Below are 72089 nucleotides of genomic sequence, written 5' to 3'. Positions count from 1 at the left end.
ACCCTCCTCTACACCCCTTTGTCACCCATGGAAACCCCTCTGTCACCCATGTACACCCTCCTATGCCCCCTGTCACCCATGTACACTCTTCTACACTCCTGTCACCCATGTACACCCCTCTGTCTCCCATGTACACCCCCCTATGCCCCCTGTCACCCATGTACACTCTTCTACACCTCTCTGTCACTCATGTACACTCCTCTACACCCCTCTGCCACCCATGTACACTCCTCTACACCCCTTTGTCACCCATGGAAACCCCTCTGTCACCCATGTACACTCCTCTATACCCCTCTGCCACCCATGTACACTCCTCTACATCCCTCTGCCACCCATATAAACTCCTACACACCTGTCACCCATGTACACTCCTCCACACACCTGTCATCCATGTACACTCCTCTACACCCCTCCGTTACCCCTTTACACTTATACGCCCCTGTATTCATCTCCACTTGTAAAAGGGGAATCTGGAGGCTGATGCTGGTAAAGTGTGGAGCCTAATAGGTTTGTTTTGCAGGTTTAACGGTGAAGAATTGTGGCTGCAAACCGTCATGATGGCCAGGATCAGATGGAGAATAGAAGGGAACGACGCTGATTTTAGAAGACGTCATTTGTGAGTTGCTGTATAAAACAGCATTGTAAATTACTTCTATTTAAAACTCTTAATACTTTCAGTACTTAATAGCAGCTGTATGCTACAGAGGAAAATATTTTATTTTTGAATTTCTTTCTTGTCCTCAGTGTTCTCTACTGACACCTCTGTCCGTGTCAGGAACTGTCCAGAGCAGCATAGGTTTGCTATGGGGAATTTCTCCTCCTCTGGACATAGCAACCAATCAGATTGCCTCTTTCATTTTTAACAAGGCCTCTGAAAAATGAAAGAAGCAATCTGATTGGTTGCTGTGGGCAAGATTTTCAGATTTTAATAAATCTCCCCCCATTGTGCATTGCATAATAATTTTTTTATTTTTTTTTGCTCGTCAACTTCGGTAGGGGTGCCCGGCGAAAGTTTTTTTTCCGCGTTGTGCCTCAAACTGAAAGTACAGTATCGGCACCTCTTTTGGGCCACTTAAAGCTCTGCTTGGAGGGATCTATCCAATGTGGGTTAGTGTCAGACCAATAGCGGTTGTTTACACATAAAAGTTTGCCTCATCACTGAACAAAATCTTCTGCGTAAACTGAGGGTCCTGTTCCAATTTTTGTTTTGCCCATTCTGCAAATTCAGTGTACCGATCTGGGTCATCCTCGTTGAGATGCTACAGTAGCTGGAGTTTGTAAGGGTGCCATTTGTGAGTAGCTAATATCCGCCGAAGGGATGTTCGACTAATGCCCCTCTCCAGTGACATGCGGCGAGTGCTACGCTGTGGGCTCTTGCTGAATGAAGCTAGGACAGCCACTGATGTTTCTTCATTAGTGACAGATTTCATGTGTCCACATTTTGGCAAATCCAAAACTGAACGAGTTTCACGAAACTTAGCAAGCAGTTTGCTAACTGTAGCATGGGAGATGGGTGGTCTCGTAGAGTGTCTTGCATTGAAATCTGCTGCAATGACCCGGTTACTGTGTTCACCAGATATCAACACAATTTCTATCCGCTCCTCACGTGTTAACCTCGACGACATGTCAATGGCTGTTAACAAAGAGAAACTTGTAAATAACCCATGAAAGAATAAAGTTACGTTAAAACCAAGCACACCGGTGTTTTCTTGTGAAATTCCCAATATTTTTGATGTGTCACATGACCCTCTTCCTATTGAAAAAACAAAAGTTGGATTCAAAATGGCCGCCATGGTCACCACCCATCTTGAAAAGTTTCCCCCCTCACATATACTAATGTGCCACAAACAGGAAGTTAATATCACCAACCATTCCCATTTTATTAAGGTGTATCCATATAAATGGCCCACCCTGTATACTTAAGATGATTGTAAAGCATTTTTGCCTTTGTAACTATGCATCCAATCGATGATGTCTGTGATTACTTTATTACACAATCAATGGGTTGGTCTATGTACACAAGATTGTAAAACTCATTGTTTACTTGGAAAAGATTCCATTGTGGGATTTAAAGTTTGCATCTTCTTCACCTGATGGGTGAAAAAAAGAGAGTGTCAAATACACTGGGTTTGGAGTTTAGTTTACTACTATGTTTATGCCAGTTCAGAGACTGTTTTCTTCCCAGTTGAGAGACTATTTGCTACTTAAAGGGGTACTCTGGTGGAATATATATATATATATATATATATATATATCCAAAGTAGTAATCCGCAGCACTCCAGGAGTAGGTGCAAAAAAAAGAAAGTGCTTTATTCCATACTAATACAGAGCAACGTTTCAGCTGCCATGCAGCCTTTCTCAAGCTTGAGAAAGGCTGCATGGCAGCTGAAACGTTGCTCTGTATTAGTATGGAATAAAGCACTTTATTTTTTTGCACCTACTCCTGGAGTGCTGCGGATTACTACCTTGGATGCGTGACTGCCCTGACCGGGCTATATCGCCGCTGGCACCGCTTTCATTTATATACTTTTTTGGATTTGCTGCTCTGTTGGTATTTTGGGTATATATATATATATATATATATATATATATATATATATATATATCCACAAAAATAGTGCAGCACTCCTAAAAATCCAAGGTGCAAAAAGGTTTAGTTCACTTCACATCAGTAGCAACGTTTCAGATCACACAGGATCCTTTTTCAAGATTTTTCATACAGTCATGGCCGTAAATGTTGGCACCCCTGACATTTTTGTAGAAAATTAGGTATTTCTCACAGAAAAGGATTGCAGTAACACGTTTTTCTCTACATATGTTTATTCCCTTTGTGTTTATTGGAACAAATCAAAAAAAGGGAGGGAAAAAAGCAAATTGCACATAATGTCACACCAAACTCCAAAAATGGGCTGGACAAAATTAGCACTCTTAAAGGGGTACTCCGCCCCTAGACATCTTATCCCCTATCCAAAGGATAGGGGATAAGATGTCAGATCACCGCGGTCCCTCTGCTGGGGTCCCCCGAGATTGCCGCTGCGGCACCCCGCCATCATTACTGCACAGAGCGAGCTCGCTCTGTGCGTAATGACGGGCGATACAGGGGACGGAGCAGTGTGACATCATGGCTCCGCCCCTCTTGACACCATGGCCCGCCCCCTTAATACAAGTCTATGGCACGCCCCCTCCGATAGACTCGTATTGAGGGGGGCGGGCCGTGACGTCATGAGGGGCGGAGCCGTGACGAAACGATGCTCCGGCCCCTGTATTGCCCGTCATTACATGCAGAGCGAACTCGCTCTGTGTAGTAATGACAGCGGGGTGCCGCAGCAGCAATCCCGGCGATCTGACATCTTATCCCCTATCCTTTGAATAGGGGATAAGATGTCTAGGAGCGGAGTACCCCTTTAACTTAATATTTGGTTGCTCACCCTTTGGAAAAAATAAATGAAATCAGTCGCTTCCTAAAACAATCAATAAGCTTCTTACACATCTCAGCTGGAATGTTGAACCACTCTTGCTTTGCAAACTGCTCCAGGTCTCTTATTGGAAGGCGCCTTTTCCCAACAGAAATTTTAAGATTTTAAGATCTCCACAGGTGTCCAATGGGATTTAGATCTGGACTCATTGCTGGCCACTTCAGAACTCTCCAACGCTTTGTTTCTATCCATTTCTGGATGCTTTTTGACGTATGTTTGGGGTCATTGTCCTGCTGGAAGGCCCAAGATCTCGGACACAAACCCAGCTTTCTGACACTGGGCTGTACAGTGCCACCCAAAATCCATTAGTAATACTCTAATTTTCATTACATTTTCTTGCTTTGCACACATTCAAGGCAGCCAGTGCCAGAGGCTGCAAAACAACCCCAAAACATCATTGACCCTCCACCATATTTCACTGTAGGTACTGTGTTCTTTTCTTTGTAGGCCTCATTCTTTTTTCGGTAAACAGTAGAATGATGTGCTTTACCAAAAAGCTCTTTGTCTCATCTTGGTCTCATCTGTCCACAAGACGTTTTCCCATAAGGATTTTGGCTTACTCAAGTACATTTTGGCAAAATGTAGTCTTGCTTTTTTATGTCTCTGTGTCAGCAGTGGGGTGTTCCTGGGTCTCCTGCCATAGCATTTCGTTTCATTTAAATGTCGACGGATAGTTCGCGCTTACACTGATGCTCCCTGAGCCTGCAGGACAGCTTGAATATCTTTGGAACTTGTTTGGGGCTGCTTATCCACCATCCGGACTATCCTGCATTGACACCTTTCATCAATTTTTCTCTTCCGTCCACACCCAGGGAGATTAGCTACAGTGCCATGGGTTGCAAACTTCTTGATAATGTTGCGCACTGTGGACAAAGGCAAATCTAGATCTCTGGAGATGGACTTGTAACCTTGAGATTGTTGATATTTTTCCACAATTTTGGTTGTCAAGTCAGTTCTCGTCTCCTCTTTCTGTTGTTTATGCTTAGTGTGGCACACAGGCAAACAATGCAAAGACTAAGTGAACTTCTCTCCTTTTTATCTGCTTTCAGGTGTGATTTTGATATCACGCACCTGTTACTTGCCCCAGGTGAATTTAAAGGACCATCACATGCTTGACAAAATCTTATCTTTCCACAATTTTGAAAGGGTGCCAATAATTTTGTCCAGCCCATTTTTGGAGTTTGGTGTGACATTATGTCCAATTAGCTTTTTTTCCCTCCCTTTTTTTGGTTTAGTTCCAATACACACAAAGGGAATAAACGTGTGTATAGTAAAACATGTGTTACTGCAATCCTTTTCTGTGAGAAAAACTCTCTCAATTTCAAGGGTGCCAACATTTACGGCCATGACTGTATATATATATATATATATATATATATATATATATATATAATTTTTTTTTTATATATATTATTTATTTTTATTTTTTTAAATCAACCTGTGCCAGAAACTTAAACAGATTTGTAAATTACTTCTATTAAAAAATCTTTACCCTTCCAGTACTTTTTAGTAGCTGTATGCTACAGTGGAAATTCTTTTATTTTTGAATTTATTTTTTTGTTGTCCACAGTGCTCTCTGCTGACACCTCTGTCCGTGTCAGGAACAGCCAAGAGCAGCATAGGTTTGCAACGGGGATTTTTTCCTGCTCTGGACAGTTCCTGATATGGGCATCAGGTGTCAGCAGAGAGCGCCAAGGACAAGACAAAAAAGAAATTCAATAATAAAAGAATTTCCACTGTAGCATACAGCTACTAAAAAGTACTGGAAGGGTAAATATTTTTTAATTGAAGTTGTTTACAAATCTGTTTAACTTTCTGGCCCCAGTTTATTTAATAAAAAATTTTTTCGACTGGAGTACCCCTTTAATTCAAGAGATACACAGTTGCTTATAGGGTCATACAGGTTACTGCCTTAGTTGTCTTCATGCCTTATATTCAGTAAAGAGTGAACACAAAATGACTTCTGGCCTTTGTCGTCCAACGCTCCTATATTCCCTACAGATACACTGGACATATATACATACGGTGTGAATATCAAAAACCTAAATGTATAGTCTGAACATGCACCTGCCACCTGCATGGTAAAGTCCAATTTTAGCTCAACTCATATTCCAGAGAATGTCATAATGTGATGTAACCCTTGCATTACCAATCCCAACAACCTCACGAATACAAATTTCAGTGCTGTAACCGCTCCCAGTGTGGACGGTAGGGTTGCCACCTTTCTTGCTCGAAAATACCGGCCATGCAAATTTGCATAATGAATTATATATGCGTGACATCACAAGATACACACAGGCGGGGGGGGGGGGGTATTTTGTCCTATTCTGACCCCTGTAAATGTTTTATTTCTCCTTATACGGGCCTGTATGAGAGCTCATTTTTTGCGCCCCGATCTGTAGTTTTTTTTTTAACAGTACCATTTTTGTTTTAACGTGACTTTTTGATCACTTTTTTTTTTATTATTAAAGGGTACTCCGGTGGAAAACTTTTTTTTATTTTAAATCAACTGGTGCCAGAAAGTTAAACAGATTTGTAAATTACTTCTATTAAAAAAATCTTAATCCTTCCAGTACTTATTAGCTGCTGAATACTACATAAGAAATAATTTTCTTTTTTTGGAACACAGAGCTCTCTGCTGACATCACGAGCACAGTGCTCTCTGCTGACATCTCTGTCCATTTTAGGAACTGTCCAGAGCAGCATATGTTTGCTATGGGGATTTTATCCTACTCTGGACAGTTCTTAAAATGGACAGAGATGTCAGCAGAGAGCACTGTGCTCGTGATGTCAGCAGAGAGCTCTGCGTTCCAAAAAGAAAAGAATTTCCTATGTAGTATTCAGCAGGTAATAAGTACTGGAAGGATTAAGATTTTTAATAGAAGTAATTTACAAATCTGATTCAATCAAAAAAGCGCACCCGACACTGCCCGGCTCAAGCACCTATGCTCTTCAGACGCTCACCTTATAGCAGATCTTAATAAAGTTTCGCTGGTTGTGCTCACTGCAATATAGTCACCGGCATATATACCACTTCATCCACAACTAGAAAAGAAGTGCAGGGCACTCACCATTTGATGCTTTAGTGTTCTTTATTCGGTAGATCTTGTTACATCAGTGCGGTCAGACAAATCTGTTGATTAAAAAAAAAAAAAAAAAAAAGTTTTCCACCGGAGTACCCCTTTAAATTCGGGAGTTGCAGTTAACTACAACTCCCAGCATGCCCTGATACAACCTGTTGCTCAGCAGCTGCCCCAAATGAAAACTACAACTCCCAGCATGTTAGACTATATAGTAGTATATAGTATAGGTCAGTGTTTCTTAACCAGGTGTGCCTCCAGCTGTTGCAAAACTACAACTCCCAGCATGCCCGGACAGCCGTTGGCTTTCCGGGCATGCTGGGAGTTGTAGTTTTGTAACAGCTGGAGGTGCTCTGGTTGGAAAACACTGGTATAGTATATGGTGCAACATTGCAGGAGTTGGAGGATTGGTTGGAAAAATACCGGTCATCGCATGGCCGGTATTTTTAATCTAAAAATACTGGCAGGGTGGCCAAAATACCGGCCAGGTGGGTACCCTAATGGACGGATGCCTCCAGTGTGTGTAGGTGATAGGTCTATTGTCATACAACAGAAACAAGCTGGAGCATTACATGACATCGCTTCCAATTTAATTTACTTTGAATATATTTCTTCTACTTCATGCATAAGAAATAGAGCCGGAATGATTTCCCGTCCCTCTACAAATAGTGCGGAGGATGGTGTTATGTAACCTCCGTTCTGTCAGTATGAATCTGTGCGATTCTCTCTTTGCTTTGTGATGTGGCGCTGGACACAAACAAACAACAGATTCCACCTCAAAGGCTTTCGTTCATTTTCTTGGCCCTTAGGATAGACCTGGATTTACCAAACATGAAGCCCAAGCCCTCCCCCCCATCAGCTGCTGTATTGTTGCTCCTGCTGTGCTCCAGCACTGGTGGTGTTAAGTTTCTGATTCCCAGTGACGGGTACCCTGCCCGGCCATCTCACTGACAAGTATCATTATCACCTCATTCCTCTGACAGGCTTCTGTCAAACAAATCTTTTGTTAACTTGCCTGGATCTGTCGGTAAATCGCAGAACCTTCTTTTTCTATCTTACATCCCACTGTTCCACCATCCATCACATTTTAATTTGCAAATTAGACCCTATTGTGCAGTAAAACAATAGCAGAGATGAAGAACTGAAATGCCCTTTAAAGGCTCAAAAGAGAACTGTACTGTAAATAAGCTACAGAGTTAGATGATTTTAGGCTCCGTATTTCCGCTATCAGCGCATTGTTTGGCTCTCTTCATCCGCTATGACTCCGCTGTCTTGAAATTGCGTTGTTTGTTATGTTCAATTGTGAGACTCTTTATATTCTCAATAAATTAGAATGAGACAAACAGCAGAGAAGCCGACAGATAAAAATACATGGCTTCATTGTGAAAACAGACTGCGAGAAAATAAACCTCTTAGGGTCTATTCACACGTACAGTGGGGGAGATTTATCAAACTGTGTGAGAGAAAAAAGTGGAGGGATTTTCTCACAACAACCAATCACAGCTCAGCTAACAGGCTGAGGTAAAGTGAAAGCTGAGCTGTGATTGGTTGCTGTGGGAAATTCACTCCACTTTTTTTCTCACACAGTTTGATAAATCTGGGCCAGTATTCTGCGCAGATTTGATGCGCAGGATTTCAAGTCATTCAGTTTACATTGAAATCTGCAGCAGAAAATCCTGCAAATCAAATCTCTGCATCAAATCTGCGCAGAATACTGTACGTGGGAATAGACCCTAAGGGTACGTTAACACGTGTGGATTTTTTAGCGGGTTTTCAGCTGCGTATTTGAAAGTGCCGGTAAGTAGACAGCTCTCACCTCCCACTGGACACAGGTGTGTACGGACTGGCGGAAGCGCAACCGCCCAATACAGCAAACAAAGGAAAACGTCCAGCACTCGATGTCCGTTGCAATAGTGTTATTGGCATAAAAGCAGATACATGAACAGGACAGAGCGTAAGCCTACGCGTTTCAGGTAACAAGACCCTTAGTCATGGCATAAAACAAACCCAAAGGTAAAACTATTTATAGTATAACAATTGGTCATGTGACTGCCTCCGCAGATAGAAGTAAAACATGGAACTGGATTACAAATATTCTTATAAAATTTACATATATAAAGGCAAAGAAGTAGACATGGTAGTATGCATATATAGTATCTTTTCCAAACTGGTTACAACATAAATGGATAGATAATCTGGTATTGAGAGTGACTTATGTGATGTTATCTCCATATACCATGGTTCACATCGTGCATCCAGGGTATAGAACTCCAAATTACTAAACCCAATGCAACACATATAATGACTATGCTAAACAATGCTGCAATTGGTATCGGAGTCCCATGTCATGGACGCACGGCGCAAAGAAAGAAAGGGCATATCAATACGTAAGGATAAGATCATGTCTTAAATTAAGTCCAGCTGGTTGCCGGGTGCCCAGTAAGAAAATCCAATAGGACTCCCGGTTCAGGAGAGATCTCCTCAAATCACCACCCCGTGACATCCTCTTAACACGTTCTATTCCTACCACTCTAAAGGACTCTGTATTGCCCTGGTGTATATCCCTGAAATGTTTAGATAGTGCTGAGATATTAAATTGTAGATTTGAACAGTCAGACAAATGTCGTCTAATCCTCACTTTCAATGGTGTCGACGTACAACCTACGTATTGACACATGCATGTCTCGCAGGAGGCCAAATATACCACATATTTCGAATTACAATTAATGTATTCTTTAATACTATATTGTTGGTTATTGCTGTATGACCTGAAATCCCTCGATACATGCATGTGTCAGCAGGTGACACACGTGTTGTGGCCGCATTTCCAGTTGCCTGGACTATGGAGCCAGGTTGGATTGCTAGGAGTGACACTAGTACCGAACATACTAGGTGACAATCTGTTACCCAGAGAGGGGCCTCGTTTTGAGACCATTTTAAACCCTGAAGACGTAATTTTTCCTAGGATCGGATCCTGATACAAAATAGGAAGATATTTCCTCATAATCCGTCCTATCTGATTGTACTGTCTACTGTACTGGGTGATGAAAAATGGAACAGATTCCCCACTTTTTTGTGTCTCCTTGCGTTTATCTGTGTGTATAATAAGTGACTCTCTACTTAGTCTGTCTGCCCTATCCTTGGCTAGCTTAAGTGATTTTTCGTCGTAGCCCCTGTCTCTCAGTCTGTTATGTAGTTGTTCAGACTCCACCTCGTATGTATCATTCCTAGTGCAGTTCCGCCGCAACCTACACCACTCCCCATAAGGTATATTAGCCGTAACATGATGGGGATGGCAAGATGTTGCCTGCAGAATAGTGTTCCCTGCAATATCTTTACGAAATGGAGAGGAAACAACATGCTGTCCTTCTGTGGAAAATCTGACATCTAGAAATGGAATGTTTAGTCGTGAGAAAGATGCAGTAAATTTGAGATTCAATTGGTTCTCATTTATGTAACTCACAAATTCCCAAAATCTTAACTCAGTATCCCTCCATATCACGATGAGATCCTCAATATACCTTCCTATCCATTTTATGGAGTTGTTGAAGGGGTTAGATGTAGAAAAAATGTGTGTTTCTTCCCACTGGGACATATAAATATTCGCAAAGGAAGGCGAGTATTTAGCGCCCATAGATGCTCCACTGATCTGAAGAAAAAAGCAACCATTGAACATGAAAAAATTATTCTTTAACAGAAATTTGGTGGCTTCCAAAATAAAAAGCTTCAGATCAGGGGAGTATCTACTGTACAAATCCATGTGCCTGGACAGAGCCCGTAAGCCCTCACCCCACGGGATAGATGGGTAGAGTGCAGTGACATCGCACGTTGCCCAGGAGAAATTCTCCTGCCACTGCACTCCATCCATAATATGTAAGATATGCTTGGTATCCCGTATATACGTCGGAGTGATAGAAACAAGAGGCTGCAAGAAACTGTCTACCCACTCTCCCAGTCTCTCTCCCAAGGATCCAATGCCAGCCACTATGGGGCGTAGGGGAGGAGGAAAAACCCCTTTATGGACCTTGGGGAGAGAGTGGAAGACTGGGGTGACAGGATGCTGAACAAAGAGATAATCTCTCATTTTGGTACTGATGACACCCCGTTGTACTCCATCATCCAGTAATTACTGGATGATGGAGTACAACGGGGTGTCATCAGTACCAAAATGAGAGATTATCTCTTTGTTCAGCATCCTGTCACCCCAGTCTTCCACTCTCTCCCCAAGGTCCATAAAGGGGTTTTTCCTCCTCCCCTACGCCCCATAGTGGCTGGCATTGGATCCTTGGGAGAGAGACTGGGAGAGTGGGTAGACAGTTTCTTGCAGCCTCTTGTTTCCATCACTCCGACGTATATACGGGATACCAAGCATATCTTACATATTATGGATGGAGTGCAGTGGCAGGAGAATTTCTCCTGGGCAACGTGCGATGTCACTGCACTCTACCCATCTATCCCGTGGGGTGAGGGCTTACGGGCTCTGTCCAGGCACATGGATTTGTACAGTAGATACTCCCCTGATCTGAAGCTTTTTATTTTGGAAGCCACCAAATTTCTGTTAAAGAATAATTTTTTCATGTTCAATGGTTGCTTTTTTCTTCAGATCAGTGGAGCATCTATGGGCGCTAAATACTCGCCTTCCTTTGCGAATATTTATATGTCCCAGTGGGAAGAAACACACATTTTTTCTACATCTAACCCCTTCAACAACTCCATAAAATGGATAGGAAGGTATATTGAGGATCTCATCGTGATATGGAGGGATACTGAGTTAAGATTTTGGGAATTTGTGAGTTACATAAATGAGAACCAATTGAATCTCAAATTTACTGCATCTTTCTCACGACTAAACATTCCATTTCTAGATGTCAGATTTTCCACAGAAGGACAGCATGTTGTTTCCTCTCCATTTCGTAAAGATATTGCAGGGAACACTATTCTGCAGGCAACATCTTGCCATCCCCATCATGTTACGGCTAATATACCTTATGGGGAGTGGTGTAGGTTGCGGCGGAACTGCACTAGGAATGATACATACGAGGTGGAGTCTGAACAACTACATAACAGACAGAGACAGGGGCTACGACGAAAAATCCCTTAAGCTAGCCAAGGATAGGGCAGACAGACTAAGTAGAGAGTCACTTATTATACACACAGATAAACGCAAGGAGACACAAAAAAGTGGGGAATCTGTTCCATTTTTCATCACCCAGTACAGTAGACAGTACAATCAGATAGGACGGATTATGAGGAAATATCTTCCTATTTTGTATCAGGATCCGATCCTAGGAAAAATTACGTCTTCAGGGTTTAAAATGGTCTCAAAACGAGGCCCCTCTCTGGGTAACAGATTGTCACCTAGTATGTTCGGTACTAGTGTCACTCCTAGCAATCCAACCTGGCTCCATAGTCCAGGCAACTGGAAATGCGGCCACAACACGTGTGTCACCTGCTGACACATGCATGTATCGAGGGATTTCAGGTCATACAGCAATAACCAACAATATAGTATTAAAGAATAAATTAATTGTAATTCGAAATATGTGGTATATTTGGCCTCCTGCGAGACATGCATGTGTCAATACGTAGGTTGTACGTCGACACCATTGAAAGTGAGGATTAGACGACATTTGTCTGACTGTTCAAATCTACAATTTAATATCTCAGCACTATCTAAACATTTCAGGGATATACACCAGGGCAATACAGAGTCCTTTAGAGTGGTAGGAATAGAACGTGTTAAGAGGATGTCACGGGGTGGTGATTTGAGGAGATCTCTCCTGAACCGGGAGTCCTATTGGATTTTCTTACTGGGCACCCGGCAACCAGCTGGACTTAATTTAAGACATGATCTTATCCTTACGTATTGATATGCCCTTTCTTTCTTTGCGCCGTGCGTCCATGACATGGGACTCCGATACCAATTGCAGCATTGTTTAGCATAGTCATTATATGTGTTGCATTGGGTTTAGTAATTTGGAGTTCTATACCCTGGATGCACGATGTGAACCATGGTATATGGAGATAACATCACATAAGTCACTCTCAATACCAGATTATCTATCCATTTATGTTGTAACCAGTTTGGAAAAGATACTATATATGCATACTACCATGTCTACTTCTTTGCCTTTATATATGTAAATTTTATACGAATATTTGTAATCCAGTTCCATGTTTTACTTCTATCTGCGGAGGCAGTCACATGACCAATTGTTATACTATAAATAGTTTTACCTTTGGGTTTGTTTTATGCCATGACTAAGGGTCTTGTTACCTGAAACGCGTAGGCTTACGCTCTGTCCTGTTCATTTATCTGCTTTTATGCCAATAACACTATTGCAACGGACATCGAGTGCTGGACGTTCTCCTTTGTTTGCCGTATTTGAAAGTGGGCGGGCTCTTCTCGGCTGTCCGCAGCAGATTTTCCGCGGCGGAATGTACACTGCGGAAAATCCACCGCAAGCCCCATTGAAGTCAGTAGGGACTGTGGTGGATTTTCCGCAGCGAAAAATCTGCTGCGGACAGCCGAGAAGAGCCGGCCCACTTTCAAATACGCAGCTGAAAACCTGCTAAAAAATCCGCACGTGTGAACGTACCCTTAGGGTCTATTCCCACGTACAGTATTCTGCGCAGATTTGATGCACAGATTTGATGTGCAGGATTTTTCTGCTGCAGATTTCAATGTAAACTGAATGACTTGAAATCCTGCGCATCAAATCTGCGCAGAATACTGTACGTGTGAATAGACCCTAAGAGGTTTATATTCTCGCAGTCTGTTTTCACAATGAAGCCATGTATTTTTATCTGTCGGCTTCTCTGCTGTTTGTCTCATTCTAATTTATTGAGAATATAAAGAGTCTCACAATTGAACATAACAAACAACGCAATTTTAAGACAGTGGAAAGGGTACCTAAGCGTACCCTCACACATACGCAGATTTAATGCGCAGGATTTTCTGCTGCAGATTTCAATGTAAACTAAATGACTGAGCACAGCTTCTAAGCGGCAGTTACAAATCCTGTGCATCAAATCTGCGCAAGATCCTGTATGTGTGAACATACCCTAACCCCTTAAGGACCAAGGACGTACAGGTACGTCCTTGGTCCTGCTCCGGTGATATAACGCGGGGTTACACGGTAACCCCGCATCATATCACGGCGGGCCCGGCGTCATAGTGAAGCTCAGTGGGCTGTTCGGGATAGCCGCAGCGAAATCGCGGCATCCCGAACAGCTTACAGGACAGCAGGAGGGCCCCTACCAGCCTCCTCGCTGTCTGATCGCCGAATGACTGCTCAGTGCCTGAGATCCAGGCATGAGCAGTCATGGGGCAGAATCATCGATCACTGGTTTCCTATGAGAAACCAGTGATCAATGTAAAAGATCAGTGTGTGCAGTGTTATAGGTCCCTATGGGAGCTATAACACTGCAAAAAAAAAGTGAATAAAGATCATTTAACTCCTCCCCTATTAAAAGTTTGAATCACCCCCCTTTTCCCATAAAAAAAAAACACAGTGTAAATAAAAATAAACATATATGGTATCACCGCGTGCGGAAATGTCCGAATTATAAAAATATATCGTTAATTAAACCGCTCGGTCAATCGTGTGTGCAAAAAAATTCCAAAGTCCAAAATAGTGCATTTTTGGTCACTTTTTATATCATTTAAAAATAAATAAAAAGCGATCAATAAGTCCTATCAATGCAAATATGGTACCGTTAAATACTTCAGATCACGGCGCAAAAAATTAGCCCTCATACCGCCCCATACACGGAAAAATAAAAAAGTTATAGCGGTCAGAAGATTAAACATATTAATTTTCCTGCATGTAGTTATGATTTTTTCCAGAAGTACGACAAAATCAAACCTATATAAGTAGGGTATAATTTAAATCGTATGGACCTACAGAATAAAGATAAGGTGTCATTTTTACCGAAAAATGTATTACGTAGAAATGTAAGCCCCCAAAATTTACAAAACAGCGGTTTTTTTTTTTCAATTTTGTCGCACAATTATTTTTTTTCCATTTCACCGTAGATTTTTGGCCAAAATGACTGATGTCATTACAAAGTAGAATTGGTGGCGCAAAAAATAAGCAATCAGATGGATTTTTAGGTGCAAAATTGAAAGAGTTATGATTTTTTAAAGGCAAGGAGCAAAAAACGAAAATGCAAAAACGGAAAAACCCCCGGTCCTTAAGGGGTTAAAGGAATATATCAGAATATTAACAAATCAGGCTGTAAAAAAAAGCTAAATATTTTGTTTTAAAGGAAACCTGTCTCTTCTTTTTTACCTGTGCAGGAACAATTTGAAGAGGTACTCCGGTGAAAATTTTTAGTTTTTTTTAAATCAAAAGGTGACAGAAAGTTAAACAGATTAGTAAATTACTTCTATTTGTAATCCTTCCAGTAATTATTAGCTGCGGTATGCTCCACAGAAACTTCTTTTCTTTTTGAATTTATTTCCTGTCTGACCACAGTGCTCTCTGCTGACACCTCTGTCCATGTCAGGAACTGTCCAGAGCAGGATAGTTTTGCTATGGGGATTTTCTCCTGCTCTGGACAGTTCCTGACATGGACAGAGGTGTCAGCATCATTATCATGAAATAGCCTAGGGTACTTTAGGAGAAAAAACACTAGCATGTTGTTTACATTTGTATTGAAAGTCTTGTCAATGTCATTGCTCAGTACAGTTGGGGCTTTGGCATCTAAATATATACAGGCCAAACATATCCCAAAAGGACATTTTATTAGCATATGAAAGTCCATGAGCCCGTCATCACAGACATTGGGAGACTTTCCCACCATACATCTCAATCATGCACTGTCAAAGTGGTCTGAATTGAGTCTAATAGGGGGAAGGTTAACTATCTCTAAATAGTCTAAAACTGAACACACTATCTCCCCTCCCCCTACTTTCTTCTACTGAAGTCTTTGTTGATTTTTTGTTCTGAAGATTTTTTTTTATTATTCTTTTTTGGATTTTTTTTTCTGAAATTTTATATTCAGAATAATTATAAAACAATTAATCATACACAAAAATATTGCATTCTTTCCCTTTACCCCTCCCCAAACCCACCCATCCATTAGGTAGGAAACAAATTAATAATACCACATACTTCCTAAAAAGATTTTAACTCCATATTTCCCAATCTCTATCCACTTTTTTCAAGGCTTTCCTCCCTTTCTACCAAAGTAACTTATACCGTATTTTTCGCCCTATAGGACGCACCGGCGTATAAGACGCACCCAATTTATAGGTGCAAAATCTAAAAAAATTTAGATTTTGAACCCGATAGTGGTCTTCAACCTGCGGACCTCCAGATGTTGCAAAACTACAACTCCCAGCATGCCCGGACAGCCGTTGGCTGTCTGGGCATGCCGGGAGTTGTAGTTTTGCAACATCTGGAGGTCCGCAGATTGAAGACCACTGCATAGGAGGTAATACTCACGTTTCCCTGCCGCTCCGGACCCGTCACCGCTGCCCTGGATGTCGCTCCAACGCTGTTGCCGTGTCCCCGTCGCTCCGAAACCTCTCTGCTGCCGGCCGGGTATCCTCGCTCTCCGTCGCCGCCATCACGTCGTTATGCACGCCGATGCACGTACGCAACGACGTGATGACGAGGAAGGAGAGCGCCGGCCATACAGGGGATCCCTGAACGGAGAAGACACCGAGGAGGCAGGTAAGTTCCCTCCGGGTGTCCTGTAAGCACTAACCCGGCTATTCAGTCGGGCTGTTCGGGACCGCCGCGGTGAAATCGCGGCGGTCCCGAACAGCCCGATTGAAGAGTCGGGTTTGTGTCACTTTCCCTTCAGATGCGGCGGTCAGCTTTGAACGCTGCGTCTGAAGGGTTAATACAGGGCATCACCACGATCGGTGATGTCCTGTATTAGCCGCAGGTCCCGGCCGTTGATGGCCACAGGGACCGCCGCGATAGGGGTGTATTCGCCGTATAAGACGCACCGACTTTTCCCCCCCAGAAAAAGTGCATCTTATACGGCAAAAAATACGGTAATTTTTATCTTTGTCTGCCAACTCTGCCACACTTTGACCTATGATTCTTTCTAAACCCAACACCTTTAGTATGATGTCCCTTTTCTCACAAACTACAATCCCAATTCCTAAAATCAACACTTTTCCGGAGTGAGGGGGGGGGGGGGGTAATTCCAAGTTCCCTATCCATTTTATCAAAGACCTTAGTCCAAAATAGTTTTTCTTCTTCGCCCAAAACCTATGCATTATCTCCACTTCTCCCTCAGAACATCTTGGACACTTAGGCTAGGTTCATACTTCCGAAATCACCTCATCCTCCCCTATAGTAGCCTTAAATGGGTATGCCACTGGGCAGCGTTCGGAACATTTAGTTTGAAATGCTGTGCGCGCTGCGGGGGTGGGCCATGCCCCCTCGTGGCGTCACGCCATGCCCCCTCAATGCAAGTCTATGGGTGAGGGCGTGGCAGCCCCCATGCCCCCTTCGATAGACTTTCATTGAGGGGGCATGGCGTGACATGTCAAGTGGGCATGGTCGACCCCCGCAGCGAGCACACAGAGTTTCGAACTAAATGTCCTGAAAGCTAGCCAGTGGAGTACCCCTAGCCAGTGCCTGTCCCTTTGTGTCTTAGGCTGGGTTCACACCACGTTTTGTTAAATACGGCTCCCGTATACAGTTGGGAAGAGGGGGCGGGGCTTAATTGTGGCGCCCGCACTCAGCCGTATTGGGGAACCGTATTTAATGTATGTCTATGAGCCGACCGGAGTGAACCGCAGCCTCCGGTCGGCTTCGTTTTCGGCCATATGCGGTTTCCCGACCGCACCGTTTTTGCCTGCGGTCGAGAAACCGCATACGGGTGGGTTGGGGGGGGGGTGGAGTATGCAGGTTCTGATAGATAGGTAGGGGCCCCCAGTGGATAGACAGGTCCCCCCCCCCCAGTAGAAAGTTGCTCCCATTCCACAGTAGGTAGGTTTGCTCCCAGATGGGACAGCCTGCAGTAGCTAGTTTTACCCAAAAGGTAGGCGGGTTCCCCAGTACATGTTAACAGATGACTCTATAGTATGGAAGTAAGGATTATTTTTGTCTCAGTATATGCTTTATGCTGGTATTGCCCAACCAGGGTGCCTCCAGCTGTAGCAAAACTAAAACTCCCAGCATGCTCGGGCAGCTGGTCGAGGTTGAGAAAGCTGCTCAATGCACACAGCTATGTTAGTCTCCATATTGTGCCCCCAGTCTTTATGTACATCTTGAAGAATGAGAACATTATAGACTAGGAGATCAATGGACATTTAAAATAACATTGATTTTTCAGTAACCATTTTTCTGGCATTTCTTTATTGTACAATGATTTATTTCATATACAACTCAATGTATATTGATCCTATATGTGTACAGGAATAATATATTTCTATTTCAATGTGTTTCTTCACTGAAATATTAGAGTGGCCTGATATATACTTTACCCTGATATATTGTCATAATTATTGATTGTATTGTTAACCCTTTCAAATACATTTCTGATTAATATATTTATAACAAGATGTAAGTTTGCAGCTTTAGAATGATCACTTCTTAACAATAGTCAAAATATAATCACTTATCAAAATACAATCACTTATCAAAATATAATCACTTATCAAAATATAATCACTTATCAAAATATAATCACTTATCAAAATACAATCACTTATCAAAATACAATCACTTTTTTATGAGCATACGATGCCTTAGGTTGGCAGGCTACTTTAATAAATATGCAATGTACTACAAGCATAATAAACAGGTTCATGTCACAACATTGGGATAATACAACATTATTATGCAAGGATAATGCATACAATGATATCAAAACACAATGGGTTAATATATGCAGTGTCTACAGTAAATACAAGGAAGGATAGTGCACAAACTGTTATGGAAAAGATATAATAAACAGCTTTAGAGCACAAGAAAAATACACACAGTAATGTCACAGCATCGGGATAATAAATAGAACATCACAATGCTCACAATTAGAATTGGGCAAATTTGAAAAAAATTTGATTCAGCCGATTCACCAAATTTTCCCCAAAAATGTGGTTCAATTTGAATAAATTCACGGTGAATCGCTATTAAAAATGGCTATTTCCCGGCTACAGAGAGCCTCAATAGGGGTGTAGAACACTTTGCCTTGCCATAACACGGATAGGAAGTGTGCTGGGGTAGTGAAACGATACATCCTTTAACATACGATGGTAATTCGTTCCAAATGAACCATCGATACTTGAATCCATCGTATGTTGAGGGATCCGTGCAATAATAATATAGAAAGTTATATTCACGTGCCCCTGCTGCTCTGGACCGTCACCGCTACCCTGGATTGTCGCTCTCCATCGGCTTCATCACATCACTGTGCACGCCGCTCCTATTGGATGACGGGACGGCGTGCGCGGTGACGTGATGACGACGAAGGAGAGCGACGGCCATGGAGCATGAAGAGCACGGTCCAGAACGTCGGAGACAGGTGAGTGACACTCTCTGAAGCACAAGGAGCACATTAAACGGCTATCCTGCAGCAGCTGAAGCAGTCTGCGCTGCTGGATAGTCGTTTATACGATGGTCCAGACATACAAAAGCATCTTATGTTGATGCTGCCTTCAACATGTGATGGCCTCTGGGAGGCCATCATATCTTGAAATGATTGTATGTCAGGACCATCGTAGGTCGGGGATCACTGTACTGTTATTCAGTATAACATGCAGATTACAGACGTCGCTATTAGAATCACTGCTGCAGAGCGGCACAATGACAGAGTCTGGATGTGGCAGCAGGGTAGGGAGACCATATGGCGTCACAATGGTTGCTTGCAGTCTTTGAATGAGGAGTGCTTCCTGTGATGATCTCAATTGGCAGACTATGACACGACTTCTGAACTCTCCCTGCCTGCCTGCAGTGATGCGGGCTTGAGGTCAATGGATTTCCCCTGTGCTGATCTGTATTGTCAGTAACGCTGATTAGTGACCACACAGTATCTGCTTTCTCTCTAGCCAGAACGAATGCGGGCTGGAGGTGAATGGATTCGCCGTTCTAAAGATCTGTATTGTCAGTAACGGTGATTAGTGCTCACACACAGTCTCTGCTCTCTCAGCAAAATGGGAAATGCCCATCTTCGGCAATGACTGCCGAATATATAGGGCTGTGGCATCACAGGGCTGGCTGCTGATAGGCTGCATGCCACCATGTGATTCAGGGTGATCCCGCCTACCCACCTTCCCAGACTTCCTTGCCCTATGTCCTCACACGTGTAGCTGCCATTTTAGCCCCCCTGCCTGCACAAAATGTAGTGAATGAAGCAATTCGTTACCACAAAGCGCGAGGAAATTCGGATTCGTTCAGAATAAAATTTTTCATGAAATTCAGAAAAAATTTGACTTTGTCAGCTTCGATTCGCCCATCTCTACTCACAATGCTCTCAGGGATAGCACATCACAAGTGTTAATAAATAGAGCATGAAAATACAGGGATATGTGGGTTTATTTCTCAGGTGTGTATATTAGCCTTGTCTTATTATCCTGTTATTATATCTATTCTGTGACATCATTGTGTGCGCTATCCCTGTATTTTGATGCTTTATTTATTAACACTTGTGAGGTGCTATCCCTGTGAGCATTCTCATGTTCTGTTTTTGACCCAGTGTTGTGACATCACTGTGTGTATTTTACTTGTGCTCTAAAGCTGTTTATGATATATTTTCATAACACTTTGCGCATTATCCTTGTATTTTCTCTAGATCAGTGTTTCCCAACCAGTGTGCCTCCAGCTGTTGCAAAACTACAACTCCCAGCATGCCCGGACAGCCTTTGGCTGTCCGGGTATGCTGGGAGTTGTAGTTTTGCAACAGCTGGAGGCACACTGGTTGGGAAACAACGCTCTAGATACTACGATCATTTTGATCACTTGTTGAACGAGAAGGCATATCAAGAAACTGTAAAAAGATGTGTGATGAGGATAGGCTTTTGCTATATAATCTGGTATATAGCTTCAGATTTAATCTGGTTTATAAGCAATGCCAGAGGTGGCAGCTGCTCAACTATTCTGTCTATTTTAGGTATAGTTTCCACACAGGTTTTTTTCTGGTGTTTTTTGTTTTGTTTTGTTTTTTAACTGCCACTGCAGTTTTTGAGCCAGAGTCAGAAGTGGATCCAGCTGAAAGGAGAAGTATAACACCGGGTTCACACTTGAGAAGCTCCGAACAGAAAACTTCCTAGCCTTAAAGGGGTACTCTACTGGAATTATTTTTTTTTTTAAATCAACTGGTGACAGAAAGTTAAACAGATTTGTAAATAACTTCTATTTAAAAATCTTAATCCTTCCAGTACTTATCAGCTGCTGTATGCTCCACAGGAACTTCTTTTCTTTTAGAATTTCCTTTCTGTTTGACCACAGTGCTCTCTGCTGACACCTCTGTCCATTTTAGGAACTGTCCAGAGCAGGAGCAAATCCCCATAGCAAACCTCTCCTGCTATGGACAGTTCCTGACATGGACAGAGGTGTCAGCAGAGAGCACTGTGGTCAGACAGAAACAAAATTCAAAAAGAAAAGAACTACCTCTGTAGTATACAGCAGCTGATAAGTACTGGAAGGATTTAGATATTTTGTAATAGAAGTAATTTACAAATCTGTTTAACTTTCTGGCACCAGTTGATTAAAAAAAATGTTTTCCAGGGGAGTAATCCTTTAAAGCACAATTTGCCAAGCTGGGCATGCATATTATTAGGGTGGTTGTGGTAATAAATGCTATTGTCTAGTGTGTATAGCAGCTTTAGATCCCTCCAGTTCTAGGGTTAGTATCCTTTTTAAACCCATTATTTCGATCTGTAGCTATAATTTATGATAGAACTATTACAGTCACTAGTGTGGGAAGATCAATGAGTCTGGATTACTAATGTGAGAGATAGAGGACATTCAGTACATGACTTCTCCCCATTGGGCGTCCTGTAATGTTTAACTATTTAACAGTTGTGAGGACCTTTGAGGGTTTTCTGATGCTTGAACGGCTGCTGGGTTTCTGTTTGACAATCTGTGGCCTCTCATTTCAGCAGATATGATAGATGACTTAGTAGTAATGCTCCACTGAGTCTGTGTCCTTCATCTCAGTGTTAACCTTGTGACATCAATGTCTTCTCCAAACACCTTGAGAGCTCTGAAACCAAGATCCCCAAACAAACATGAGTGAGCGAGAAACCTATTAACTGAATGGTATCAATGATTATTGGGGACTGGCCACACTCTTCACACTTTGCAGTATTGTGGGAGTTTTAGTTTTTTTTGTTTTTTTCTATAACCCAAATTTTTTTTGGTGTTTTTGGTCAGTAAAACTGCTGTTTTACATCTCAGAAAAAACTGTCAAATAAGTGGCTGTATTTTTCCTATTTGATTTTACTGGATTTAATGGAAAAAACAATGTTTGTTATAACACATATTATTTTTTTGAGGGCTGTAATTGTTAAAGTGCCTCTGTCATAAAAACATTTTTTTTGGGGGGTTAGTCTCAGGTCTCCCTTACTGATCATTAGAACAAGTGAGGAGAAGCATGCTCCTAAGTGTTTTACTCTTTGGCTCCCAGTAATCTCCATCCATCCAAATCTGGTTTCACTATACTGGCTCCATAGACCTTATCGGGGGCAGGAATTAAAGGGGTTATAGAAAAACAGCTAATTTCTTTCGAAAACCACTCTCTGTCTGTGAATAGAACCAAGTTGTAAAACCACACACAACCTATGGGGACAGACATGAAGCTGTTTTTGAAAGAATTTAGCTTTGTTTTTCTATTCCTGGATAACATTAAGGCCGAAATTAAGGTCTATATTTACAGTTGGTGTAAAAGCCTGTGTCCTGCTGGCATGGGCCATGCGGGAATTTATCATTCCATGTGCGGGGCACACAGAGTGATAAATGCCTATGTGCTCTATACAGCCATGCAAAGCGACGGGACTAAAGACAGGAGTGCTCTGAGCAGGCCAGGCAGGGTAGAGTATAAACTGATGCATAGTGCACTGCTGTATAATGTGCAGGAGTGGGACCTCGATCATTATTCTGATGGGAGTTAAATAGCCATGCTATGCATTGCTACTTAACTCTTTGGGGACACTATTCAGAGATATCCATACATTGCTGAATAGCATCCCCCAATGCTGGACCTTGCACCAACCCAGCACTAAAGGGGTTTACAAGCAGTCCTGTGCATTGCTAGTTAACCTCTTCTGTCCTATACAGTATACAGCATCCCTCCTTAACTCTTTACTGGCTGGGTAGGAGGTATACAACATAGACCTCCTGCTTAGTCAAGCTGTACCTACGACTTTACAGCCGTGGGAACAGCTAGTACATAGCGGCACTCCCGTCAGTAAAGTAATGGATGTACAGTATACAGTGGTGCACTCTGCACTGCTGTATACTGTTAGGCCAGCAGAGGTAAGTAGTGATGCATAGCATCATTAGTTACCTCCAGTACATGTGCCTGGCACAAAGCACCCGGCACACAGTCAGTGTTTGCTGGCCCAGCCTATTCTGAAAACCCTGCTGCACAAATCACACAAAGGTTATACGTACCAAAACACACGTTGTGACGCTATCCCGGCACCTGCCACACAATATATGCACTTGCTTTTTGGGTCCGTATGATGTTTTTTTTAACTGTATTTTGCACTTATGACTTCTGGCTCTTTAATATTTATATTTTTCACTTGCTCTTGGGCACTTTATGCATGCGGCTATTTACTGAGTGTCGTTTGTGTTGCCATTTAACATTCTTATGTACATGGAAGTGGAGTGATGGAACTTTCTTAGTACAATCTGTCTACATTGGTTATATCTTTGATTACTGTTCCATTCTGTGTGGATAATGGGGATATCACCTTTTGATGTCTCTATTCTTCCTTTTTTTTTTTTTTTTTTTTTTGTACATGCAATAATTTAATTTTGTTTCAATAAAAATTTACTATGTTACATATTAAAGTTCTAAGTGACTCCTTTTGGAATTTTTTTCTTTTTTGTGGTTTCTGTATTATCTGTGCCTACTTCTCACATAATGGTTCACATTGGGAGGTGGGCTTTAATCTGGATATACAAATAAAAATGGCCTATGTGGATGAATACTAAGAGGCACTTGGAGTAAACTGAAAATAATTGCACCAACATTATGCAACTTTTTACATTTTATGCCACTCTCTTCGAGTGGGTGAGGCTTGTGGCAATGGGGTTTCTTGAAATGGGGCATCATAATGGCCCAACTGTGCCCCCATTCACTGATAGAGAAGCACCTGGTGGTTACAGTGGGTCACAACATCTCTAAGACAGCAGGTCTTGTGTGGTGTTTCCCATATATATTTATCAGAACCTCCCAGAAGTGGTCCAAGGAAGGACAACTGCTGAACAGGGTACAGGGTCATGGGTGTCCAAGGCTCACTGATACATGTGGAAAGTGAAAGCTATCTTGTTTGATCCCACAAAATACTTAATGGAGCCCAAAGAACAAAATTATACAAAAAAAAAAAAAAAAATGTCAGAACACAGAGTGCATTACAGTCTGCCCCACTGTGCCTGCAATGGGCTTGGGAGCATTAGAGCAATGGGAAAAGGTTGCCTGGTCTGATGAATTATGTTTCTATTTTTTATTGTCACGTGTCTGTTCCTGTATGTCACTTACTTGGGGACAGAATGGCACCAGAAAGAACTTTGGAAAGAAGACAGGCCAGTGGAGGCAGTGTGATCCTTTAGTCAAGACGCTGTTGGGAAACCTTGGGTCCTGGTATTTATGTGGATGTTATTCTGACATATATCACATTCTAAAACATTCTTAACATTGTTGCAGACCAGCTCACCCAAAATGCTTCTTCGCATCATGGACAATGTCAGGAAGAACTCTAGAAATTCGCAACAAACAGATACAGTGATGATGCTTGTGTCCTTTTGTGACAGCCACAGGGAGTTAGACAGATTAAGGTAAGTGTCTCGGGGTGGTTAGAGGCATCACTTCTTGACGCCAGGGCAACGATAACCTACATGGTCCGGGAATACGACAGCTTCTCCTGGGCCAGGCGTAGTATAATAGATACACGGATGCAGGGTTACAGATAACTGATTCTTTACTTTGCTAAAGGTAGCAGATCTCAAAAAATCAGTCTCTTCTGCAAAGGAATGGGCAGAGTGTAACCCGGGGAGCCAGTAACCTTTCTGGGAGTTGTAGTTGCTGTTGAATGCCGCTTTAAGATTAGTTGCAGCACACAATCACTTGAAAGACATAACTTGATTGACTGAAGTAGAGATTTTCACAATTCACCTGAACGCCAGGATCTTTTCCTGAGATTTGGTGTGGCTGTGGAATTTTGTAAACTTCTCCTCCCAACGCTACTCCTCAGCTTTCTAGCTGGAACACACTCTCCTTCTCCTTACTGCAGCTCACACTGATCTCTGACTAGACACTGAACTGCACTAAACTGTACTCTCTCTCCAACTGAACTCTCCATCCCCCTACACTACATGAGGGCTAGGTTTGGGGGAGTCAGGGTCACCTGGCCACTCTGCCACAATCCCTTAAAGGTATAGAGCATTAATTAAAACATAACATGACACAACACTATTTTACATTATTACAGCTTAGACAATGGAGCAGTGGGCCCTACATATAGAAAGCAGGGATGTCCGAGGCAATTTTTAGCCCACAGGACAGCCTTTGGTGCTGGGACACCATACTTTATTTTATAAACCATAAACAGTAAGGTACAACAAGTCACGTGTTTCAGGAGTCAACCCCCCTATTCATACCTATTCAGACCAAGTACGTACCATCACGATTCCACAGGATTCCCTATGGCAGTGGCATGGTGGCAGGATAGTGTCTTTACACACATTTAAAATTATCCCAGGTGTTAATGTGGGGTTCTAGATAAAAGAAGATGCTGCCGCGGAACACCAGCAAGAAAATGTATATATTTTTTTGTTTGTGTTCAGTGTGGAGTTAAAATGGTACAATGAACACAAGGGAATAAATAATAGATTTTTCACAGACTCTTCTGGCAGGCTGCAGTTCATTCACCGTTTTGTATGGGCCTGTGGAATAATATACTGCATTGCTAATAGGTACAGACCTGTTTACATAGAATAGTGTTTTAACAGCTGGGAGGGATTTTATTCCAGCTCTGCCAGGAGTGTCAATGGAACCTAGTGAATGCTCTCATAGGCACCAGGCAGAACCACTGCTACAAGTAACATTTACATATCCAAAAAACTATGAAAACAATAAACAGTAAAAGAATTTGGTTGGATTTACACTGGATATTATTTTTACAGTCGAAGCAAAATGAACAAACAATACAAATAATTGTTCTGTGTAAATGGTGCTAAGGTGAGCATGAACCCCCATGCCTGGCTTTGGTGGAAGCCTTTGATCACCTGTATAGGTTTAACCCTCTACCTTCCCGATGTTTACCTATGAATAACATACTTAAATAAACAGAAAAAACTGTCTTTTATGACACTCGGAGAAACTTCACAAGAAGCGATTTATCATTATGTAAACATGAAGTTCCAGCCATGGGGTAAGTCAGCATAGACGCTGGAAATCCATTGTGTTTTCTCCGGCTTATGCTTCTATAAACTTCCCTCCACAAAACAATTCAAACAACTCCAACTCATGTATTTGTCCACTCAATGCCTTTGATTCAAGACCAAAGCGTACATTGAGTCGGTGTGACCTTAAATTAACTCCTCTGGAAACCTGTGACATCCTCATTTAGAAGTCACCTCCTTCCCCATTGTCTTTAAGAAGCAGAAGAAGAGAGGTGTTATCTGCAAACACAATATGGAAAACCAGCAGAGAGGCAGGATGCCACCTGTGATCCTAAATGAAGACGCACTGCTAACAATCTACTGGACAAAGCTCCTGTACATGATGGGGGCCACACTCCGCCAGGCCTGCTATCATTGTCTGTCCCATTATGTAGTGTGAATCACAGTGCTAGCAGTTGGTGTTTTTCTATGCAGATTCTGCAGCTTGGAGTACACAGTCACTGCCTCTGTCTGCCTTTAATTCCATGATTAGCGGTTTACTCAGACATTGGCTGTGCCGCGTTCTGGAAGTGCTGGCACCATCCGCAGAGATGAAGGAACGCACAGTGTTCTGGGTTTAATTAATACATTTGTTGCCTCATTCTGAAGCTGTTCTTTGTAGCTGATGTCTGCAGGTTCATTGCCTGGAGCAAAACTACACCCCCAGGTTATGACTATACATGAAAGATTCATAGTTATTAACATGCAGCCCTGCAAATACCGACCAACAGGACCCCATAATCCCTGTTTCTATAAGAAATCAGGAATTTTAAAAAGTATTATATTTCCCTGAAGAATAAAAATAATAATAATTAAAAAAAAAAAAATGCAGTAAATACAAGTCTTTGATGTATGATTTTGCGAAAAATTCTTTTCAGCTGTTTTCGGGGACAGCTGGTTGACAACCAAGGGGGCCATATTACAGCTCTCCGGTGAGCTTAGACACAGCTTTTCTGTTCTGATGCATATTGCAGAGTCACAGCTAGGCTTTACTTTACCTGAGGCAAAGATTCAGCTCGCTGCACTAGCCTTCTATCTAAATACCCTGGTTTTACTTGTTTGGCACTTTCTTTGGCACTCCTGCTGCCAGAATGATAGGTCTGCCTAGATATACAGGAAGAAAACTCCCACTAATTGTAGTTGCATTAGGAGGGTCCAGTAACACTACATTTGGTCATTATTATGGTCACTTTCTGAAGAAACTGTTAGGCTATGTTCACACTGAGAAATCTCCGGGCAGAATTTCTGCCGGAGATTGAGCCGGCGGCGCTAGGACCACGTGGACTACATTGCCGTCCCCATAGATGGCAATGCATTTCTGAGCAGATCTCCCAAAAGATCCACCCAGAAATGCATTGCAGTCTATGGGGCAGCAATGCAGTCTGCTCAGTCCTAGCGCCGCCGGCTCGATCTCTGGCAGAAATTCTGCCCAGAAATTCTGCAGTGTGAACCCAGCCTTAGGGTCTATTCACAAAGCAGAATTCCACTTGCAGAATTCCACCTCAAACTAAAGCCTATATACTTCAACGAGATTCTGAAAGAAAAAGCGGGGGCTCAAGCATAATGTAATACAGCATAACCTGGGGTGCTATCTAGCATAAAGATAGACCAATGTAATCAATGTAATCAAGAAAAGATAAAAATGCTATTACAGTTGCACACCCAATAACAATTGTGAAAGATCAAAATAATATTTTATGAGACAAAAATGAGATACGGTACAAGAATATCAAAGAGACACACAAGTTAAAAACACTTAAAAAGGCTCCATTGAGCCCCACTACAGCAGGGAGACCGTGGGTGAGAATAATCTGGTATCACTCCCTATCCTGTGCAAAGTGCCAGTGTAACCCTCTGTCAATGAACAACCCTAATAGATAAACGCTGGGTACTGAATAACGCAATCACCATGTATACAAGATGATAGAAAAATTGTCAGGATCCGGACTAGTGGCAGGAAGCGGTACAGGAGGTGGATCCTCTGTGCCAGAGAGGGATTGGCGTGGACCGTACCAGAGGATCGGTTCTAAGCAGTTACTGGCTTTCACCAGAGCCCGCCGCAAAGCGGGATGGACTTGCTGCGGCGGTAAATACCAGGTCGTGTCCTCCGATAGCGGCTCAACCTCACTGGCACCTGAGACAGGCGAAGTACAGAAGGGGCAGGCAGAGGCGTGGTCAGACGTAGCAAAGGTCAGGGCAGGCAGCATGGGTTCTCAGGCGATAGTCGTTAGCAACAGGAACGGCAACAGGCAAGGAAATACACAAGAACGCTTTCTCTAGGGCACTGAGGCAACAAAGATCCAGCAAGGGCAGGAAGGGGCAGGATACATTTATAGGAATGACCAATAACGGTTTGGGCCAGGCACCAATTAATGGTGCACTGGCCTTTTAAATCTTATACTGCCGGTGCGCGCACCCTATAGTGCAGGTACGCGCGCGCCGGGAGACACGTGAGCGGGGAGCAGAGGAGAGGACCGAAGCGGGCACGGGTAAGTGAAGCTGGGACGTGGGATGCACGCGGGGACGTCCCGCAGTGCGGACCGCGTCCCCGACATGGGCAGAGACGGAGTGTCCCCGGTCAGAGAGTCCGACCAGGGCACCCACTGGGACAGACGCTGCGAGCGCTCTGGTCCAGGGGCAGGGACCGGAGCGCTCAGCGTTACAAAAATGACATATATATATATATACATATATATATATAGTGTTATTGCACCATCATAAGGAGTACCATGTATGCTGAATACAATCACAATCAAGTGCAGAAAACCCTTCTAGTGAAATCAAGTCTATAAATAAGCAATGGCAATAATATGAACCAAGGTATCACCACATAGTACGAGGATGAGAGACAGAGGAAGGAAGGGAGGAACAATAAACCTAGTCAGTCCATGTCCAAAGAGAGAACCCCACGCATTCCGTCACCGAATGTGACTTACTCAGGGTTGTAGTGGTGTACTGACATAACATGTCTTAACTCCCCTTAAATCAAATGGATACCTAGCAAATGTGGAGAAATGACATAAACCGCTTCATAATGGTGGCTTGGCAGGCCCCCCATAGCACACAATCCAATGTGCGGGTCAAGGTTCAGCAGACGTGCGACTTGCGCCGTGCATCAGCGCCTCGGCCGCACTCCGATCACATGACCAGGCGAGTCACATGCCCTCAACACATGATCCATGCAGTTGAACTCGTGGTAAGTCATGGGAGCGCAGTGCGTGCCAGGATCCCTGCGATCATGTGACCGGGCCAGTCCTAAGCTCTGTTCACATTACTCCACATGTCACATGATAAAGACCAATCACGTAAAGAGCTTAAAAGGTAATAATTATTGCACATGATCATGATGTAGCAGGTCACAAAGATGCATCCAAAATCCCAAAAATTTAATAAACCGAAATGTATTTGTTTATCGCTCTACTGTCATCCTTAAGGCCAATAGATACCCAATGCACCAAATGTAATATTATATACAAACAACCATTGAATACATGTATACGTGACTACAGCATGCTGGAATGCAGTAAAAAATACAAGAACATGAATCTGAAACTGTACATCTGCTCTGATCCACCAACTATTGTGAAAATATTCATACCTAAAATTACAAAAAATAATAAAGTTAATCCACAATCCCACATTAATCGTGACACCTAGTGTCCCCATCTATTAAAAGAATGCACTGTACACTTATACAGTAAATAACACAATCAAAAACAAAAGGGAAATAAAGTAAATGAAAATAATAATAAATATAACAAATTGAAAAATGAAAAAAATTTGAGAAAATAAAGGATAATGATAATGTAAATATACTGCCAAAGCATTAATAGAAATACCAATACCCGAATAAACCTAGCTCCCAATCACCCTACCTAACATAGATATCAGACAGCATAATTGTGAGAAAATAGGAAAAAAATATATAAATAACAAAATAATTTACATTCATATATATGCACATGTAGATAAATTACCCCCAGTAACCCTACCTAACAATATACTCAACTACTGTAGACTCTAAGGCTAGGTTCACACTGCAGAATCTCCAGACATAAAAATTCCGTCTAGGGATTCCGAATGCGGCCAGCGCTGACTGAATCAGTTGGCGCTTGGACCACATGGACATTGCTGTCCCCAATAGATGGCTTCAGCCTGAAAAATGAGCACCACCATTCTTCAGGCGGAAATTTGAAAGCAAATTTTCCGTTCACACATTCTGCTTAAAAATTACGAAGTGTGAATTGGTGGACGGAAAACTGGGTTTTCCGTCCACCAATTCACACTTCGTAATTTTTTAAGCAGAATTTCTGTCTGCAATTTCAAAGTGGAATTGCAGGCAGAAATTCCGTAGTGTGAACCTAGCCTTATACAGCAACTCATTTGTGAGTGAATTGAATTTGTAACAGTTTGACACATGCCAACCCTAGAAGTGCTGTGTAGTGTGACAGGAGCTCAGCAATAATGGTGGAGGAAGAGGTGAAAGGAAAGTAATTATTCAAGCTCTCATTTCCTCTTTAGCACCTGCCTTGACATCATTTCTGAACTACTTTGTGTCATTTACGTAACGAGGATCAGAAGTCTTTATCCCACTATATATATATATATATATATATATATATATATATATATATATATATATATACCGTATATACTCGAGTATAAGCCGACCCGAGTATAAGCCGAGACCCATAATTTCAACCCAAAATCCCAGGAAAAGTTATTGACTCGAGTATAAGCCTAGGGTGGGAAATACATCATCCCCCCCTGTCATCATCCAGACCCGTCATTAACATCTTCATCATCATCACCGCCTGTCATCATGCAGACCCTCATCATCATCACCTGTCATCATCCCCTTGTCATCATCCCACACATCCCCCCTTCATCATCCCCTTGTCATCATCCCACACATCCCCCCCTCATCATCCCCTTGTCATCATCCCACACATCCCCCCTTCATCATCCCCTTGTCATCATCCCACACATCCCCCCTTCATCATCCCCTTGTCATCATCCCACACATCCCCCCTTCATCATCCCCTTGTCATCATCCCCACCCCCCTTCATCATCCCCTTGGCATCATCCCACACACCCCCCTTCATCATCCCCCCCCTTCATTATCCTCTTGTCATCATCCCACACACCCCCCTTCATCATCCCACCCCCCCCCCCTTCATCATCCCCTTGTCATCATCCCACACCCCCCCTTCATCATCCTCTTCTCATCATCCGCCCTCAGTGGTCTTCAACCTGCGGACCTTCAGAGGTTTCAAAAGTACAACTCCCAGCAAGCCCGGGCAGCCATCGGCTGTCCGGGCTTGCTGGGAGTTGTAGTTTTGAAACCTCCGGAGGTTCGCAGGTTGAAGACCACTGCGGCCTTCAACATCATCCAGCCCCCTCTCACCCCCTTTAGTTCTGAGTACTCACCTCCGCTCGGCGCTGGTCCGGTCCTGCAGGGCTGTCCGGTGAGGAGGTGGTCCGGTGGGATAGTGGTTCCGGGCTGCTATCTTCACCGGGGGCGCCTCTTCTCCGCGCTTCCGGCCCGGAATAGAGGCGTTGCCTTGACAACGACGCAGAAGTACGTTGGCAATGAACGCACCTCTGCGTCGTTGTCAAGGCAACGTGACTATTCTGAGGCCGGGCCCGAAGCGCTTAGAAGAGGCCTCCCACTATCCCACCGGACCACCTCCTCACCGGACAGCCCTGCAGGACCGGACCAGCGCCGAGCGGAGGTGAGTACTGTACAGAACTAAAGGGGGGTGAGAGGGGGCTGGATGATGTCGAAGGCCGCAGTGGTCTTCAACCTGCGGACCTCCGGAGGTTTCAAAACTACAACTCCCAGCAAGCCCGGACAGCCGATGGCTGCCCGGGCTTGCTGGGAGTTGTAGTTTTGAAACCTCTGGAGGTCCGCAGGTTGAAGACCACTGCGGGTGGAGAGTTCACTCGAGTATAAGCCGAGGGGGGTGTTTTCAGCACGAAAAATCGTGCTGAAAAACTCGGCTTATACTCGAGTATATACGGTACATACATATTTATATCATTTTTTATTCTTTCTGTTCCCATATTATGGTCAAAAGTCCCAACAAAACTGACAACATCATTGGAGGAGCTGAAATTGCAGGCCTAATACAGGTACGAAAATATGAAAGTTGAAAATGGCTGGAATCCCACGCACTTTTGGCAATTTTTCACGTAGTTTTGGATTCAAGCCAAGAATAGATTCAATGAGAAGTACAGTATATTAGAAAGAATAATACAGCCTGTATTTTCTGTATCCACTTTTATATGTGGCTCAAATACTGGCACAATAACTGCATGTGTTATTTCATACTAGAAACAAAGTAGATGTGACCTAGATGGAAAAACATATACATAGAATACATAGAACTACGATTTTAGGTAGTTTATCACATTTTTGTGAATAGAGGAGGGTAAAACTCTGATATTGCTCTGTTTCCCATTCTAAGGGTGCCTATACACATTATATTAAAGTTGATGCTGCAGATGCTGAATGTGTAAATACATCCTTAAAGGGGTTCTCCACTGGCCAGTGTTCCGGCCTTGTTCGGAACATTTAGTTCTGGACACTGTGCACGCGCTACCGAAGAAGATATGCAGGTAGATCATTCTCGGCTGACTCAGCAGGAGAGATCACGTTGACGCAATGAGAACTTGTGCCTCTATTGTGCCAGTCCGGTGCATTTTCTCAAAGATTGTCCTTTACGTCCCCAGCATCAGGGAAATGCTCACACCTAGTATACGTGGGAGAGGCATCCCTGGGTGTGAATATTACCTCTCCTCGTTTGACCTTGACAGTCCAAGTCTTCACTCCTACCAAGACTACCTTCTCTGCTTCTGCCTTTTTTGGACCCAGGTTCTGCAGGAGATTTTATTGATGCCTCCTTGGTCAATAAATACCGTCTTCCTGTGACTCGGCTTGCTAAGCCATTATTCATTTCCTCTGTCAATGGAGAAAATCTGAATTGTACAGTGTTATTCCGCACAGAACCTCTCATTATGCAAGCAAGAGTGTTGCATTAGGAAAAAGGTGAGTTCTATGTGCTTCCACATTGTACTTCTTCTCGGTCTTCCTTGGCTTCAACGTCACTATCCGCATCTTGACTGGAAAACTGGTAAAGTGAAACACTGGGGATTGTTTTGCCAAAACCACTTGTCTTGTGCCTATCCAGTCTAATGCTGTTTCTTCATCGCCTTCTATGCCAGGCCTGCCTCTTCCATGTCAAGATTATTCAGACGAATTCAGCGAAAAGCAGGCCACCACCTCTTCCACCACATTGTCCCTACGACTGTCCTATTGACTTACAGCCTGGAATAATCTATTCATTGTCTGTTCCTGAGACACAAGCCATGGCAAAATATATCCAAGAGAATCTCCAAAAGGGCTTTTTCCGAAAGTCCTCCTGCCGGAGTTGCATTCTTCTTTGTAGGGAAGAAGCATTGTTCCCTCCGTCCTTGTATTAACTACAGTGGTCTAAACATGATTATGATTAAAAATCGCTATCCTCTTCCTTTAATTTCGGAACTTTTTGATCGTCTACGGGGTGCCAAGGTCTTCTCCAAGTTGGATTTGCGGGGAGCATATAATCTTATTCATATACGTGAGGGAGATGAATGGAAGATGGCCTTAAATACACGAGATGGACACTTTTAGTATCCCGTGATGCCTTTCAGTCTCTGTAACGCTGTCTTCCAAGAATTTGTCAACAATATCTTACTAAATCTTCTCTACACGTGTGTTGTTGTATACCTTGTTGACATCTTGATCTTCTCTCACAATTTGGAGGAGCATCGCTCACATGTCCGTCAGGTCCTACTGTACCTCCGGGAGAATCATCTTTACGCCAAACTTGAAAAATGCTTATTCAAAAGATCTAGTCTGCCATTCCTTGGTTACATTGTTTCCGATGAAGGTCTTCAGATGTTTCCTGACAAACTGTCTGCTGTGTTGGATTGGCCTCGTCCTACTGGTCTACAGGCTGTTCAACGCTTTCTTGGGTTTGCCAATTATTATCATCAGTTCATCCCACATTTTTCTTCCTTGTTTGCCCTGATGGTGGCTCTTACTAAAATGAACTGTAACCCCAAGTCTTGGCCTCCTGAAGCCTAAGAGGCCTTCACATGCTTAAAGTCTGCATTTGCCTCTGCACCCAGCCTCTCAAGACCAAATCCAGAGAAACCCTTCTCTTTGGAGGTAGACGCTTCATCCGTGGGATTGGGAGCTGTTTTAACTCAGAAAACCTCCAAGGGCCAGATTGTAACCTGTGGCTTCTTCTCCAAGACTTTCTCGCCTGCAGAAAGGAACACCTTGCTAATAAGCTTTCCTTGGTAGAGTGGCGACATTTATTAGAAGGATCTTCTCATCCGGTCAGTATCTATACAGACCATAAGAATCTCCTATATCTTCAGTCTGCTCAATGACTAAACCTGCGGCAGGCTATATGGTCTCTTTTCTTTTACAGGTTTAGTTTCTTTATTCATTTCCGCCCTGCGAACAAAAACGTCAGAGCCGATGCTCTTTCTAGGTCCTTCCATGTGGTAGGATTGGACTCTACTCCAATGCATATTGATCCTCCAGAGCGACTGATTTCTGCAGCACCTGCCAATCTTCAGCAAGTCCCACCTGGGAAATATTATATGCCTATTCAACTGAGACTTAGAGTCTTGAATTGGGGACATTCCTGTGCAGGATGTTTGCGTGCCCTGTGCCCAAGAGACAGTGTTACTGTGTATAGCCTAACCTGTGTTCTGACCTTCCACTTCATGACCTGACCTTGCTTCTGTGCCGCCTGCCTGTTGACCTTATGATATGTTTCCTGACCATGCATCTGTGCTGCCTGCCCTGACCTTTTGCTAGTCTTGACTACGAGTTTGCCTCCTCCTTCCAGTGCTACCTTTTGATCTCAGCAGCCTGTGTGGATGAGTTGTACCAGGGGTAGCGACCTGGGTGCCACCTGCCACAGCAAGTCCATCCTGCTTTGCGGCAGGCTCTGGTGAAAACAAGCGGCACCTTAGACTCCCCTCCCTGGTATGGCCCACGTCATCTTCCACATAGGTACAGCGGATCCATTACCGTGTTACAATCAGTAACATCAAGCTTCAAAAGCTATGAGTAAAAGGAAACAAAATTATCTCAAAATTTAGAATTTGTTAAAAAAAAACAATGTGGGGGTGTTTCCTCTGTAATGTTGTGATGAAGCTGAATTTGCCTTGAAATCCACATTGTTCCAGTCGCTTAATGAATATAAGGAGACTAGCAGACTTGTTAGCATATGAACAATGTGTATAATCAAGGTAAATACAGATTGCCAAAGTAAATGATCTGACAGCTATCAAGTGTACATTACACTAGGACCCCACTAGGGATCCGCTCATCTAGTGAATGTTGCTATTTTCTTGTCATTTCCCCAGTCTTGGCTGTTTTTCTATATCCCATGTATGAATAGCTCACAGGTAGTGCAGAACAATTGCAGAGGACAGAGCAGATAAGGACATCAACTACTTATCAGCTCAGCCGCCTTGTTTACAGATGCGTCAGCTACATAATTCACAAGTGCATTGTGAAACAAAGAATGAGATATCTTATCCATTAACACCCAGTACAACACAAGAGCTTTCTATGGTGATTGTGGGAATCGCATGAGGAATGAAGATAGCGACAGAAGCCAAGGAAACTGATGGGAATTAGTATAAGACTAGCAATATAGTAATCTAGAATACAGATGGGGCACACATATCTGGTGAGCAGGTCTATAGGTAATCTAGATGTAAATCATATAAATAGTGGGCTACTAGGGATGACTGAAGTGTATGTGTTTAAAGATATCCTAGTTTGATGATGGTGGGTCAAAGGGGCACGCCGGTGGAAAACAAATGTTTGCAAATTAACTGGTGCCAGAAAGTTATACAGATTTGTAAAATACTTCTATTTAAAGATCTTAATCCTTCCAGTACTAATCAGCTGCTATATACTACAGAGGAAGTGGTGTAGTTCTTTCTAATATGACCACAGTGCTCTCTGCTGCCATCTCTGTCCATGTCAGGAACTGTCTAGAGTAGAAGCAAATCCCCATAGCAAACCTATCCTGCTCTGGACAGTTCCTGACACAGACAAAGGTGTCAGCAGAGAGCACTGTGGTTAGACTGGAAAGAACTACACAACTTACTCTGTAGTATACAGCAGCTGATAAGTACTGGAAAGTTTAAGATTTTTAAATAGACGTAATTTACAAATCTGTTTAACTTTCTGGTACCTTTTGATTTGAGAAAAATGTTTTCTACTGGATAAAGGTTCACAGTTCTGTCAAAGTATATAATGTGCTTGTTTTAAAGGGGTACTACCGTGCTGACAACTTAGCCCCTATCTAAAGGTTGCCTGATTGCGTGGGGTCCCACCGCTGGGGACCCCCGTGATCTTGCATGCAGCACCACGCTCTCATCAGGCCCCGGAGCGAACATCGCTCCCGGTCTGATGACTGCCGATCACGGGGCCAGAGTATCGTGACGTCACGGCTCCGCCCCCATGTTACGTCACGCTCTGCCCCTCAATGTAAGTCTATGGCAGGGTGGCGAGACAGCTGTCTTGCCCCCTGCCATAGACTTACATTGAGGGGCGGAGCATGACATCACATGGGGGCGGAGCCGTGACGTCACAATACTACGGCCCCGTCATCAGACCCGGAGCGGATGTTAGCTCCGGGGCCTGATGAGAGCGGGGTGCGGCGTGCGAGATCGCGGGGGTCCCCAGCGGCGAGACCCCGCGCGATCAGGCAACTTATCCCCTATCATTAAGATAGTTATAAGTTGTCAGCACGGTAGTACCCCTTTAATAGCAATTTACCAAATATTGCCTTATAATTGGATGAAGCAGCAGAAGCACTTCTATAAGCGTTATGCTTCCTCACAGAAGCCTGTAATCTGCAGTTTTTAAAGGCAGACTACAGGCTATCATAGTCAGCAGCAATCAAGAATTCTCAAAGCCTTTCCTCTGTATTACTGGAATGCCTTAGAGCAGTGGTCTTCAACCTGCGGACCTCCAGATGTTGCAAAACTACAACTCCCAGCATGCCCGGACAGTCACCGGCTGTCCGGGCATGCTGGGAGTTGTAGTTTTGAAACATCTGGAGGTCCGCAGGTTGAAGACCACTGGCTTAGAGGGTGGTGATACTGACAAGAACATGTTGGTTATGTCTGATTGGTAATAGTATGCAATGTTCTGCATTCGGGGACAAAGTGCTTTACAGGGACTGGCATTAAATAGAACCTGTCACCATGAAGATGCTGTTTCATCCACATTAAGTTAGGGAGTTCAGGTCTCCAAATTGTGGACCTCCAGCCATTGCAAAACTACAACTCCCAGAGAAATCATAATAATATTTTTACTATCCATGTTGTGTGTTAAATATTTGTTGTGTCCTGTGTATATGTGTATTTGAGGCTCTTTTCACACCATACCCAACGTATACAGCAAAGGTAGTCATAGCCCCCAATTACCCAAATCTATCAGGATTTATATTTTTCTGCTGGTGAGAATAGCACATACCTCTTATACTGTAAGAAAAAAAGACATATGCTGCACAAAAATGTCAGAGCTATATGGTGGAGGTATCCATCGGGAAATGGCGACATACACCTCACTAGATACCCCCGAAATGTGGTGTGAAAGGAGTCTAAGTAATGTGTGATGTATATGAGTAGTATACTGTGCCTGATGAGAGTGCTTGTGTGTTTTGTGTGTACATAAGTTTTGCGTACATGTTTTATATTTGTATATGTGATATGTTGTGTCCATGAACAGAATGTGCAACATAGATAGAAGTTGTATGTGGAAATTTGGGATGGGAGATTTACAAAACTAAATTAGCATTTTTTTAGTGTTGTTTGTACCAGATTACGTGAAAAAGTGCTCTTAGGCACATTTTTTAATGATTTTTTACTTTGTTTATGCCCTATTTTTTCCTATACATCTATACATAGCTGTTTATACAATCTGTATACCAACACTTATATCCAAGATCCACTGCCAGCCTTTATTCCATATTTGCAACAGCTGGATGCCCTCCATTGTGGGACCACTTAGCGCATTACCTGACACGAGGACGCCAGCATCCACTCCTACACCATCTCTGACTATTGTGGTCTCCACGCTATCTCTCTCGGCACATCATCTCCTCCACCAGGCCGGACGCAATCTCCGTGCCAGCCGCAGGCTATAGAGACCTTCAGCACAGACGGGCACTACTTCCAGCGCCAGACACTTCCGTGCCAGCCCGGACCGCACAGCTTTCACATATACCGCATCCATATGGTCGGTGAGTGGTGCCGTACACCAAACTCCATATAAACTCTTTAATATTGACTTTGGCAACACTGTGGAACTGGGATTTATTGGAATATAATTGTGAAACTGAGGTTCATTGGATTATTAATCCCGCTGCTGAACAGTCCACTGCGCTACCAATGAACTTATTCTGACATCAGCGCATTCATTTATAAAGTAATAGCGCATCATCTCTATTTTCAGCTGGCACTTTACACACTTTATAGTTGGTATACTCATTGTTAGGAATTATTGATACCTTTGTTACTATTTTTATTGTCACATTGGCATGGGCCCTGCTAGGGTTTAGGAGTCTTGCAAATTTTTCTATATCTTAATAAAATGACTACACATTTTTATCATACTGGATCTTTTTTCCTTTATGTGTATCTTTGAGGCACTGGTATACAATTGATTCAAATCAATTATTTCCTCTATTGTCCCTTTTGGCCTTTTTTTTGGGTGAAGGCAACAACCAGACACCTTGGATACATATATCTATCTTCTTTTCCCAGTCCAAGTGAGCTACACAATATATATTTTTCACGTCGCTTACTGATATACTGCAGGAGGGACTCCGAAATGGCTGCTCTACAGGGTAAAATACGCTCTACAGGGTAAAATACGCTGCCCTCTGTAGCGGTAAGTTTTGTGTAAAAGGCGATGTGAACACCTGTTTTCGGCATTTGCACCAAAATTACTAACAACGTGCGCCAAATTATAAATTTGACGCACGTCCGCCAAAGTGTAAATAAAAGGTTAAAAAGAAACTGGCAACTGGCAAAATTGATAACTAACCCCCCAAGGGCCCTGTGATGGGACATGATTATACACTGCTCAAAAAAATAAAGGAAACACTTAAACAACACAATGTAGCTTCAAGTCAATCACACTTCTGTGAAATCACACTGTCCACTCAGGAAGCAACACTGATTGACAATCAATTTCACAGGCTGTTGTGCAAATGGAACAGACAACAGGTGGAAATTATAGGCAATTATCAAGACACTCCCAATAAAGGAGTGGTTCTGCAGGTGGTGACCACAGACCAATTATCAGTTCCTATGCTTCCTGACTGTGTTTTAGTCACATTTGAATGCTGGCGGTGCTTTCACTCTAGTGGTAGCACGAGACGGAGTCTACAACCCACAAAAGTGTGAAAAGAAGGTAAAAAAGGAGGGGTGCTCTCTTGTGTGGAATAGGAAAGCAGTTGGATGATGAAGCACCCACTGCACCCAAAGTGATGTGATGTCTCGCTGGGGTGATCAGCAACGACAGCACGTCACTTGGGTAGGGTGCAGGGTGGAGAGTGGTAAGGGCAGTTATGCAGCTCACATTCCCCTATCCGTACCAGCAAGGGTACGGTAACAATGGAGGCAGGAGGAAAATCAAACATAAAAAAGGGGTTTGGAATGAGCGCTACTGCTGTTGAGGAAAGAAATCAGGACACCACAGCAGCACAGGACAGTTTATTGAAGTTCAAGTAAAAGCACAACGTGTTTCGGCACTAGCAGGTGCCTTCCTCAGGTCCAAAAAAACTATTGAAGCATAGCGTCCTGTAGCCTGTGTAGTGCTAGGGTGTAGTGCTAGAATTTTGAGTGTGACTCCATATGCAGACCTCCATGGGTTGATAAATTTGATTTCCATTGATAATTTTTTTGTGATTTTGTTGTCAGCACATTCAACTATGTAAAGACGAAAGTATTTTATGTGATTAGTTCATCCATTCAGATCTAGGATGTGTTATCTTAGTGTTCCCTTTATTTTTTTGAGCAGTGTATATGCTTTTTATGTTTATTTTAATAAATAACATTTACATACGAAGCACGGTCTCCCGCATATATTTTATTTATTGTGTACCTTAACTGTTAGTTTAGGTTACAACCTTGAGGTCTGGATTTATTCTATATATTATTTTTGCCTTTTTGCACCACTGGGTATTGGTGAACATCCAGAGAGACCACGGCTTATATAGTTGTGAGCTGAACTTATTCTTTTAAATTTTTTGCCTGTAAATGTGTATGTGAATATTCAGTATTCTTTTGTTATTGCCACTTGTGTATGTCATGTGTGTATAGCTGTGGTATGTTGAATATTTGTTGTTTACCTGTGGTGTGTGTTTACCATATGTGTTGAGTGTATGTATAGTAACTTGCAACAGTATCCAACCCCCTAAAGAGTCAACAGATTGGCCTGGCCTAGGAATTACACTTAAACAGATTGTTCTACCCAGCATGCTCTTAAAGTATATATTTTTTTTGACTCACATCAAACAATCTGCTGACAAATATTAAACTGTGAGGTTGTAAAGACTTAATATGCATACTACACTGATTGGACTGATTGACTCAAATGACACTTAGTATAAAGCTGGGTTAACACTGCATTTGTGTTTACTCGTAATGTTAACATTTAATTCTCTTGAACTGGATGAAGACATATACATTTAATGGATGCCAAACAATGCATCTTGCTGTATGCCATACAGAAAAATCAATTTGGTATTGACTTACAAGATAAAAGAACACATTGCACACATACATTTTATGCAGTAAATAAATAAATAAGTAAATACATAAATAAATAACATAATAAAACAGAAAACAGTGAAACATAAACAGAAAACTCCATGTGAGCAAAGCTAAGTGTAATTGTGTAATCCAGAAAGATTTGTTTCATGATCGACGGGGGGGGGGGGGGGGGACAGGGAGAATGAGCCCTACTTGCCCATCTGCCCTAAACAGTGGATCGACAACCACGGTGCAGGTCCCTTCCTGCGCTAAAGTGAATGGGTGCAAAGGTGCAGAAATAATACTGTACTTTGTCGGAACCAGGCCAGAAACATAATGGGAAAGCAACCAAACAACCAGATAAACCAGCCAAGATATAAATATACAAACAGGGCAGGATATAGCATACCAACATACAGTTCAGAAGCCGTAAACAAGATAAACAGCAAATATGAATAAATGAACAAGACTAGATATGGAATAAGTATACAGCAGAAACCAGGAGATGCAGGGGATAAACAGATGAACTGAATGTCAAACACCAAACAGAGCAGGAAACATAGAACACTTTTCACACTGGACACAGAACACTCTACACAAACATAAAATTTCAGAGGACATAGATCAGTGATAAAGTATAGAGGACACTATAGACCAATTACACAGTAATCCTGTACACTATGATCAGTGCATGTACTAAAAACACAAAAGATCAGAAATCATGAACTCTCTAGACTCCCCACACCAAACATGGAGGGACATCAATACTAACTCCAAATAGACTTCTAGCCAGCGGGCACACTCCGCCGTGTGATCAGGATACTGGCCTACAAGGAAACAGAAATATAATACACGGAGCACTAGACTTAGAACAGGATGACTCTGAACAGACTCCACAAAAGCCAAACTCCAAAACATGGAGGAATATAGGTCAGGATACCAAACAGGAATATTACAAAACCAAACTCCATAACATGGAGGAATACGTGTACAACAACAAGACTCACCGTATGAACACAGATTAAGATAACAAGGTTAAAGCAGAACAGACATACATAATCCTAATAACCAACAGATGTACTAAAAACCAAGCGGACTAAAATCTATCATAAACAGAATAATAACCATGGTTAAAACTCAGATGAACAAACATAGCAAAGGTAAAACTAATAAAGATGCCCCTGAGGAAGTTGCCATGTAGGCATTGGAACGCATAGTTACTTAGTGGACACCGTACCTCTGACCACCATCTTGATATTTGACCTAAACCTCTCTTCTATTGCTGGTATCTGCTGCTTTATCTCACTTTATCTCACTTCATGCATATACTTTTTTCCTTATTATGTTACTTTGACATGGTTTGATTTGCTTGTCACACAGTAATTTTTGTATTTTTTGTATTGTTTATAATGTGTGTATAGACACTTTATGCATCTTAGTGGTTCCGTCATCTTTTTCATTGTATACAGTACGGTAATCCAGGAGGGGGCCATATTGGCTTTCCCTCTGTCTTGTAGGGTGGCTCTGTGTTGGGCCTTTTAAGTGTTTTTAAATGTCTGTGAATTTTTGTAATTGTTCTACAATAAAATTATTTGATTTATCTTATCTCATTTTGGATGTGCACATTTGTATGGTATCTTCTTTGTTCTTGGATTTTCTAAGGTAAAACTAATAACATAGTCAGAGTAGATCTAATAACCACTACAGAGTGCAGCAGAGCTCTGGTTAAAATATTCCTACCTGGGTTCTCAGTGGCTAATACCATTAACTATTCCCTAGCCAGGTAGAATAGAACAGAAAACAGATAATACAAAAAACAAAGTCTGAACAGGGCCTAAAATGGGAAAATGCAAAAACACAAAACGGACATAACAATCTGTTGATATTCTACAGGGTTGAATATTGCTGCAAGACACTATGGGGGAGATTTATCAAAAGCTGTGCAGAGGAAAAGTTGACCAGTTGCCCATAGCAACCACAACAGGTTGCTGCTTTCATTTTTAAAAAGACCTCTAAGAAAAAAAAAAAAGCTATCTGATTGGTTGCTATGGGCAACTGACCAACTCTTCGGCCAAGGTTTCAATAAATCTCCTTCTATACGTCTGTGGATTCTGTGTGAATGTGTTGTACGCTTATATTATAGCACGTGAGATATTTAAGAACACACTGAGGGAGATATTCAAAAACTACTTTAATTTCCGTTCCAGCGATATTATTCACACCTTTTTCTTCTCTCCTCACATTTTCAAAGGTCTCTTTTGCTACTTTTAAAATATGAAAATATGTGAGAGGTCATTTTCGTGGCACTTTTGTTTGGTTTTTTTCGCGCCAAAATTGCCAAAAAAATTTAAGCTGCCATCTTTCATTTTTTTAAATTATTTATTTATTTCCCCCCCCCCAAAAAAAAAGAAAAAAAGAAAAAGAACAAAGACAAAAAAAAAAAAAACTACAACCATTTCTGTGATATCTACACTAGCAAGGAAATGGTGTGATTTTTTTTAATATAAAATGGACTCTCATTTGAAAATATCATGTAAAACATGAAATGTACATACCACGCCCACTTTTGCAAACCTGGTGTGACTAGTGTTAACCCTGGATCATTCTCACGTAAAACTCTTTGAATTTCTGACGGAGATTTTTTCGCTCCAAAATTTTGATGCAAGACACAACAGTTTTGACGGGAAGAGTTTTGAATATGACCCCCATTGTGTACCAATTTTACAAGAATATAGTTTATTTGGGGTATGAATCTCTCTAGATTGTAAACTCTTACGAGCACCACCCCTGGCACTTTTAAGCCAGTATTATTTTCGAATATCATTTAGTTCTGTTTTGACTATAAAAAAAAGTCATCAAATAAAACAATAAGAGACTAGAAATACATTAATAATGACTTTCCACTTCAGCGCATTTCCTAAAGGCGTCTCAGTAATCCTGAATGAAAGTTATTAGCGCTCACAGTAGACGTTTCCTTAAGTCCGGTGTAATTATTAGTTACTGTAGAATAAATAATTTGGATAAAAGATTTTTCATTATACTTAAGAAATGAGTAAGCTTGTCACTGGCGGCACAGCATGGGGCACCCCCTACAAGCAGAAGGACTAGTGTTGACTTTATCCTCTGAAGGGCATTGTACATATTTGCTCACCCCTCCAGCAACAAAAGGATTTAAGTTTTCCCAAAGAGATTAAAAGGGTGGAGAGGCCTCCACATAAAAGCTGCATCCCGTGGGGTCCTGCGTGGACTTTAGTAATTCCCTTGAAAATACTTCTACATTTCATAAACCACTCCAGCCCTCTATTCACCATCAGTCTAAAACACAGGGCCATTATTTACAATGTGCTAATTAACCCGGTTGGCAACATGTAATAATAACCGCCCCTTGTGCCCAGTTTTACAAATTCAACAAAAACAATTTCTGGACGGCCAAACACACCTTAGCTGTCAGAGAGTTTCTAAGGATTTCGACCTAGAATGTAGATGCAGTAGAACAGGAACACAATCATGTAACTGATTTCACAGCTCACAACACCCGGTGGGGGGCGGTGGGAAGACTTTGTCGCTGTGATGTTACCTTGCTGTGCACACAGGCTTTGTTTTGTTTTTGTTTATTGATTACACTAAACACCTAAAAAATGTCTGCAAGGTAAAGCTTTTTTCTTTTCACTCCAGATCTACTTAGTGTATTTTGTTGTTAAGTCTTTTACTCATAGACTGAGTTATATATATTTATGCATGTACAGTGCATTTGGAAAGCTTTCAGACCCTTTCCCGTTTTTCACATTTTGTTATATTCCGGTCTTTTGCTAAAATAAAATGAAAATTATAATACGTTTTCCACCTTCATGTTGCTCATAATACCTAATAATAACAAAGTAAAAACAGAATGTTACAAATATTTGCTAATTCATTGAAAAGGAAAAACAAAAATATTCCATTGACAAGTATATAAACCCTTTCTTTAGTTCTTAAGCATCTTGTCAGAGGTTACAGCCCCCAGACTTTTTGGAGGTGATTCCACAAGGTTTGCACACCTGGCTTGGGGGATTTTAGTCATTCTTCTTTGCAGATCCTCTTAAGCTCTACCAGACTGGATGAAGACCATCAGTGGAAGCCATTTCCAGGTCACTCCAGTGATGTTAGAGGCTCTGGCTGGGCCACATTTACAAATTATGCCTAAGCCACTCCTGTGTTATTTTGGCTGTACACATAGAGTCATTATCTTTTTGGAAGGGGAATCTTCTGCCCAGTCTGAGGTCCAGAGCACCCTGGATCAGGTTTTCATCAAGAATATCAGTACTTTACTCCATTCAGCCTTCCCTCAACCCTGCGCAGTCTCCCTGCCCAACGGATGTCCCCCCCCCCTCTCACCACACCCAAGCAGTATAATGCAGCCACCACCATGCTTCACTGTAGTAATGGAATAGGGTAGGTTATCTGCAGTGCCTGGTTTTCTCCAGACATGATGGTTCCAATTGAGGACAAAAATTTCAACCTTGGATAATCTTTCTCATAGTATGACTTTTATGTGTCTTTTACTGAGAAGAGGCTTCCTTCTGGCTACTGTGCCATAAAGCTCAGATTAGTTGAGTGCTGCAGGGATGGTTGACCTTCTATAAGTTGATCCCATATATACACAGGATCTTTGGATCTCAGCCAGAGAGATCATTGGGTTCTTGGTCACCTCCCATACCAAGGCCCTTCACCCCTGATTACTTAGTTTGGTGGAACAGGCAGCTCTATGAAGAGTCCTGGTTGTTCCAACCTTTTTTATATGAGCTTACGGATGCCACAGTGCTCATTGGGAACTTTCAGTGCAGCAGTAATTTTTACCTTCCTCCTGATCTGAGCCTTGACACAATCCTGTCTCTGAGCTCTACAGGTAGTTATTTCCACCTCATGGTTGTTTTTTTGTTCTCATTGTCAGCTGTAAGACCTTATATACACAGGGCTGTGTCTTTCCACATCATGTTCAATAAACTGAATTTACCACAGGTGACTTCAACCAAGATGTTGAAACATCTCAGGGATGATCAGGTGAAATGGGAGGCCCCAGAGCTAAATTTCAAGTGTCATAGCTCAGGGTCCGAATAGTTATGGTGATGGGAAATGTACGTTTTTCTTTTTTTTTTAATAAATTTGTAAAAGTGTCTAAAATTCTATTTTCACATTCTCATTATGGGGCATTGCTTGCAAGTTAACTTAACAGATATTATACTGTAGACAGGTCTAAAATTAGGCGTTAAACACATGACACAACTTACCAGAGGCCCTGCCGGCATCCCAGTGCCTGTATAGTTCATAAATACCCACAGATAAACCTAATACATGAAAGAAATATTACATTTTCAGCAAATAATTGTTTTATATTAAAATGTCCTATGCTTTTCCAATAAATTTGCTGAATCAATTCCTTGTGATTTTCTTGACTTGCATTCATTAGTAACCTTTATTGTCTAATTCAAATAGATAAAAATCTTTCCTGATATTGTAATGGGCACAAAGACGCTCATGTGCCTGGATGACCATTTTAGGCTAAGTTTACACTGCTGTTGCTCCCCGTCGAGAACGGCCGTCAAAGTCACTTTTTTTCATACTTTAACAGCCATTCTCTAAATGGGGAGCAATGGCAAACAATGGGTCCCATCAGCTTCCATTTACTATTGTGGGGGCCATCGGGACCCGTTATGAATAGTGGGAGAAAAATATGGCACATGCTGTAATTTTTCTCCCGCTATTCGGCAGCAGCCGTAACACTGCCGAGCACCAATGACAGTGTGAAAGGGGCCTTATGTGTATGAGGGCCTATCTACTCTTCCCAGCAGACTTCAGAAGAGAAAATAATTGGGTATGATGGATATTAACTGCTTGATCTACTATAAGCCACCATCAGAGGACTCTCCAAGGATTTAAATGAGGAAATCACAAGTTAGTACCTTTTTGAACAAAACTACATATCAATCTGTATAGCTTCTTTTGCTCTAACATGTTATGAATAGGGAGAAGGTGGAAAGATTTGTAAGTTATGAATAGGGAGAAGGCAGTAAGATCTTGTCTCTATTCAGGACAAAAATTATGTTAAAATCATTCTCTCCCTTGGCATTTTCTGTCTTGGGAGAGTTGGGATGCCCCTATACATATTATATAGTTGGCCAGTTGGTTGATCCTGCAGGTTTGCCTAACAATAATCTAATGTGTATGGCCACCTTAAAGAATATTTCCCATCTCATTAAGATATCTCCCATCCACAAGATAAAGAATAACAATCAGATCGCTCCGACTTTTCAGACCCTTGCAAATTCCAAGCACAGAGATGATAATTGTCCCCGGAATGAATGTGTGCACCAACCCTGCATGCTACCTGCTGATGCTCCTTGACTATGGGGCCACCAAGCACTTCCGAATGCTAAATGTTTGACGGCCCCATGGAGAATGAAAGAAGTGGGAGCCGTGCAGGCGCAGATCACACCATTCATGAACGTGAATAGGGGATAACTTATTCAGATGGGAATACCCTTTAGATAGTGTTGTGTCAGAGAACATAAGCCCTAAGTTTTGTTATTGCCAGATAAGCAATCCACACCAGCACTTTTACTCCCTTTTGCCCTCACATACCTTTCTCTCTGTGTCCTCATGCCAGAGTTTACACATTTGCTTTATGTATCAACCATCCTTCTTCTACTGAACTACTTTAAAGTAAAACACGTCTAAGCAATGATTGAAGAATCCCGGGCAATGATATTTCTTCTCCTGCAAGCTAACACCATATAAAACATATATTAGCACATTTTCAGCCAACCTCATTCTTTAACATTAGTGTCAAAAGATATTTGCAGAGAAGAAAGATAACCTTCTCATTATCACATAACCCGGCAGTCTGCAGAGGTAATGGATCCCTTCTGTATGCCAGCACATACGTTTCCACATAAGGAAGAGATGAAGCAGGGCTGTTTATCAGTGCAGAGCAGACAGGGGGTGAACGATGGTTTCAGTCATATGAGGACAACTCTGCACATCTACTACACAATGTTACATCACTCACTTTCTATTCTACCTGATATTCTTTGAACAAAAGCCACAGCACAATGATGTGCTCCTCACAATGGGTAATGCATGTCTCTGCCGTCTGCACTACATTTTCAGAAAAATGAGAAGTAATGGTAGTTATACTGAGGAATCTGCTCTTACTATATGCCAGGTATAATAGTGGAGGTGACCATCCAAAAGCAGAAATTCTCCTATTCTGAGCAGGAAAAAATATATTTAAATTTTTAATTTCTATTTCCGTGACCTCTGCCCCCCCCCCCCCCCCCTTTAACCTATGTTCCCTAAATAGTTAATAAGCACCTATGTTATCTAATGTAATGTGTATATGTTGTTATGTGCCTTTAAATGTTGTTGTCATGTGTTGTAACCAAGGAAGGTACCAGTGACGATGAGACCTATAGAGTAACATATGGGACCCCTTCAGAGTCTCCCCCATAAAAAACCTGGGAGGAGCTAGATCAGTCTCTTGTGCAGTTTCCTACTGAGTGCAGCAAGGTCAAGTCCTAAGAGAGAGTGTCTGATGTCCTGAGGAGGCCTAAAGCCTACCACGCAGCCACGCTTCCACAAATCTGCTAACCCATAGGTGAACGTCAAAACATGGTAAGCTACATACGCGGTGAAGTCAGTCTAGTCAAGTCAGTCAAGATCAGTCTGTATCAAGTCAGTGTGGGCCTGCAGCAAATTATCCAAATCCACTATAAGTCCCAGTGAGCCTTAGAGTCTCTGAAGTCACTGGTCACCTCCTTGGGCCTAAGTGAGTTGTCAAGACTATTACACCTGTCTACCTCAGTAAAGCTGCCGTTGTTCCGTAACTTGGCGTCAGAGTCATTATTTGCCCCGTTCCTAGCCCAGGATTCAGCGGTATACCTTCAGCTGGTGAAGAGGTTAAACCACACCCTGGCATCACGAATGCAAGGGTTTAATGCTATCTGCCCCTAGGGTAACAACATCTGCTCTTATCACACCCTCACCACAACTTTTGGCATCCTACAAACAGGATACGGATGTGCGCCTTATGCAAAAAGTACCCCCCCAGTCTGAACTGTGTCCAGTATTGCAGAGTAAAATGCACGAGTGTGCGACAAAAACTGCACCAGAAAGTGTACGGGACTTTGTCAGTAAAATTTATGTATTGCGAGGCGCTTGTAAAATAGAGGGGGAGGTGAAGAAAAGTCTGTTATCTGCCATTGTGAACCATAAAAGAAGTGTGCAGGCCTGTGTAACGTTTGAATCTGAAAAAGTTAATCTGTTTAACGCGCGATCGGTCGCAGCTCCGCCCACATCAGTCCCCAATGGTGACACCTCTTCGAACCAAAGTACCGCCCTGTGTTGCACAGGGGAAGATTTTCCTGACCAGACCCAAACAGGAAGTTCCCTGGGCGCAGCCATCTTGGAAGTTCCGGCTGCTGCGCTCATCCCCGGCTGTCAGTGCTGCAGTGTAAGTTCTGCAAACACCACCGATCTTCAAAGCCAAGTCTCCAGTACCTGAATTTGTCACTATTGTCTTCTTATTGTCCACAAGTCTGGTTGCAAGGCTGTTTATCACTGGGTACCTATAAAATAGAGGGGGAGTGTCTGCTGTTGTACCCCCATCGTTCAAACCAGAGCCGCTGCAGCATCTCATTAGTTCTCCTAAAGGGGAACACACCTCATTCTTCTTCAAGCGACAGCGCACTCACAAATAAACAAGATGTCTGAACCCAGCGTCCCTTCATCTCCAGCGGCGAGGTCATCACCTGCTCCAGCAGCCAGGGTTCTGTCCCCCTTATCTCCAGCAAGCAACAACAGTCTTTGTGTTTTCACATCTGCACCAGTGTTCAAGGGGAACCTTGTCCTTCCCACCTACAATGGAGACCCCTTCACCCTCAGGGATTTCAAAGAGAAGATGCAGAGTTTGTTTGTCTTTTACTCTTTCCCTCCCAACCAACAGGTGCAACTACTAACAGGGCAACTCCAAGGATCGGCACTACAGGAAGTCTGCACCTGGCCAGCATCTGAGAAGGCCATGGTGGAGCAGATCTTCGAAGGACTGTACCATGTGTTTGAGTCACATCAAAAGCCAGGTGAGACCTTGAGAGCATATGTTGTAGCCCTACAGAGTGCCCTAGAGACTGTCGAGCAGGGCAACAAAGTGTTAATGGGCAGATTTATTGATGGGGCCCATAACAAGTGGGACAAGGCCCAATTGAGAATGTTAGCAGTCCAAAACCCCAACATGTCATTTCCTGCTTTTAAAAGACTGGCTATCCAAGTAATTGAGTCTCGGACTGAGTAAGAGGAAGATGTGTTATCCTTACACCTGCTAAAGAACCACTAGGGGTGGCAGCCAGCACCGCATCAAGGAGAGACACCGTCTGGTCGCATCAGGCAGTGAAATTTTATTTCTTGTATTTCACTTATTCTAATAGTATAGTCACATTGTGCACATTTGCTGCAGAATGTTGTAAAAACCCATTCCATACACGTGACTGGGGTGTTTCCCCAGCATGTACATAGGTATCTACACACAGCATTTAGATGAATAGAGCACTCACAGGAATATCTAAATCTGCCGTATGTGAATATACTCATAGGCCGACTTACGGCAGCAAGTCCCGGCCTGACAACTGATACCTGTCATTTTGGTAACCAGACCAGTGGTCAGACTGCCACTTGTGTCTGTAATATGCCCGTGTGAGGCCAGCCTCATGTAAATGTTCACATTTTTGTTTGCTCCTCAAATCAATTCTCCCGAAATCAGAAATATGAGCAGATTCCCTTTAACACTGAAGGAGGGATACATCTGTACGATGGTGCAAAACATGTGTGACACCTTCTGTAATGTGGGTGTAAGGGCTCAGAGGGTCAGTGGAGGATGGCCAAAAATGTGTGGGTGTTCAATTTATTGCATTACTTAATTAGAAAAATGTGTCCATTGGGTTGACCTCTTTTGTATTCTTTGTTTCATCCCTGTAATACTTGTTTACACAAAAGCCCAGAGCTGAATGGGTACAAAAAAGGGCTACATAAAACTCTCCTTAAAAATTTTATTGTCATAACATAAAATAAAAATAGTTAAAAATCCAGCATTCATGCGTTTAAAGGTACTAGGTTAAATATTGTCCCTCAATGGGATAATACCCCTATGTAACTACTATAATAAATGGTGCCCGGAGGCTGCAGAAAGAAACTGATTTAAAACAACATACATGCCCTCCTCTACATGTTTCTCTGTATACCAGCATCATACCCATTATACATGGGTGTCTGTGGGTATTTATAATTTTTATGACTGTTTTCACCAAAAACTATCCAAATAGTAGCCAATCCCCTTGCAGTTTGCTCGAACTGGCCAATGTAAATGAAGTATGTTAAAGCTCATCAAAAGCATTCCTACCTAGTCACCAATAGTAAACGGGAGCAATGTCAGTGGCACTAGCTAATATCATCCATGGCCCAAATGATGAATACAGCCACATTGGACCTCAGTACTGTGCAGTGCATGTGCCTAAATTGGTGATAGAACCCATGCATGTACACCCATCTAGTCTGCCCAATAATCTGAATCCTATCAATAGTCCCTGTCCCTATCTTATGCTTATCCCTATCTTATATGAAGGATAGCCTCATGCTTATCCCATGTATGCTTAACCCCTTAAGGACTGAGCCCTTTTTTTAACCTTAAGGACTCGGCCATTTTTTGCAATTCTGACCACTGTCATTTTAAACATTAATAACTCTGGGATCTTTTAGTTATCATTCTGATTCCGAGAAAGTTTTTCCGTGACATATTCTACTTTAACATAGTGATAAAATTTTGTGGTAACTTGCATCCTTTCTTGGTGAAAAATCCCAAAATTTTATGAAAAATGTGAAAATTTTGCATTTTTCTAACTTTGAAGCTCTCTGCTTGTAAGGAAAATGGATATTCCAAATACATTTTTTAAATTCACATATACAATATGTCTACTTTATGTTTGCATCATAAAATTGACGTGTTTTTACTTTTGGAAGACACCAGAGGGCTTCAAAGTTCAGCAGCAATTTTCCAATTTTTCAAAAAATTTTGAAACTCGCTTTTTTTCAGGGACCAGTTCAAGTTTGAAGTGGATTTGAAAGGTCTTCATATTAGAAATACCCCATTACCCCATTACAAATTACCCCATTATAAAAACCGCACCCCCCAAAGTATTCAAAATGACATTCAGTCAGCGTTTTAACCCTTTAGGTGTTTCACAGGAATAGCAGCAAAGTGAAGGAGAAAATTCTTCATTTTTTACACTCGCATGTTCTTGTAGACCCAATTTTTGAATTTTTGCAAGGGGTAAAAAGGAGAACATTTTTACTCGTATTTCAAACCCAATTTTTCTTGAGTAAGCACATACCTCATATGTCTATATAAAGTGTTCGGCGGGCGCAGTAGAGGGCTCAGAAGGGAAGGAGCAACAAATGGTTTTTGGGGGGCATGTCACCTTTAGGAAGCCCCTATGGTGCCAGAACCCCCCCCCCCCCCCCAAAAAAAAAAAAAACATAAGGCATACCATTTTGGAAACTAGACCCCTCGGGGAACATAACAAGGGGTAAAGTGAACCTTAATACCCCACAGGTGGTTCATGACTTTTGCATATGTAAAACAAAATGTTTTTTTCCTAAAATGCTTGGTTTCCCAAAAGTTTTACATTTTTAAAAAGGGTAATAGCAGAAAATACCCCACAAAATTTGAAGCCCAATTTCTCCCGATGCAGAAAACACCCCATATGGGGGGTGAAAAGTGCTCTGCTGGCGCACTACAGGTCTCAGAAGAGAAGGGCTCACATTTGGCTTTTTGAAAGCAAATTTTGCTCTGGGGGCATGCCGCATTTAGGAAGCCCCTATGGTGCCAGAACCAAAAAAAAAAACACATGGCATACTATTTTGGAAACTAGACCCCTCGGAGAATGTAACAAGGGGTTAAGTGAACCTTTATACCCCACAGGTGTTTCAAGACTTTTGCATATGTAAAAAAATATATATTTTTTTACCTAAAATGCTTCTTTTCCCAAAAATTTTACATTTTTAAAAAGGGTAAAAGCAGAAAATACCCCCCAAAATTTGTTACACAATTTCTCCCGAGTACGGCAATATCTCATTTGTGGCCCTAAACTGTTGCCTTGAAATACGACAGGGCTCCAAAGTGAGAGCGCCATGCACATTTGAGGCCTAAATTAGGGATTGCATAGCGGTGGACATAGGGGTATTTTACGCCAGAGATTCCCAAACAGGGTGCCTCCAGCTGTTGTAAAACTCCCAGCATGCCTGGACAGTCAGTGGTTGTCTGGTAATACTGGGAGTAGTTGTTTTGCAACAGCTGGAGGCTCCGTTTTGGAAACAGTGGCGAACCAGACGTTTTTCATTCTTATTGGGGAGGGGAGGGGGGCTGTGTGGGGGTATGTGTATATGTAGTGTTTTTTTACTTTTTATTTTATTTTGGGTTAGTGTAGTGTAATGTAGTGTTTTTAGGGTACAGTCGCACGGGTGGGGGTTCACAGTTGTTTCTCGCTGGCAGTTTGAGCTGCGGCAGAAAATTTGCTGCAGCTCAAACTTGCAGCCGGATACTTACTGTAAACCTCCGCCCATGTGAGTGTACCCTGTACAATCACATTGGGGGGGGGGGGGGGGGTTGGCAGGGGGAACATCCAGCTGTTGCAAAACTACAACTCCCAGCATGCGCTGACAGACTGTACATGCTGAGAGTTTTAGTTTTGCAACAGCTGTAGGCACACTTGTTGTGTATCACTGAGTTTGTGACCTAACTCAGTGTTTCACAAACAGTGTGCCTCCAGCTGTCGCAAAACTACAACTCCCAGTATGTACGGTGCATGCTGGGAGTTGTAGTTTCCAACAGCTGGAGGCACACCGGTCGTGAAACACTGAGTTAGGTTTAAAAAAACTCTGAGTTTCACAACCAGTGTGCCTTCAGCTGTTGCAAAACTACAACTCTCAGCAGTCACCGACAGCCAACGGGCATGCTGGGAGTTGTAGTTATGCAACCAGCAGATGCAACACTACAACTCCCAGCATGCACTTTAGCTGTTTGTGCAAGCTGGGAGTTGTAGTTATACAACAGCTGAAGGTACACTTTTCCATAGAAAAAATGTGCCTCCAGCTGTTGCAAAACTATAAGTCCCAGCATGCCCATAAGGGAATGCTGGGAGTTGTGGTGGTCTGCCTCCTGCTGTTGCATAACTACAGCTCCCAGCATGCCCTTTTTGCATGCTGGGAGCTGTTGCTAAGCAACAGCAGGAGGCTGTCACTCACCACCAACGATCCACGCTGCAGGTCAGTCCTTCGCCGCCACCGCCGCTCCTGGGGCCCCGATCCCAACATTGACGCCGGGGATCGGGGTTCCCAGCTCCTGGGGTCCACGTCCCGCACCCGCTCACGTGCTCCGGAAGAGGGGCGGAGCGGGTTGCGGGAGTGACACCCGCAGCAGGTGCCCTGATTGGTCGGCCAGTAAACCAGCCGACGAATCAGGGCGATCGTGAGGTGGCACCAGTGCCACCTCAATCCCACTGGCTATGGCTGTTCGGCCCCGATCAGCCAGTAATTCCGGGTCACCGGGTCACTGGAGACCCGTTTGACCCGGAATCCGCCACAGATCTCTGGGCTGAATTGTCCAGCGATCTGCGGCCATCGCCGACATGGGGGGTCATCATGACCCCCCTGGGCGATATGCCGCGATGCCTGCTGAACGATTTCAGCAGGCATCGGGCACCGGCTCCCCTCCAGCTAGCGGCGGGGGGCCGGGATTTGACAGGACGTACTCAAACGTCCTGAGTCCTTAAGGACTCGGAAAAGGGTCCGTTTGAGTACGTCCTGCGTCCTTAAGGGGTTAAACTCCTTCACTGTATTTGCAGCAACCACTTCTGCAGGAAGGCTATTCCATGCGTCCACTACTCTCTCAGTAAAGTAATACTTCCTCATATTACTGCAGAAACCTTTATGCATGTATATTTCGGTACACCTTTTTGAGAGGTCTTCCAATGGCCTTGGCAGAATAATTACTGCAATCAATTATATGTATTTTTAACTGCATAAAATAAAACATTTTATATTTGAACAAGAGGTGGTTCTGAATTTTTTTTTTCTGTACATGAAATTTGTGAAGAGTTCTCCCATAAATATGAAGGGCTGCATTGACATGTTGGTATAGAACGGTACAAATGGATATGGTCAGAATACTATTTGCATGCCTTATAGGATTTTTGCATTAAATTTTAATCATATAGTAGTATTATTTAGACATTATTTAACAGCATTATTAGATGACCATAGCAGTTGTTATTTGGTCACTGTATGCTGGTATTTATTTAAAGGGTTATACCCACCTCCAAAATTTAAAGCATATCCATATGTCTGATAGTTGAAGGTCTCATCTCTAGGACCCTCACCTATTTCTGGAACAAGGCCCCTAACAGACAGTAACCTGGAGGGGATTGTGATAGCAAGAACAGATTAGTAGGCTGTGTTACGCATTCTACTTAAATGAGTTATGGAAACAGTGTAGCTTATAATCAGGCTGGACAGGATTAGAGGGCTCTTGTGATGTTGGTCCCAGAAGTGATTTCGGCATCTTTCATGTGCCCACGCCCCCTGATGAAGCTGAAAGAAAGTGAAACATATGTTGGGGTACGTATGCAGTTGCTGTCTCGTCACTCTAAATGGCTGGTACTTTTATTTTCTAGATCCTCTCTAGTGTTTTTATCTTTTTTTTGCAGGGATACTGGTCTGTTATTTATATCTTGCTGCCCCTTTCCATTTTTATAGAGTATAGTTTTCTGCCTCTATTCATATATACAGCTGACACTTTATGACATAGTATTCTTTTTGCTATTGCTTGTGTGTCCTGACCTCTGCATTAGTCCTGTATGAGTGTATCATGGTGTCCATCTTACTATTCTCATGCATTGTTTTATTACCTTTTCGTACCTATGTTCGTTGAATAAAGACTGGTTGGCATGGTTGTAAACTGTATGACAGTACACTATATGGCCAACAGAAGGTGTCACACAGTTCACGATCCAACCTAAAGCTAACTCTGCGGGCCAGCAACCTGGGAGGTGAGGAGGCAATCTCCTTCCATTCATTGATAATATTGCTCCCTGATGTACAGGACTACAAAAAGTTGTCAACAAAAAAACTGGAAATGTGGTTCTCCATAATTTATTATTCTAATAATTGTTATTATGGTCACCATTATTATCGCTGCTCGCAACGGGGGAAGAAAAAACCTGGATCTAGTCATTTACATCTGAAACTATTTTACAGACTTTAACTCACTTCAGGAATTTTATTTAATATAATAATCGATAAAACCTAATTCAGACATCCTACTTAATGAATTCAGCATGTCCTCATAGGCGAGTAATCTATAGGACTTGTTTTATATCATTGTTTCATAAAATCATTTCTATGGAGTATCCACCCTCTATTAGATATGCGAATAAATAAAATGGACTATGTATTTTATGGCTGTGATTTACATCTATTTTTGGCCAACCCCACACATAGACTTTACTCCTTACTGGCACAAACTCATTTCATATAGGAACACTTTCTCCATAAAAAACACAAGCAGTTTCAAAGCCAAATGAATGTTTTACTTTTCTCTTTAGCTTTATGGCTTTTTCATACTTTTACAGTGCCTGTTTTCTACTGGCTACCTAGTGTATGAACGTGGCCAAGGACATCCCAGAAAACCTCAATATGCAAAGAATATTTCTATGGGATCAGAACCACAAATATTTATTATATTATGCTGTACACCCCCTGATATAAACTTGGATAAGTCATACAGAGCGTTCCTTTCACTGAACCGAATGAGAAGATAAACAGAATTGTCTGTTAGAGAGAGGAAAAGCCATTATGAATCTATGAGTATTATATTCATATGTGTGTCATAGCTCTATAAATCACATCAATGGGGATTTTCTATTGACACATATGGAAAAAATACTTAAAAGGGTTATCTGAGTTTAAACATTGATGGCTTATCCTCAGGACTACCGTCTGACCAGATGTTGGTACTGGTAGTGCTCTCCTATTTAATTGCATGGGACAACACTGAAGGACCTTGCACGACTGCTACAAATAGTACAGAGTTTGCAAGGATGAGCCCTTATAAACACTGAAGAGGCTGCAGAGCTTCCACAAGAGCCTCAACTTCTTTAAGGGTAAGGTCATATGGAACGGATCCGAATTGCATTTTACGTTGTTGATCCGCCGATGATGAACCCTACAGTGTGCCTCCAGCTGTGCCTGCCTGTTAATAGCAGCAATCCCCCGCTATGAGCAGACACACTGTGATCTACGAGTCGCCGTGCACATGCGCAGTGTACTAGCAGACATTGCGGCTGCTCCCCCCAGCTAGGCCGAGAGCAGCGGGAATTTGTGCGGGTACACTGGGCATGCGCAGGGTGACCCAAAGAACACTGTGTCTGCTCGTAGCGGCTGATTTCCACTACGAGCAGGCACAGCTGGAGGCACACTATAGGGTTTGTCATCGGTGGATAGCTGGGGCTGAACCACCACTGAGCTAATATGAAAGATCTATCCTGAGGTTAGGCCATCAACTCCCATATAAGCTCCATATGTTAGGTTGTTCCATCATTGGATTGCCTTTCTATTACAGGTTTAGGCTGTGTTCACACGTGCATATTTTTTGCTGCAGATGCGCTGCAGATTTTGCTGCCCATTGACTTCTATGGGCAGTAATATCTGCTGAAAGAACGCACCCTTAGATATAAAATTTTATTATCTTAATATTAGCTTCCACTTTACTACTGTGTAAGGCTGGGTTCACACCGCTTTTGTGTTTATGTTTAATATATATGTTTTATACTCTGAATAAAAGATCAAAACGTCTATGGATGCTAAATATATATATATATATATATATATATATATATATATATCACAAAAGAAGACGTCTGGCACTCAGGGAATGGCAGGTAAAACTTATAGATGGCTTTATTCAAAACGCAATAGGCAGGACAGGATCTGACGCGTTTCGCACGCTCAGGTGCTTAGTCTACGACTAAGCACCTGAGCGTGCGAAACGCGTCAGTTCCTGTCCTGCCTATTGCGTTCTGAATAAAGCCATTTATAAGTCTTACCTGCCATTCCCTGAGTGCCAGATGTCTTCTTTTGTGGTTTCTATTGAACCGGGAGCGGTACCGGTGTCCGTGGCACGAGGACGTGCAATAGACGCAGGAGCGGTGAGCAGTTCTACCTTGTTCATATATGCATATATATATATATATATATATATATATATATATATATATATACAGGAGAATACAGCAGCACACTACTAGCACAAAGATACAGATAAAACATGATGAAATGCTATATTGCAAAAAATGAAAAAGCGAGGTACTTAGCTCACAATTTGGCGGCCAAATAGTTTGGACCATCCCACCACAATAAGGTGACCTCATTGGGACAGACCCTACACTGTGAATATGCCTCTGTGCAATCAGTTTACCAGGCTTGGAAGGTCTGAGACATCCGCACGTTATGCAGCACCTAATAGAGATGGGTGGGGTGCATCTCTCTTTTTTTTTTAACTGTATACATTAGTGTAGTTAACTACATTTTTGTATACAGCAAAATTAAACATAATGAAACATAAACAGTGAAATGTCAATATCAAATAAAATGTTTGTGTCCTGTATAGAAACAATTGTAGAATATGAGAACATTACATGTATGCAAGAGAGATTACTTAGCAAGTAAGGCAGGGTCCATGAATGGGATAGAACATAATGGGACAGTCCACAATCATCCAGCATCTCAATTTTGACGCCGGATGGTTGGACACACCAGGGAGCACCAGACTTTTTTTTCAAGTATTTTTATTTAGTTTTTAATAATGACAACACAAACCGCAGACCAATTGTGCTAGTATGAGTTTGTCATGCAGGACGCAAAAGCAGAAAAAATCAATGAACAGTTGTAAGCGTCCACAACAGTCAGCACAATATATATCAGCAGAGAACAGCGCACTCGGAACTGTCTAGCTCCAAACAGGTAAATTGTAAATGCCCTAAACTTAGGAACAGATAAAGATATATAGATATAACTTAACATTTTGAAGTGGTTACCTTGGAGGAGGTTCAGGAACTGAAACCCTAATTGTCTGTTTTTTCCCCACAACAACCAATCACAGCTCAGCTTTTGAATCTGAACAAGCTCTTGTAAAGTCAAAGTTGAGCTTTTAAAGCTGGTACTAAAGATGAGCCAATTGATTCGGTAAAAATCACATTTATTTTGAATGTCTTTAGAAGAGGTCCAAGATAGGGAATGGATGACAAATAAACCCTCATGACAGTGAGAGAAGTGAGGCCACCACATATAACCATTATAATATGGGGGCAATCTTTGTTCTTCAATGGCACTTTGTAGAACCATTTGAACCCAACACTTTTGTGGCAATGGGACATGCCATAGTTTAAATATATATATATATATATATATATATATATATATATATATATATATATATATATATTAGGCCAGGTTCACACTGCGGAATCTCCGGGCAGAAAATTTCCGCCCAGAGATTTTGAGTGCGGCGCTAGGACCGCATGGACACTGCAGTCTCTAATAGACTGCCATGTGTTCCGCGAGTATTTCCGCCTGAAGAATGAGCAACGCCATTCTTCAGGCGGAAATTTTCAAGCAGATTTTCCGTTCACAAATTCCGCTTCACAAATTCCGAAGTGTGAATTGGTGAATGGAAACCCATTCACAATACTATACATTTTAGTAAGCGGAATTTCTGCCTGCAATTTCAAAGCGGAAATTCTGTAGTGTGAACCTAGCCTAAAACTCAATGTCTGTGTGTAACTACCCTGATTTGTGAGGGTTGGGGTTTTTGTTTAACCCCTTAAGGACCAATGTAAATAAACCTGTACGCCCCTGAAAGACCAGGCCTGTTTTTTCAAATCGGGGATGTCTGTCTTTATTAGAGAATAACTCTGGTAACGTTTTGCCAATCACGATAATTCTGACATTGTTTTTTTGTCACAAGTCGTCCTTCATGTACATAGTAAAAGTAAGCCGACATCATTTGTAGTTTTTTTTTACAATGCAAAAAATCATGAAATTTTTACAAAAAATTTCGATTTTTTGCTATTTTAACACTAATTGGTTGCATATATTTATACTTACTGACCAAATAGTTTATGAAACTTATACTTTCAGATGTCTACTTTATTTTGACATCATTTTTTAGTTTTTAATTAACATTTTAAATTAGTTAGAAGCCTAACAATTTAACTTGAAATTTAGAAAATTTTGAAAATTTGAAAAGTACATCTTTTTTTATGTGCTATGCAAGGTTAGCAGAAATTAAAAGGTAGTAGAACATAGGAACCCCCCCCCCCCCCCCAAATGACCCCATTTTAAAAACTAGACTAGACTAGACTAGTATTTTAACACCATAGTTTTTTGGCAGGAATTATTACAAAGTCAGTGTTAAAAATTCGAAAATTGCAATTTTTCACAAATGCATCATTTGGGGGGCATATTTTTTGTACATCACTTCTGATATTGAAAGAAATGCACCCTATATTTTATTAAGCTGCTTGTCCCATGTTCGGAAATACCCCCGTTTTGGCCATATATGGTTCCTTGGCCGCGTGATAGGACTCAGAAGGAGAGGAGCGCCATTTGGCTTTCAGGGCAGAACAGTACCCCCACCCCCACAAGTGATCCCATTTATATACCGCACCCCTACAAGTTATTGGCTGGTCGGCTGGCAGTATAACGCGTCGGTCTGTGACAGTTAAGGCTCCTGATGGATATATCCGCCATGTTGTGGGAATAAGCACCCGCTCATGGCGAATATATCCATTACTGCTGCGGCTGGGTAGCTCAGTGTGTCCGCTCATAACTGCTGGTGGAAAATCCGCCGCTATGAGTGGACGCACAAAGCTACCCAGCCGCAGCAGCGAGCTCATTACCGTGACTGCTGCATAATGTGTAGGATCACGTGGCGGACATCCGCAGCATATTACATGCTGCGGATGTCTGCCAATGCGATCCTACACATTATGCTTTTTTTTTTATTAGATTCATTTAATAAATGTATTTTTAATATATATATATATATTTTTTTTTTTTACACTTTTATTACATTTTTATTTATTTTTACACTTTTATTTTATTTATTTATTTTTACACTTTTTAATGCTTTGGAATACTTAGTATTCCAAAGCATTGCAGTTATATGCTGCCTGCCAGTTTTCACTAGCAGGCAGCATATTTCACTAGCAGGCAATACCCAGGGCAGACCTGGGGGTCTTTGTAGGACCCCCGGCTGCCCAGGTATGCAGCAGCACCCCGCGATGCTCCGGGGTGCTGCAGGAGAGACAGAGGGAGCCCCCTCCCTCTGTCAGAACTCCTTACAGCGCGCGGTCACTTCTGACCGCGGCTGTAGGGGTTAAACTGTCAGGAGTGAAGTGAACTTTACTCCCGGCAGTGCGGCCACACACAGCACCCCGCGATCGCGCTGCAGGGTGCTGCAGGAGAGACAGAGGGAGCCCCCTCCCTCTCTCAGAACTCCTTACAGCGCGCGGTCACTTCTGACCGCGGCTGTAAGGGTTAAACTGTCGGGAGTGAAGTGAACTTCACTACCGGCAGTCCGGCAGGCCCCGGCCAGCCGCGTATTACACGCAGCACCCCACGATCGCAATGCGGGGTGCTGCAAAGGAGACATAGGGAGCTCCCTCCCTCTGTCATAACACTTACAGCCCGCGGTCACTTCCGACCGCGGCTGTAAGGGTTAAAACTGCCGGGACCGAAGTTTACTTTGGTCCTGGCAGTGCAGCAGGGTCCCGGCTGTGTGATACAGCCGAGTCCCTGCCGCGATCTTGTGGGTGCACTGGGCAGCACCCACGAGAATAATGGACGAGTATAGACGTCCAGGTGCGGGAACGGCCGCCAAGCTGGACGTCTATACTCGTCCATGGTCATTATCGGGTTAAAGTCCCATGCAAATCTTAGGGATACGTATGTTCCCACATAACTTCTGTACGGCTGGAGATATTTCAATAATACCTGCTACACATATTACTTACATGTCAGTAACTTACTTCACAAGCTCCACTCTGCATCTCCTGGTGAATGTGTCAGTCCGGCTTGCAAGCCACAACTCACAAAGACAAGCGCACATTTTAAGGCCCACCCTTTTTATTCTCTACCCTTTTTGTGCATCGGTCTGGCTTGCAAATTACGCCCTGTCTCGCAAAGCCACTTCCCCTTCAATTTTTCATCTTACAATATCTTCATCACAAATAAGTCCCACCTGATGACGGAATATGAGGATGGGATATGAGGTCAGGATATGAGGATGGGACATAAGGACGGGACATGAGAACAGCATATGAGAACGGGATATGAGGAAAAGGTATGAGGACGAGATATGAAGACAAGATATGTGGATGGGATATAAGGACGGGATATGAGGACGGGTTATGAGGTCGGGATATGAGGAAGGGGTTTGAGGACGGGATATGAGGTTGGGATATGAGGACGGGATATGAGGTCGGGATATGAGGATGGGATATGAGGACGGGATATGAGGTCGGGATATGAGGATGGGATATGAGGTCGGGATAAGAGGTCGGGATATGAGGAGGGGATATGAGGACGGGATATGGGGACAGTATATGAGGTCAGGAACTGAGGTCGAGATATGAGGTCAGGATAGAAGGTTGTGATATAGGGACGCGATATGGGGCTGGGGTATATACAACAATATATGAGGATGGGATATGAAGTCAAAAGCTTCCTCCTTTGTTGCTTTTCCTCCCCAACAAGGATTAGGAAGGAAAAACTGGGCAATGCTGAGTACGCAGTTAGTAGGTCTATAATGGTGACAGGTCCCCATGTGTGCTATCAAATCATCATCTTTTATCATATCCATTTAGTATGCAACCTTTATTTACTGAAGAAAAAAAATTGGCTTATAGTTATAATTCATTATTCTGCATAAAGACGAATAGCACCAGAAGCAGGGGGTCTCTACTTTAGCCCCCAGACCTTCCAATATATTCACTTGTCAGCAGAACATTTACTGGCCATAGCAGCAGCCCATGTGTAAGGAATGTCTGCAGTAGTGACACACATTGACCAGATGTGGAAGGAGAGGTGTGGGAGGTAGAAGTGTGGGCAGACGGTCTTCCTTCTTCTTTTCCAGGCCATCAGCTGGTTCTCATTGTACATTCAGCCCCTTCAGTTTGCTGACTTGCATACTAAAGACATAGAATTCAGCGCCTTGTCTCATCTTCCATCATCACAGTGTGTGCTAAGTCTCCGCAGCTATGTGCACATTTCTATGGTATCCCGCTGGGCCCAGTGCCTGACTGACAGCAGTGATCTGGCAGGGAGATGGATGGACATGAGTAGGTGGGCATGACAAAGACAGAAGAGTGAATGAACCCAGGCACCAGGTTTCACCACCGATGGCTGCTGTCCCAGCTGTATGTGTGGGTGGGGGGGCTTGTGGGTCAATGAAAGAAGTTAGTGTAGAATCCAAGTATAACACAATGGTTTAAGCATTGGACATAGATTATGTAGGTTCTCTAATACTTACAGTATGTGTTACCCACTTTTAGGGCATTTTTTTTGGATACTAATTGGTCCCAATAATGCACAACAGATTGTCCCTGCACTCAGTAATGTCTACTCAACAGCTTGTAGCATTGAAGGATTGCAGGTAGTCTGGGCACTGGGAGATTTAGACTTAAGTGTTATAAATGACTGCTTGAATGTATTGTTACCAACATTGGTGCCTCGGGGCAACGCTTCCTGTTTACATTGTATATGGTAGTAATAAATGCTGCCAGGTACTATATATCCATTATATGTATAATCGTCAGTTCTACCCCTATCCCCCTAACTTAAAATTGTTCATTGTATGGCATTGTTCAGTGCTCAATGTTTTATAGCCCAAGTAAGGGAGGAATCTAGGGAGGTGGTAGGTATGAATGCCATACACCTACTTTATAGATCAGTGTTCCTCAACCAGGGTGCCTCCAGCTGTTGCAAAACTACAACTTCCAGCGTGCCCGGACAGCCTTCGGCTGTCCGGGCATGCTGGAAGTTGTAGTTTTGCAACAGCTGGAGGCAAACCGGTTGAGGAACACTGATCTATAAAGTAGGTGTATGGCATTCATAAGCCGCTGTATGCTGCACTATGTTTCGCCCAAAGGGATGAGACCTCCATTGTTAATGCACGCATATGGAATGAGTTGTCTCCATGTACCAAGCAGACAGTGGTAGGGCGTGCTACAGCCCGAAGGTTGCACAGCGGTGTCATATGGCCATACACCTAAGTGTTAAAGGGGTACTCCGCTGGAAAACATTTTTTTTAAATCAACTGGTGCCAGAAAGTTAAACAGATTTGTAAAATACTTCTATTTAAAAATCTTAATCCTTCCAGTACTTATCAGCTGCTGTATGCTCCATAGAAAGTTCTTTTTTCTTTTTGAACTTCCTTTCTGTCTGACCACAGTGCTCTCTGCTGACACCTCTGTCCATGTCAGGAACTGTCCAGAGCAGGAGCAAATCCCCACAGCAAACCCCTCCTGCTCTGGACAGTTCCTGACATGGACAGAGGTGTCAGCAGAGAGCACTGTGGTCAGACAGAAAGGAAGTTCAAAAAGAAAAGAACAGCAGCTGATAAGTACTGGAAGGATTAAGATTTTTAAATAGAAGTAATTTACAAATCTGTTTAACTTTCTGACACCAGTTGATTTAAAATAAATAAATAAATACCGTACGTTTTCCAGCGGAGTACCCCCTTTACACTGGCCCTAGACATTAGAGGGGTACTCCATCGTACTGTCTTCTGACATTTTGTTATTTATTTTTTTCAGATACACTGTTTACTTTTCAATTTGGCAATATTAACAAAACAAAGCAATAATGTGAGAATTTTACATAAGAGTAAGGCTAAGTTTCCACTTGGTTTTTTTTCTGGCAGTTTTTGGATATCTGCCACTGCAGTTTTTGAGCCAAAGCCAGAAGTGTATTCAAAAGGAATAGGACATATAAAGGAAGGACTTAACCTTTTCCTCCCTTATGAATCCACTTCTGACTTTGGCTCAAAAACTGCAATGGCAGATCTCCAAAAACTGCCGGAAAAAAAACAGCCTAAGTGAGGTTCATGTCGGGCAGCATAAAGCGAGGACCAGAGACAGAATAATTTTGTGTTCTACTAACAAACACATCTATGCTGACATTTTTTAATATTATTATTATTATTATTGAAGTCAGCGTTAGCTTTTTCAGCAACTACATAGAACTACAATAGCTCTAATGTGAGACTGGAAAAGAAAGGTTAATCTTCGCACCCCACGGGAATCAGTGAGCCTTAAGTGTTCATAACCCTTTTGCCACTTTTATGGTTCTCCTTCCTTGGACCACTTTTGGTAGGTACTAACCTCTGTATACTCTGTATAGTGGAAGCATCCCACAAGACCTACTGTTTTGGAGAGGTTCTTACCCGGTTGTCTAGCCATGACAACTTGCTCAAATCTTTACACTTGTTTATGTTTTCTGCTTCTACCTTAAAGAGTACTTCTCATGATCTTGTAAAATGTTATAATCCTTTAAGTTCACTCCCTCCATCATGATAAACCACCCCCTGCCTTTATTTTAAATTTTTTTTAGTTTTCTACCTTGATATTGCTTTGTATTTTCTGCTCAGTGAGATTTACAGACTGGAAAGGGGCGTTCCCCAGCAGGCGTGACATCATCTGAAGCCATACAGTGAAGAACTTCCTCCCTCACTCTGCTACACACAGCCTAGAGCAGTTCAGTGTGATATGAGCTCTGATTGGCTAAGGCTACACACCCCCTCAGCACTCTAGAATGCATTTCCTGATTTTGGGCTTCTGCCAGGCCAGCAGGAGTCCAAAATCTGTGCAAGAGATGGGGGGAAATGTGCTCTGGACAAGTAGGGAGACACCTAGTGGCAGCTTTTTTAAACACAAATAAAACATAGAATACTTTATTTTTATTTTTGAACAAAGTACATTAGAAATAGCACAAATGTATTTGCAATTAGCAATAGCAAAAATTTATTTTGATGAGAGTGCCCATTTAACTTTAAGAACTGCCTGTTCACTTGCTTCATGACATATCCCACCTCCTTGACCGACACCATTGTTGGAAGATGATCATTTCAGTGAAATTTATGTTATGGCTAACAGGATAATATCCAATAGATTGAGGGCCTTTGTTGTTGCAAAACTATAACTCCAGCCAACAGCTGTCCAGGCATGCTGGGAGTTGTAGCTTTGCAACAGCTGGAGGGCCACAGTTTGAATACCACTGCAGTAGATACATAGTATGTATTTTTTTTTTAGATATATATATATATTTTTAACATGTGCAGCACCCATTTAATGCACGAGGTAGAAAGCATATTTAATAGCTAACAGCTTATTTTTGCAGTGATTCACTCTTTTAATAGAAAAGTGCTCACCCATGACACCCGCCATTAATGTTTTACAGCCACAGTGAGGCCAAAGTCCCTGCCTGATCAACAGGAAGAGCTCCAGAGAAAGAGACTCCCCAAAAGGAGAGACCAATGATGCTAAGTATTCTTAGTCATTTCAAAAAGGGGTGTTTTCCATCATGGTATTACCATAAAAATACACGGCAATAATAATAATAAGATATAGTAACTATAATAAGATGGTAATAAAAAAAAACTGGATTACTACTCTATAAAGGGGTATATGTATGGCCCGTATATCAAATAAAAAGGTAAATGCACACGTAGCAGAAATGTTTCCCATGAGAAAATCCCCAGTAGGTTATTATAGTACAAGGAAAGTGAATAAGATTAGAATTCTCATCCAGGGACTGTATGATGTTAGGAAAAAGATGTAACTATTTGTACCCAAAAATAAATGGTATGTACATATGATGAATTTACATAGTGTCACCTTTATCTAAAAGTAAAAAGATTTAAAAGACAAAGGGGGGGGGGGGTTACCAAATGGCGCACATCTGCAAAATTGCTTGTGCAGTTTGTTTTTATTTTACGCCTTGACTTGTGTTGAAATTATTATATAATTTTGCGCTGTTTCTATGGTGTCTGCGCTGGCTTCGTAATTTTTCTTGTCGGACACTTCCAGGGGACGTGGTTAGCAGATGCATTGGTTGGTGTTCTGATCTATCACTTGAGCAAAATTATTTTTTTGCGCAAACGCACTTCAGTGACCTGTAAATTGCGCAAATTTATTAAGTAATGTGTGCAACATAGTAATTTTTTTTCTTTTTTAGCAACTGGGAAAAACAAACACTTTTTCACATTGGGGGGAAAAAAAAAAATCTATGTTAATAATAATAAATTACCCCGCAAAAAAAGAATTATCACTATATTCCAGAAACTGCACTCTGTTTGGAAGGGAGTCATAGGGTTAATTTATTTAGGATTGAAAGCATGTATGATCTATGTTAAGAGAGTCGGAAGGATCTCATTTGCTTATAAATGGATCCATCAGATTTAAATTTATCTATTTTTTATTAATATCACAGTAAACAATACTTTTCTAACGTCATTTACACTACACATATTAAGCAGCGATATTGATGTTATAATTAGTGTTAATTTGCGAATATTTAGAATTTAGTGCTATATATTCGTAATGATGAATATTGTTTTTTTGTTTTTTTTTTGCATGCAAATGTTTATGCACATTTTTCACGCAAATTTTCACATGGGAAAAAAAGTGAATGAACATAGCAAATATGCGAATTTCGCGAACATAGGACGAATAATCGCAAATTCGAATATGGCCCCTGCTGCTCATCACTAGTTATAATCTTATTCCAACTCGAGAAATGTACTACATAGTGCAACCTCTTGCATTAATTTCCATTTACTCTTTTGTTAATTGTTCTTTAATGAAAAAATGTCACAAAAAATCTATTGAAAAGAAAGCAACATAATAATAATAATAAGTAATGAGAAAGTAGAGAAAATTTCCGGCTCTATCCCTGGTCTGGATCCCAAGCAAGGAGAGGGTGTGGACCTCACCCAGAACAATGGAAATAAAGAAAGCGAACTCCAGCTCGGCTCAGGTAAGTGCGGCTTTATTCACATCAACGAGGCAACAGGTACAGGGAGGAAGTGACGCGTTTCGGCCAGGTGCTGGCCTTAGTCGTGAAGTAAGGCCAGCACCTGGCCGAAACGCGTCACTTCCTCCCTGTACCTGTTGCCTCGTTGATGTGAATAAAGCCGCACTTACCTGAGCCGAGCTGGAGTTCGCTTTCTTTATTTCAATAATAATAAGTAGTAGTATTATCACTAGTATTATGCTAACAGATTTAGTAGGACAAACAAGAGGATTGAGCGAAGAATTGCAGGGTAAACATAGCCATAAAGGGGTATTCCAGGAAAAAAAAAATATATATATATCAACTGGCTCCAGAAAGTTAAACAGATTTGTAAATAACTTCTATTAAACAATCTTAATCCATTCAGTACTTATGAGCTTCTGAAGTTAAGGTTGTTCTTTTCTGTCTAAGTGCTCTCTGATGACACGTGTCTCGGTAACCGCCCAGTTTAGAAGAGGTTTGCTATGGCGATTCGCTTCTAAACTGGGCGTTTCCCAAGACAGGTGTCATCAGAGAGAACTTAGACAGAAAAGAACAACCTTAACTTCAGAAGCTCATAAGTACTGAAAGGATTAATATTTTTTAATAGAAATAATTTACAAATCTGTTTAACTTTCTGGAGCCAGTTGATATATATATATATATATATATATATATATATATATATATATATATATATATATATATATATATATAAAATAGTTTTTTCCTGGATAACCCCTTTAAATTAGGCCCCTTTCACACTACAAGTATCATCCTGTAAAAAACCTCCGTTATTACTCCCGGCAAAAAGTCCTGAAAACGGACGTCAAAAAATTCCCATTCATGTCAATGGGATTTTTTTGACCATCCTTTTGCATGAGGTACGTCCGTTTTTACTAATGTCCGTTATTTTTGCCGGCACTAAAGACGGTGCATGCACAAATTTTTGGTCCGGCAAAAATAATGGTGAAAAAAAACGGCCGTTAAAATATAACATTGAAGTCTATGGGAAACGGATGTTTAAAAAAAACATCCGTTATGATCCGTTATTCTCCGTTTTTTTTAACGTCCGTTTTTTTTGTACTGAGCATGCTCAGTACAGCTTTACAATGAAAGGGTTAAAAACCTGATTGGAAAAAAATGGATGTAACTGGTAATAACGGATGATAACAGATGATAATTGATGAACAACATCAGTTTTTTAAAGAAAAAAAAAACATTAAAAATAACGGATGATGGTCATCGGTTATCATCCGTTGTTTCCAGTTCTTGCGTCCGTTTTTAATTTTATCCGTTATTGTAAAATAACGGTAGTAAAAAAGCAGGATGATATCTGTAGTGTGAAAGGGGCCTTACATAGACTTATCTGCCCAGGTTTCCGGTTACTATGATACTTGGAGCACCCTTGTATCTTTCCATAGATCAATTATTCCCAACCAGGGTGCCTCCAGCTGTTGCAAAACTACAACCCCCAGCATGCCCGGACAGCCTTCGGCTGTCCGGGCATGCTGGGAGTTGTAGTTTTGCAACAGCTGGAGGCACCCCGGTTGGAAAACACTGCCCTAGATAATAAACGTGTCTCACAATGCAAAGGAACGGGAAATTCCAGTTATTCCGGGCTCACACATCCCACATTGCTCACTAGGTGGCGCTGTTGCTTCATGCAGTAAGAAGCAGCCATTTATAGAAAGTCCCAAGACACTGTTTAAATCATTGTTCGGCTTGCAGCTCGCCACATGAAAGTAGAAAAGGCTTTAAATTGCCACTTTCTGCACCGCAAACACTGTTAACAACCAAATTCATTAACAGAGCCATCCATTTTTCACTGACAATTGCGCCGCACGCTCGCCCAGTTGCCTGGAGTCCTATAGGCTGCTGCTTGTATGGAGATTAGGTGCAATATAGGAGACAGGCTGCTCACATTGTATATGGCTCCCTACGAGTCGCACTGTATTGTCACTGGACTGCAGCCATATTGACTACGGCGTGATCTTTCCATATCAGCATCAGAAGAGTTAAACGTGCCGCCTGTCTGTCCCCGCGCTACAGCTCCGTAATGGCCTACTGGAAATAACTGGGAATGTAAATGTGCTGAATACATTACATGGAAATCTGTCTTGTTTTAATATCTGGAAATGAGGTTTCGTAGATAATATAGGCCATCTTACCATCTTCTTGTTCTTTTTACACTCCTTGGAGACAAGGTGACTATGCTTCTAGGACAATATAGTCACATTACAGTCCATCCTACCAAGGTGACCTCTTTGTACATACATGTCGGATGTCTTATAGGAATATTGTTATATTAAAGGGTAGTGCGGATGAGATTGGGGGGTCTACCTTCCAGCTGATCGTGAGGGGGCTCATTGCTGTAATCCAATTAAGCACCAATGTAAGGTCTTATTTTCCATCAAAGCAGCCAATAGACATGTGAAACCCCCCTTCGGATGGTTTAAGGTACCTGCCATACAAATAGCTGTTGACCAGTCTAAAATCTGGAAATCTGGCCTCTATATGCACCATTCGCATGCGCACTCATCTCGGCTGAGCATGCATATGTTATGAATAGGGAGAGAAGAGAAAGCATCATATTTCTTTAGGGTATGTTCACACGTACGCAGATTTGATGTGCAGGATTTTCTGCTGCAGATAAACTAAATGACTGAGCACAGCTTCTAATCAGCAGTTACAAATCGTGAGCATCAAATCTGCGCTGGATCCTGTATGTGTGAACGCAGCCTTAAAAGGATCGTGCAGTTAATATCATGTCCAATCATTCTCTCCCCAGACATCATCTACTCTGAGAGAAGTCCAAGGCCCTATACAATTACATTGGTGTTTCCTAACCAGTGCGTCTCCAGCTGTTGCAAAACTACAAATCCCAGCATGCCCAGACAGCCAAAGGCTGTCTGGGCATGCTGGGAGTTGTAGTTTTGCAACAGCTGGAGACACATCAGTTGGAAACCACTGCATTAGTCAGAACAGGCTTGACTGACATGTCTAATGTGCATGGCCTGCTAAGTATATGCAAAAAGCATGTGCTGGAAGTTGTAGTTTTGCAACAGCTGGAGGCACACCGGTTTGGAAACACTGTATTAAATAGTCGGCACAGGCATGACTGACATGTGTCCAATGGGTATGGCCTGCTTATGTGTATGCCAAAGGCTAATATGCATGACAAAGGCTGTCCAGCCATGCTGGAAGTTGTGTTTTTGCAACAGCTGGAGGCACACTGGTTGGGAAACACTGTATTAGATAGTCGGCACATGGGACCAATGGGTATGGCCTGCTTATGTGTATGCCAAAGGCTAATGTGCATGACAAAGGCTGCCCGGGCATGCTGGGAGTTGCATTTTTGCAACAGCTGGAGGCACACCGGTTGGGAAACACTGCATTAGATCAGCAGAATGGAGAACAGCAACAGCCCCAAAACGTCCTGCATTCTTAATACATACAATTTTACAATAAATCTTAAGACCAGACGACATGAGAGAATAAGCCGTCTGGGCAGATGATAGTGAATTCCAATAGTCCGTCCCCGACAGGAAACAGCGAAACGCTGAACATGTTTACTAAATAATTACACGAGTACTTTCCCATACTTTTATAGCAAGGAGATAATTATAGGTGTGAATGAACTTGTTATAACAATTATTACAACATGCACATTTATTACCATCAGACCATGTATACATTAGTATTAGAGTGCTTAAAATAACCAAAAACATGGGCACAGCCTGGGGGAGGGGAAGGAAATGAGTGGGAGTACCATAGAATCAATATTACTTCCCTCATAATACATAATATATGGTTTCAAATTTAATCAGGAACGCAAAATAACCCATCGACCACTGTATGGATTTCTGCCACGACCAGGACCAATAGCACGAAAAAAAGAGGGCAACTAGTA

This window comes from Hyla sarda, chromosome 3 (genome assembly GCF_029499605.1).
Source record: "Hyla sarda isolate aHylSar1 chromosome 3, aHylSar1.hap1, whole genome shotgun sequence".
Lineage (NCBI taxonomy): Eukaryota > Metazoa > Chordata > Amphibia > Anura > Hylidae > Hyla > Hyla sarda.
This window is presented reverse-complemented; position numbering follows the sequence as displayed.